The sequence below is a fragment of the Pleurodeles waltl genome, chromosome 9 (genome assembly GCF_031143425.1).
Source record: "Pleurodeles waltl isolate 20211129_DDA chromosome 9, aPleWal1.hap1.20221129, whole genome shotgun sequence".
Taxonomy (NCBI): domain Eukaryota; kingdom Metazoa; phylum Chordata; class Amphibia; order Caudata; family Salamandridae; genus Pleurodeles; species Pleurodeles waltl.
The window spans coordinates 405,683,414-405,755,502 of NC_090448.1; the positions used below are offsets into that span (position 1 = coordinate 405,683,414).

Sequence of the window (72,089 nt, forward strand, 5' to 3'; positions counted from 1 at the left end):
CTTCCCAGCTTTCAGGAACAGGCACATTTTGCAACACAATTTTGGCATTTTACTGGGACATACCCCATTGTTACTATTTTTTGTGCTTTTAGCCTCCTTCCAGTTAGTGACAGAAATGGGTGCGAACTCAATGCTGGATCCCAGAAAGCTAAACATTTCTGAAAAGTAGACAAAATTCTGAATTCAGCAAGGGGTCAATTGTGTAGATCCTACAAGGTGTTCCTACAGAAAATAACTGCTAAAATAAAAAAAATATAGAAATTGAGCTGAAAAAAACAGCCATTTCTCTCCACGTTTTACTCTGTAACTTTTTCCTGCCATGTCAGATTTTCAAAAGTAATATACCGTTACGTCTGCTGGACTCTTCTGGTTACAGGGCTATATAGGGCTTTTAGGTTCATCAAGAGCCCTAGGACCCAGAGCCAATAAAGGAGCTGCACCTAGCAATGGGTTTTCGTTGTATAACGGGTATAAAGCAATTAATTTGGTGAAATATAAAGAGCCAAAAATAGGTATCAAGAAAAGCTTTGTATTTCCAAAATGGGCACAAGATAAGGTGTTGAGAAGCAGTGGCTATTTGCACATCTCTGAATACCGGGGTCCCCATACTAGCATGTAAATTACAGGACATTTCTCAAATAGATGTCTTTTTTTACACACTGTCTTACATTTGGAAGGAAAAAATGTAGAGAAAGACAAGGGGCAATAACACTTGTTCTTCTATTCTGTGTTTACCCAAGTCTCCTAATAAAAATAGTACCTCACTTGCGTGGGTAGGCCTAATGCCCGCAACAGGAAACGCGACATGGACACATCACATTTTTACATTGAAATCTGATGTGGTTTTTTGGGAAAGTGCCTAGCTGTGGATTTTGGCCAATAGCTCAGCCGGCACCTCGTGAAACCTACCAAACCTGAGCATTTTTTAAAACTAGACAACTAGGAGAATCCAGGCTGGGGTGACTTGTGGAGCTCTCACAAGGTTCTGTTACCCAAAATCCTTTGGCAACAAAAATACTTTTTCCTCACATTTCGGTGACAGAAAGTTCTGGAATCTGAGAGCAGCCACAAATTCCTTTCCACCCAGCATCCCCCCAAGTCTCCTGATAAAAATGGTACCTCACTTGTGTAGGTAGGCCTAGAGCCCGCGACAGGGAATGCCCCAAGACACAACATGGACACATCGCATTTTCCCAAAGAAAACGGACTGTTTTTTTGCAAAGTGCATATTTGTGGATTTTGGCCTCTAGCTCAGCCGGCACCTAGGAAAACCTGGAAAATGTATACATTTCTGAAAACTAGCCACCTAGGGGAATTCAGAATGGGGTGACTTGTGGGGCTCTCACCAGGTTCTGCTACCCAGAATCCTTTGTAATCTTCACAATTTGGCAAAAAAAACACTTTTTCCTCATACTTCAGTGATAGAAAGTTCTGGAATCTAAGAGGAGCCACAAGTTTCCTTCCACCCAGCATTCCCCCAAATCTCCCGATAAAAATGGTACCTCACTTCTGTGGGTAGGACTAGTGTCCACAACAGGGAATGCCCCACAACACAATGTGGACACATTACATTTTCCTAAAGAAAACTGGCCTGTTCTTTGCAAAGTGCCTAACTGTGGATTTTGACCTCTAGCTCATCCGGCACCTAAGAAAACCTAGCAAACCTTGACATTTCTGAAAACTAGACACCCACGGAAACCCAGGATGGGATAACTTGTGGTGCTCTCACCAGGTTCTGTTACCCAGAATCCTTAGGAAACCTCAAGATTTGACAAAAAAAAACACATTTTCCTCACATTTCGGTGCTGCAAAGTCCTGGAATCTGAGGGGAGCCACAAACTTCCTTCTACCCAGCATTTCTCCAGGTCTCCCGATAAAAATGGTACCTCACTTGTATGGGTAGGCCTAGTGCACACAACAGGAAATGCCCCAAAACACTATGTGGTCACATCAAAATTACCAAATACAAAACTACCTGTTTTTGCAGGGGCACCTGCATTTTTGGTTGTGGGCTCAGCAGCCATCGAGGGAAACCTACCAAACCCAAACATTTCTGAAAACTAAGACAACTGAGGGAGTCCAGGCAGATGTGACTTGTGTGGATCCCCCAGTGTTTTCTTACCCAGAATCCCCAGCAAACCTCAAATTTAGCTAAAAATGACATTTTTCCCACATTTCTCTGTGGGATCACCGCACTGGCAAAATTTCCTACCACCCAACTTTCCCCTCAGTCTCCCGGTAAAAATGATACCTCACTTGTGTAGGTGGGCCAAGTGCCTATGACAGGGAAGAGCCAAAAACATGTAAAAAATGAGGGGGAACCAAAGCGGGTCCAAAAGGGCAGTTTGACAAAAAACGTTTTTAGGCTGACAAGTGGGGCAGATTTTTTATCAGTATAGATGCAACAATGCTGGGTGGTAGGAATTTTGTAGATTCCTTCCGATTCTGGAAGGGTCCATCACAAAAATGTGCGAAAAATGTGTGATTTCAAGCAAAGTTGGAGGTTTGCAGGGCATTGTGGTTAAGAAAATGGTGTGGGGTGCATGTGAAGTAGACAATCCTGGACTCACCCAGATGTTTAGTTTTCAGATGTGTCTAGGTCTTGCAGATTTTTCTACATGGTAGCGCCCCAAAGTCCAAAAAGTGCCGTCCTTATCCAAGTGAACAATTTTGAGAGTTAGACAAGTTCTCATGACCCAAATATAAAATCAAAACCCAAAATGATCAAATGTCCTTTTGCTTGCCGTGGGATAAGATGTTTTAGTGTGCGGGGGAGAGCTGAAAGACTTTTACCCCCCTTCAGTTGGGGTGGGGGCATAGCCATACCCATACTGGTTGGTAGCCACTATCTTTTCTTGAATTCCCTGGCATCTAGTAGGCTTTCTGACCCCCTAGCCCCCAGGGAATGGATCGGGGGTAATTGACCCACCTGCCCACCAGTGGGCAGAACAACTTTGTCCCCATTTATTTGGGGTGGCAGAAATGGCCTAAAATAAATTTGCCCCCCAGGGAAGCGACCCTTGCCGAAGGGGTTGCTCCCAATCTGTATGAAATAATAAAAAAAAATACCTGGTGCCAGATCGGCCTACTTAAATTAGGCCTGTCTGCCCCCAAGGGTGGCAGAAATGGCCTAAAATAAATTTGGCCCCCAGGGGAGCGACCCTTGCCTAACGGGTCCCTCCCCTTGTGTGAAATTGGCGCAAAAATAAAATCCCTGGTGTCTAGTGGTTTCTGCCCCACTTGGGGGCAGATTGGCCCAATAAAAATAGGCCGATCTGCCCCCAAGGGGGGCAGAAATGGCCTAAAAGGATTTTCCCCCCAGGGGAGGGACCCTTGCCATGCAATGCTTTTGCATTTCTCTTCCGTGTGGAGGGGCCAGCCTCTGCTGAGTTCAGCGCGATTTGTGCGCTGATGTCATCAGATGCCACAAGGGTTCGGGATGGAAGGGGAAGCGATTCCCCTTCATCCTGCTCATGGGAGGGAGGTGCGAGGCCCTCGGGGGGAGCGCTAGCGCTTCCACTGAGGGCCCATACTAGGGCGTAACGGTTACGTCCTCTGCACCCGAGCGGTGCAAACGAGGACGTAACCGTTACGACCCGGGCACCAGAAGATTTAAGTAACATTTCCTGTACATTTATTTATACACTTGTATTATGTATTGTGTCTGTGTGTATGTGATGTAAAGCACTCTGACTCCCTGCAATGGGATGAGTAGTGTTATAAAATAATTAAATTAAAAAATAAATGAGTAGGTGCCATTTTAATTATAATTTTCGTAATTATTCATACACACTGATAAATCTTGCATTCTTACAGTTCATGCACATTTCTTTCATGAGGCATTGAATGCCGCCAAATCTTACTTTCTCTAAAGTACTTGTGAAGTGATGAGCTGTGTGCCTTTGTTTTCTTCTACTGCATTGGCATCTAGGTCTTAAGGCTCCAGGTGGCTTCCAGGCCAGTGATACTTGAAATAAGAAAGGCTGGTGGCCCTTTAATGCAGGTCTTTGATTTAGGCCTGGCAAGAAGAGGAAAAAAGAAAGCCCCCTTTCCACCTGCATGTTGCTTCTCCAAATGGAATGCAGTCAACATGTGGGCACTGCTGAACTATGTCCTGGTGATGGAAAATGACACCAGGTCAAATTCAGCATTTTTCCCTGGGCCCAGAAATAGTTCCTAGAACCGGGATCTGGTGGGATCCGCCTGATTTCCAGCACTGATTTTGATCATACATTTTGATCATACAGTGCTGGTCTGGGAACCAAAAAGAGCTTTGACAAAGATGGAGTACCGGGCCCTGGCAGACCAATCCCTTGCAACTGAGTTTGGAAGGGCTTTTCCTCCTTGAAAAATTGGTAAAAATAGGCCTGTGTACCTGACTGCTTTCCAAGTATATCAATTGATTTTATCGCTAGGTCTGAAACTAACTGAATATTCCAATACCTCATGATCTGATCCAAGTGCACTGTGTCTCTGTTGCAGCATATCGCTTGTGCACCTGTACATAAACAATATGCTTGACATGAACTATCGAATGCGCAGCCGACAAATTTTTGTGTTGCTGCAGAAGTAGCACCTGTCTGATGCAGTGTGACCCCAGGAAGAAAAATGCCCTTCAAAACCCATGGTTCCAGTGAAAGAGAGCAATTTTAAATATTGCGCTTGAAAAACTTTCCGTCATTGTTATTGTGTTATTCACCAGCTCATTAGACTGTAAGCACCAGAAAATAAAGCACCATCACAATTGATGCCAACCTTCCTGGGAGCTTCTCTATACCAGTTCTAGAGGAAATGAATGTATTCTAGGTTGCCTCAGTAATTTGAGAGGTTGAACTGATATTGACCTCGTGCGTCATCATCTCCATTTGCAACAATTTCTAACAAATTGGAAATGTTAAGGGTCCAGACAATGTAGGAAGACTAGTATTCCTTGTCAATAGATTATTTCGCGTTGCACTGCACATGCCCTTCACTAGCAACGCTCCTCAGGACAGATTATTTTCCTAAAAAGGAGAACAGCAACTCAACAGAAAGTATGGTTGATCTTTATTTCAGAATGTTTTTTTTCCGTGCCCCAAAGTAGAAGACAATTTCACAATTATCTAGTGCAAAAATACAAAAGCAGGATCCCACAAACTTAATTGAAAACATCTGAACTTTCTCAATCCAGTGAATATTCTCACTGGCAGTACACATTTTATAGTTTAAGTATTCATCTATCACCCGCAGAGAAAAGAAAATGATTTGTTGTCCAAGAACCTACTACCATTTATCTGTGTGTTTCCCAGGAATTTCTGCTGACAATATTGACTTATAGTGTACAAAATCAGCTGTGAAAATTACATGAAGGAACCCGCTACAGCAGAAATATGAAGAAAATCAATATAGGAGATTGGAAGATATCAGAAGGAACTAAACATAGGACATGTGAATAAACACACCACACTACAGGAGACATGGGAACGAGCCAACTATGAAAAATATTAAAGTAAATCAAGTATGGGGATATGTATGAGAATGACACCTGGCAGATAAAGGGGAAAGAAGTACTACACACGAGAATGAAAGAACTAAAGGAGATAAGAGGATGAATCAACTTGAAGAGATGAGAAAAGGAACTAATTACAGACGATCTGGGGAGAATCTACATACAGACAATATTGGAGAAACAACTATAGGAGAAGTAGGAATAAATACAACATGGAACATACAGTGGTGGACCACCTGATTGAGATCTTGGGATGGACGAACAATAAGAGATGCAGGAAAACATCAACTACTGGCCATATGCGACATATTCAATATCAACAGAACTAATTAATCATGGAAAATGTAAAAATGAAAAACGAGACATGGTATGGATTCTACAATGGAAAACATAGGGAGGATTGCATGTTGAAGGATGTAACATGGAACCAACTACAAAAGATATGGGAAGAGATCATCTGTAGGAAATAGTAGAACAATTGAACTATGGAAGTTTTGAAAAGGAACCAGTTATTGCAGATATGAGTCATAACCATATTTAGAATATATGCAAAGTAATCATCTATGGACAAAAATTAGAACAACTGGGAGGGAAATAGGTTAAGATGTCAACTTTGGAACATATGACAGAAAACCAACTATAAGAGTTGTATAACTGGCCCAACTATAAGGGGAAATGAGGATGAGCAAAGTGTATGAGATATGTGAATACACCACTAAAGGGTTGTAAGAATCAATTAACTATGGGTGAAATGTGATGGAATCAACAAGAGACATTATGACGTACGGTCCATATATGAGGAAGGTAAGGAACTTACTCTGTGGCAAAAAGAGTACCAACCACAGGTTGTAAAGGAAGGAGGTGATTGGAGTTTGGAAAAACAGCCAACTATAGCAGACAAAGGGCCAGATGTAGCAAGCAGTTTTGCCCATTCTATGCCTATGGGAAAATGTGTTCGTACATATGGCCCAAAAAGAGTAATCAACTATGGGGGAAACAGAGACAACAAAACTGTGCAATGTATGAGAATGAAACAACTATGAAAGATATTGAGTGGAAATAACTACAGCAGAAATGGGATTGCACTACCAATGGGTGATACCCAGAAGAATCAGGTCTTGGTAATTTGGGGCGCAACCAACTATAGAGAAATCCATTTCAAGTGCTTGGGAGAAATAATCTACCTTAATGCTCAAAGAGAGAGTAATGAGCTATGGAGACATTTGACAAACTTAATCGTTGGTCGAGATAGAATGTTCCAAGCAAACATGTAGCCAGAACTGGCAGATCACCATGTGGACTCTCAAAACGGAGCCTGAGAACTATGTGTTGGTGATGCAAGTCCTCCTCAATGCTCTTCTATTCTATGGCTTCCCAGGGAAAGATTTTCCCAAGGGATTAGAGAACACCTCTAGGTCTTTCTTAAAATATACTCTGCATTCATCATGTCCATCTATCTGCACTTGCATGATTTCACCACCATGTTGGAAAGCTGTTCCACCTTGGGTTTTCGGCCCACGTAGTAGATTATTGTGAGAGGCTCCAGGTCTTGTGGAACACAGCATGGTGCGGCAGATGCATCTGGGTTCAACTTGTTGTACAGGGGGAGCACCTACAAGTAAGGAAAAAGAGAGGTGATTAATCTGATTGGGTCAATCCTAGGCAAGAACAAATAAGTCATACTCAAGCTGTACAGGTAATCCGCCCAAAGAGAGAACAAGAGATGCTTAAGCATTGAGACTGAACTCCTGTCTGATGTTATTAAGTGCCATGATGGGGTAGGTGGTCATGGTTCAAGATGATCTCCCTCCTCACTTTCTGTACATCCTACAAATATATCTACTTATACTAACACCCACATTCTTTACAGACCTGCAGTCTTCAGTAAGCAACTTCCTCCCAGGCAGCAAGCAACCACGGGTGTCCTTCTTGAAATGTCAGCAATCACCATACAAGACAGGACTGGGATGGGCGTATGTGAAACTGTACTACAGGGCCTCTCAGCTGGTTCCTATCAATGACTGTTTTTTGGTGGTAGATGGATATCCTCCAAATAGACTGGAAATTGGCTTCATTGCCAGGTATGGTTTGTTCAACCTGATTTATAGCAAGATAGTGCCTCACGCATTCCCAGTGATCACTAGACTACTATAGCTTTGCTGACATGAGGCCCTCAAACACGTCAAGTGGCATGGCCCATCCACTGCAGTGACCCGCCTTTGGCTGGGCACATTGCAAATCAGACAGCAATATTGACTAGATTCTGCCAATAGGACTTGACTAGTATCTCAAACCTTGGTGACATCTGGTGCCATGATCACATCAATTACTTTGCAGATCTGACAGAAGACTTCCTACTTCACAGAACACAATTCTTTCAATTCCTGCAGCTGAGACATGCCTTAGAAAGCTATGGTGACAAGCTAAACACAGCCCACCTCGAGTTCAGCCCTCAAGAGGCAAAACTCATCCTAGAGTCCTGTTCTATAGTCACGTATTACAATAAAATGATATATATGCATATTTCCCTTTAGACAATGGCACAGATCTTTGAGTTCCACTCCAGGCCATAACCATTGCATGTCAAACCAGAAAATCTGTCAACACTCAGGGCATCATTACTATTTCGGCAGATGGCAAAGCCTGTCTGCCAAAATTCCGGCGGGGAGGTTGCCGCCATTGTGGCTACCTCCCTGCCAGGCCCATTACAAGTTTCCCACTGGGTCAGCGGGCGGAACCTCAATTTCCGCCCACTGGCCCAGCGGGAAACGTCCTACGGCATTGTCTCTGGCTCGTAATGAAGCTGGTGGCAATGCTGTAGTGCATAGGGTGCACCAGCACCAGTTGCAATGTTCACTGTCTGCAGAGCAGACAGTGAACATTGAGATGGTTCTGGCCAGCGAGCCCCTGCACTGGTCATGCCAAGTACATGGGCAGTGCAGGGGCCTCCCTGTGGCCTCCTGCACCCCTTCTCTGCCATCCTTTTCATGACAGTATTACCGCCATGAAATCGCTGGTGGAGAAGGGAGTCGTAATCCCCAGGGCAGAGCTGCTTGCCCTGGGGATTGCAGCGCTGCCCTGGTGGAAAAGGACCACCACGACTGCCACACCGCTGGAACGACTAATCCGGGCCGTGCTGGCGGTCCGACAGCGGCACGACCACAGCAGTCATAATGTGGTGCTCGGACCACCGCATTGGCGGTGGCCCGACTGCCACCGCGAGTCTGGTGGTCAGCAGACCACCAGACTCGTAGTGAGGCCCTCAGTGGTGCAGCAAAACAATTTTATCTAAAATTACCATAGTCATATACTAGTCTTAATGATAACAACAATATATATAAAAAAAAGCCATGCAACTAAAATTATAAAAACCTAAACACCTTGATATCTGCCAAGGCTTCATTTGGTCTGGGGGCAAATAGCTGAATGCACTAGTTCATCTGGAACTGCATGATGTGACAGCTGAGCAACCCCTGTTTTTTATAAAGGATTATAACCCATTTTGTATTAATATCTTTCTGTCTTCAAATGTCCTAATAATAGCTAATTATAGTTCAAGGGAATGTGTTCTATAACTTACCCATATCACATATTCAACATCATTTGCCTTTTCTTTGCACATTACTAAGTCAACCTTGCCTCTTATTTCGGTTTTGAACTAACACTTCATTCCAGTGACCATGGTGACAGCCACCTTATATGCGTTAATTGGCATATAACGGAGCCAATCTGACTCTCACAGTTAATCCAGTGCTCCTCAAGATATGGATGGGTGATTACATCTCCTGAATTGCTCCTACTAAGACCACAAAGGAGAGACAGATACCACCTTACCCTTTTTCTCTTCATCCTGGGACAACCAGACTCCTGAGAGCAAGAGCTATGTGGTCAGACTTTCTGCTTTGGACCAAAGATCCAATTGACCACCACCCTTATCTCCTCTAAAAAGTTATCTTTGAATAGGTATGGAACCTGTAAGTTCTCCTTATCCATTAGAGACCACCAGTGGCTGTAATTGAGAATCCGGAGGTAACAAATATGGACCTACAAGAATATCGACTGCAGAATATCAGCCAAAACTATATTGTGAATGTGGGAAAACTGGGCTTATTGCAGAGGCCCCCTAACTTTTGCCCCCGTTTTTCACTTTTTGCTGGTGCTTTGCTGACTGGTGGTGCCCTGGGCACTGCTAACAAATCCCAGGGCCTTTGCTCTGTGTAAAATGAGTACGCAACTTAGGCTAATTATAATTGGCTGCATCAACCTACCTTTAAGTCCCTAGTATATGGTAGGGCACATAGGTTTCGGGACCCTAGCATAGGTGGTGCCCCCATAGGTGCACTGCTGAGGTGCCCAGTGTCATTTTGAAGGCAGGCCTGCCTTGCTGGCTGTTTTTAATTTAAAGTTACCTTCAAATTCGACTTTGGAATTAAAAGTAGTTCCAAAGTCATAAACTACCTTATTTTTGCATATACGTCACCCCTAAGGTGTGCCCTAAGTGCCTCTAGGGTTATGTGCTATGTAACTATAAGCATGGACTATATAAAAGAGGTTTTATGAGCCCTGGTGATGAAAAAATAGCCAAATTTGCTTCCCCTCACCGTAGTAAATGAGCTCCATAGTCTAACATGGGGATTCTTTATTTTTAATTATTAAAGTCTCAAAAGGAGCTAGATATGTCAAGTTTCATATCAAATAAATCCAACAATTTGCCATTGTTGAATTTAATATAACTAGATCAGTGTAGGTGTTTTAGAACCCTACCTGAAAGTTGCCAACTTCAGCACTGTAGTGCCCTTCTCTGATTGGCCAGCCTTCATGAGGTGTGAAGTGGCCTGGACTGAGGACAAAGGAAGTGCCTGGGGGAGGAGTGGTGATACAGGAATGGGGGAGAGCAGTCAAACTGGACTTCAAAGCAGGGAAGGACATTTGGAGCAGCTCAGGACGCCCAGCATTTCCTGCAAACCCAGACAACCAGGTGCCCCCTTGATTAGATTAGGAGAGGGCAAGAAAAGGGTGTGATAGGGAATTTCAGCCACAGCAGTGGGTGGACTCAGCAAGACCTAACCTCCAAAACTGAATTTCTGCCATTTTGGATTGTTAATGAATGTTGCTCTCTGGGATTGATTTTTGCCACACTTCCGAGGAAGTGGTCATCTAAGAGGGTGTGGCCTGTCTGAGATTGGAGGGTTGGCCCTCCTGCTTTCCATCCCAGGAGCAGGGATAAATATGGCAGAGTTGCACCCACACCTCAGATCCCTACCAGGAACAAAGACAAGAAGAAGAAGGACTGCCCTGCTAGACCTCTGACCTGCACTTGGACACTTCACTCTGAATGACTGCACCATCTGTACACTTGGGTTTCACCACAAAATGGACTTCGCCAGGCTTCAACTGGTTCAAGAAGGAACTCCCTGTTTACTACAGGTAGGGAATAGCTAACCAGAGTCACCTGCATCAAAACCTGAAGAAACTAAGCAGCTGACCACTGTCCAGTGGTCATTTTTGGATTTTGAAGTCCTAACCCTCAAGGAGAAACTCAGAGCTTCTGGAATCTTGGGGTGATCTCCTGAAGAACCTTCAAATACCTTCTGGAAGAAGATTCAGAAGTTTGGAGAAGATTGGAGAATTTTTGGGGAAAAAAAAGCTCCATAAAGGGACCAACCCAGCGTTGTGAGTAAAGCCATCTTACGCCGACCTCAACCCGATCTGACTTGCAGGTTTGTCTTGCTGAAAAGCTCCAGAGCCCCAAACTATCAGGATTTCATGGGGGCTCCTGGAAAGGCAATCTGGTGACGTTGACTCAAAATCAGCTTGCTGTGGAGGGTCGTCTGACGTTGGAGAGAAAAAGTTGCAAAAAAAAATACAAAGTCCGAACATTTACAGTTAACCGGGACTTCCAGGGCAGCATATCCAAGGAGGGCTCCAGGGACATCAGATCAAATTTCAGCTTTAGCCCCGACGAAGATTTCCGTCCAGAAAAATAATCTAAGTCCGAAGGTAGAATTCTTCAACAAGGTCCCCTGCAACGAGTATCCGAAGAGGGCCCCCCCAGAGGTCGGATCGGATTTGTTACTTCGTCCCGGTGAGAAACATCTTCAAGAAAAAGCCTACGTCAGAAGGTAAAACCTTAATCAAGGCCTCCTACTTGCTGTAACCAAGCAGGACTCCATCACTGCCCTGTACCTCAAGACGATGCAGGCTTCAATTTGTGAAGTGACCATTGATCTCACAATACCAGTGTCCTGCTGGAGTCCTGCCATACCTTGTGGGGGTCAGGGTACCCAGTTCCCCTGTCCTCTAATGGCTGGCGGAACATTTCTCTTTATGTTGCTGCAGGCCAATCGGACTGACGGCCAAAAAAGCCCTCTCTGCCAATTAGAATGTTCTATATAAATATGGGACATTTATCATCATTCTCTGTGAAATATGGACTACATCTTAATCACAGCTTTCAAACCAATCTGCACAGCTTTACTGCTGTTTATGCTGTAAGATTATGTGGCATGGAGGACCATGTTATATGGCAAGATAGGTTTTCATAATTAAGAGGCAAAAACCTTAAATTTTGTGGGCTATTCTCTGGGAGTATTACTTTCATCCATTTTATCTAGAATATTTTTTTGTGAAATCTGCAAATTTTGCAAATGAGACAAATTATGTGGCAACTGCAGTTAAATCCATAAATATGTGGTAAACTCTGCAGCCAAAGAAGCGCATTAATCCGCTGACCCTCACCATTGTCCATTGTACTATCAATAATCTATTAATGAAATGCAAACCTAAATATTCTGATGGCAATCTTTGCTCATTGCTAGCTGTAATTTAAAGGAAACACCTTTTTCAAGATAAATATTCCAAAATAAGCATGTAATATATAAAATACACAAGTGAAATTTACAAAGTATTAATACAGACCCTTTGGCTGCCAGTTCACAGTGCTTTGCCTGCAGTTAAGGTAAGATTTGTATCCGTATGCTCATGCTGTTCGAACTTGTATTTATGGTTCATTGTTGCAAGGTCTCTATTATGAGGTGACTGCTTTAAACAAATGCGCTCGACATGCTTTACGGACAGAGGTTCCAGTATATAAAGGTGTACACATTTGACAATTTAAGGCTACCTGTAGTGCTCCAGAACGCTCTCTGATTAGATGCAAATACTTGCAGAAGCTTGAAAGCACAATTGATAATCCTCAGCTTTCAAAATAAAATGGTCACAACAAATCACAACTAGAAGAAACGTTTCACTAAACTGTGCAATTTTAGGTGTCATTTCTTTCAGGCATCAGTGTACTAAAAAGACTTTGATACATGCTAGTAGTTCCAAAAATAGTATTTATGGAAAATCAGTGTATGCTAGTTTTGGAAAGATTGTGAGAAACTTGAAAATAAATAAGCATTGGCAATGACAATGGCAATGACAATAAGTCTGATGGTGGTTGCCAGCCTTTTGGTTTTGTCAATCTGTGTTTTGTTTTGACATGGATTTTGTAAAATGTTATTCTTTGTGGGATCTGCTGGGCCCTCGCCAATATAACAAAAACATTGGCTAAAAGCAAACATGTTTTTTGGGCTCAAAAATCACACATTGCCAAAGTAGACCACTGCAATGAAGGAAACTATTCTATGCGCCGATATGCTACTTGTGAAAAAGCAGAATGCAGTCACTCAAAGTGAAGTCAGCCATATATAAAGTTACCCTTATAAGAATTTATATATTGTTTTAATAAAAACAAAATGGCTTGGCTAATACCAGATGTGACTAGGAGGCCAATTATTAAAGAAAGTCACAAAAGTGCATTCACGGTACAAGAGATTAGCCAGAAAATTAAAATACCCCACACTTTGAACTAAAACTTTTTATGGGACCAAGTAATCAAAGCAAGTGCATCCAACCCTCCCTAGAAGATCTCCATTTTCTCTTCCAACCAAGCATCTATCTACTCATCCTTTCACCCTTACATCCATCTGCTGATATCCATTATTTTGTCTTTGCATTCTGTCATCTATTAATCCTTTCAACCATCATTTTTCCGAGAGCCTTCTCCATCCATCCACTCTATCATTCATCCATCCACCCATCCATTCACTCTGCCATCCATCAATCTGTCCACCCATCCATCCATTCTGCCATCCTCCAATCCATCCATCATATATTCATCCACGCGGCCATTTACCCATCCATCCATCCATCCATCCATTTGTTCGTCCATCTGCTATCAGTTCACTCTTCTTTTTACCCACTCATCATCCCTTTACTCTGCTATTCTTTTATCTGCCCATGCACCTTCCCTTGCATCCCTTTACTTTGCCATCCTTTTACCTGTCCATCCACCGATCCGTTCTCTCACATATCCATCCATCTACTCTGCCATCCTTTCACCTGTCCATCCACCTATCCATCCACTCATTCTTTCAATCACTAATCCATCTTTCCATTTATTCATTCACCCACTCATCCATACATTCTTTCACCCTTACTTCCATTTAATATTTCTTCCATCTTTCTCTCATCTATTAACCCATATTTTGTTCTTCATATCTCCTCCTTGCTCTTTTATTCACACTGTATTCATTTATAGCAGTATTTATCAGCTTTTGTTTGCAGAGATGCAAACAGAAGAGGCCAATAAAGAACCCCACCATCGCTGAAACAAGGGAGGGGGGTTCATAACATCCCTTCCATGGCATATAGCCTTGATGTAGTGTAGATTTACAACTTTCATGAATGTTCAGGAATTGACAGAATTAGGCCTGGAATCCGTACTCCTAGTTAATGTTTGTGGACTGCATTTTAGCTACAGCAAATATGCATGTGTATGTTTGTCATTTTGAAAATCTGCTGGGTGTTTGCAAGTTGACTTTCCAAACAACTTCTTTTTCCCCACTCTGGGTAAAGTTTTACTTCTGCTCTTGTCAAAAGTAAATTTCCAACTTTTCCCACTGTGGGAATAGATTAGAGATGATTTGGTGAAAACCCTTAAACATGCAAGGTTGTAGTGTGCACAGACCTAAAAGAGTATTCCAACCCTGGAACTATCACTCCTTATTACTTCCAGCAGAATAAAAGTTCAGATGTACATTTGGGGAAAGTTGTAAAATCAAGGCATTGCTAGAATCCAAACCCTCTTTAATATGAATCCTTGCATAATCAGAGAGGCTATCAACAGAACTCTGAAATAATGAGAACAAAGCCATAAGTTGTAACCTCACTGCATGGCACCAAAGGGACAAGTGATATTTTTACAGGACAAGTAGATTAATAAAGCATCCCACAAACAAGTATATATTTTATAAAATTCCACATCTCTAAACAGTTACCCGTGATGGATGGATGGATGGATACATTGACAAATTTACACCAAATTTGGCAATTGCTTGACATTGTCAGCAAAGTCCATCATGCTAATTTTTCTGCTGCTATGTGAAGGTGAAAAAGTTAAAGGGGTGGGGGTTTAAAAATATGCTTTTCGCATTTTTGATCCCGTGGGAATTTTTGCTTATACCTACAGCCAAACTGCTGAATGGATTTGAGCCAAACATGGCATGAATGTAGTACTTTTTCAGAAAGCGAACTTTTGTAGTAAACCCATTCAGTCGTTTTTGAGATATATGTGCTTAAAAATGTGTTGGGTGGGCTGGAAAGGGTGAGTATAGCTTTGCCCTTTAAAATTGCAAATCATTATTTTCAACACAGTCAATCATATTTTCAATTTTGTGACAATTTTGACTGGCCGTAGAAAGACTCTGAACTTTTAATCCACTATCTTGAAAATTGCAGATCAATTCCAATTTGCAATTTTTATTTTTGTGCTGTGGAAAACAATTCCACATGAGGAAACCCTTCGAGGTGCCCAACTCAGGGGGAGCCATGAGAGTTTCTCAGAAGAATGGAAATCTCGAATACTACACAAGAAAAAAAACACAGAAAGCAGTGTGTGATTATCCAATAAGCAATCTATTTTGATCCAACAAACCACCATTTTAAATGGCACATTCAATCACCATTTTTGGGATAATTTATGAATCGATTATGAATTGTGACGTTTGTGCTGTGGAAAACATCCTCCGGCCACAGGAGACAGTAATGAGTCTTTGACCCAGGGTACAAGTTGTAGGGACCTAGAGGAGTGAATAACTTAAGCCTACGAACAGCAGGTTGGATGTAGGGCCTATGCTTTGCACAGCCGAAGGCCATGCATAGTGGAGGTTGGCATCTGGAAAAGATTTGGGCGCAGGGCCATGTACCCAACCCCATTTCAGTGCACAGCAGAAGGGCATGCACTGCGGGGATTATCTGGGTGCAAGGCGGGTACAGGGCCTGGGCAAAGGGCCCAGTCTGTGGGCAGCTGTGCACCAAACCCTTGCTGGGCACCAACAGCCAGGCCAGCGGGAGATGGAAAATAAGAATACTTAAAAAAAACAGAAACCATAGCAATGGAGGGCTGGCTGTCAGAATAGAGTTGCTCGAGGGCCTAGCCACAGCCCAGGTCCTGTGCTCAACCCTTGCTGTGCACAGCCAATTGCTGTGCACTGCTAGTGTTGCTGCTTGTAGAGAGTTAGATACAACGTTTTGGGGTGCAGGGCCTTGCTACAGGCCATGCCTTGCATCCAGTCCCTGCTGCAATCGAAGGCCATGCCAGCGAGAGTTGGAAAAACAAGTGTCATGTAACCATAAAAACTCACTGAAAAGATCATAGTCAAAAACTGAGTTGTGGTACTGGCTCAAGCCTTCAAAACCCTGACACCCTCCTGCAATTCTGTGACACATTCAAGGCACACCATACCTCATGATGCCCGCCATGAACAAAACACCCATTTGCAAATTGCTCTGGAAAAAGATAATCAAGAGTTGAACGTGGCAGCTATCATGAGTTATAGTGTGCGTCATGTGCATCACAAGCTGTTAATACATTCTTAGACATGACCAACTTCCTTGATGGCCTGGTATCTCGGTATATTGTAGTCCAGGCATTCCAGCTCATAACTCAAAAGCCCCCAGAATGGAAGGGACTCATCTGTGACTACTCCCCATGAACCAGAGTGTGACTTGGGTTTCCCTGAAAGCCCTACACTTCTCAATATCACCTGGAGAAGTGTGGCACAATGGTTAGAGCGGCAGACCCTGATGCAGAGATCTGTCCCAGGACCAGGGTTCAATTCCCACCTCGTGGGTCTTGGGCTCAATTCCCTTGGACCAGATCATTCTTGCCTCAGTGCCTAATCTAATTAATGGGTCCCACTCTGTAACTCTGGGCAATAGCTTACTTAATCTCCACAACAGCCCTCACAGCGCTTGGATGCCTGGCTTCACCCTGGGGCTATCCAGGAGTGGGTGCCTCACAGCGAAAAGCCAGGAGGGGTTCCACAGCGGTATGCGTACAGTGCCTTGAGACCCTAACGGTGAGTAGTGCGCTATACAAGTGTGAAGTTTACCTGTCTACAAAAGCAGAGAGAGAACAAGGTGGGAAAGTGAAAATAGCTCCTACAAGATAGGTATAAACCCACCCTCAAAAGCATAATACTACCTAACCCTCACTCACCATGTTATATTGCGTGTCAGCACTCCAGAGATAGGGGCAGCTTCCAGCACAGAAGTTAGCTTTGTAGCCTCGTGGCTCATAAATCCACTTCCAGTTCAGATCCCTCCGGAAATCGATGTAGAGGGAGCGCAGGCAGCACCCCTGGTCTGTGCTCCTGCAAGAAGATAACAAAGATTGGTAGGTCACAAACTGTGGCGCAACATGGGTAAGCTTCTTTATATGTTCTGAGTGTAACTAGGCATGACTGCCATCAATATTGCATACTGATCAAGGCTGGGCTCGACTGCAGACAGCATCACTTCCTAAGGGAAGCTAAAAAGACCCTGAGCAGGGAGTCACTAGACATCACTGCAGACAATATCTCTAACTGTGCAGCCTTGAACGATGGTAACAAGATCCTACACTGAGTGTAGCTCGGCCTGACTACAGAGACGATGTCTTACTGAATGTAGCAAATAGACATTTTGCTGGCCGGAACTTTTTCTTTAGCTTACCTGATTGTTGACACAACACCTTACCCAATGTAACGCACCTCTGACATCGTGTCTCATCTCACTATAGATAATGTTTGTTTTTGAATCCAGGTTGGCATACCTGCTCACACATCTATCATATCAAGTGCACCTAGACCTGCCTTGAGATATTATCTTGCACCGAGTGCCGCTATATGTGAATTAAAAATAATTTCTCTTACCAGTCAGCTAGGCCTGATTATAGAAACCATGGCAATTACAAAGGGAAGCTAGACCTGTCTAGCAATATCAACTTAATGACTGGAAATAGGCCTGCTTGCTTACACAATCGCTTATTGATTGTAGCTTACTTGACAACTGACATTACCTTACTAGGTGCAGCTACGTCTCACTTCAAACACCATCCTTACCGGCTGAGACTTAGGTTTACAGCTGACCACATGCCATATTCATTAAAACTAGGCCTGCCTACTGAGTCCCATTCCTTACTTGGTGCAGGTGGGGGTCTCCACGGCGCGCTTCTTCCTCCGGTTGTTCTGCAGGGTCTCCATGCGGTTGGGCGGCAACAGCGTAAGGATCAAGTGCGGAGTCTTGGAGCTGTACTCCGGCTTCCATTTATTTTTCGGCAAGTCCTTGATAATATCAACATCAATTCCTGAAATAAAATCGCAAGGGTGATAAGCCTGCTGGTGTCAATTGTGATCTTTTGGATAGTGGAGGTAGGATAAGGGGCCGACACCTACTGTTCACTACTGCAACATCCAACAACCTTAAAGAAGAATATATCAGTTTATTCAAATTTATTTTTTCGGCCACAGACAGTAAATCTCTCCCACTGATCAACAACCTAATGAAGACCCTTATGTAATAGTCCTAGAGTTGAAACATCGTTGTCCAACACTTCCAGTGTATTAACCCCCTTCTGAGATAATCCTGTAGTATAACATTCTTTTCTAATAACTCCGGAGCAGAAACATCCTTCTCTAACAGTCTGTGAAGGGCTGGCCAACAGGATGCTTTAGAGAGGTAGTCAATTTGCGCAGGTTCAAAGTAAGTGTGCTAGTCTCCTATTATCCACTGACCACAGTACCAAAACTCTGGCTCCTGACATAACTAGAAAACATAGCCCTTCTCAGAGTCTTACTACTTATCAAAATCACAGGGTAATCAGGTAAACCACATCTCACTAACAGCACAGAAGAGAAACAAGGGGGTATCACAGAATCCTGCCCTGAGGTAGCTACAGAATAAGTGACCTTGCTCAATCCCTCTCTTTTTGCACATGAATTTAGGGTTTAGTAGCAGTAACCTGGTAAGGTTGGCATACAGAATATGATTTCCTAATATGGGGGTCTGTGTTCCTAAATTGGCCATTGAGGACGGTGTCTTTCTTATAGGGTCTATTTCGGCTGTCTTTCAAAGAATACACGGAAATTGAGTGGGCAGCATAACAAATGTAGAGCAACATGAATAGAGCTGTTTGATAGATATTTTTACTAGAAGTGTGTTATAATATTATAAATGTGTCAGTTACGTTTTGCAAAGGAGACAAACCTCAGCTTCACAAAGAGGCAAAGGTTGTCCCCTTAGCAAATGTTTGCCAGTGGGTGAACATTTTCTCAAAAAAGGTTAACAGGAGATTTTTCCTACATTTTTTCTACTTGTGGAATTTATCTGCAAAATATTAGGTCTGTGGCTTTACCACAAAAATATGTTTGGAGGATTTTTAACCCAATGTTAACAAACATCTTGTCAAGTTTTAATTAAAACAAATCACAAATATGGCAAAAGCCAAATTTGCAAATTCACATAAACCTAATCTGTACCTTGGGGTCACATTTGATTGGCATGTACAATGAAAATGTAATAACCAATTGGTTAAAAATAGAGTGAGACGGGATTGGGAAGATCTATAAGATTTACGGACAAATGTGATTGAATCCCTTTGATTGCCTTAGTTATGGCCTAGAGTGATTCTTTTGGTTCTACATAGCGAGGAAACAAGTGTGAATTGGGTAGTTGACTTGCAATTTAATGTACGCCAGCATTTCCATGAACAAAATGCAACTCCAATTCGGGCTCTCTGACTGGAAATGTGTCTTACCTCCTTGGAGTTAGATAAGAAAGCAGTACTTATGCCGCTCACATATTTGTTAGCACACACTGAACATGACGCATTGTGATTTTTGTTCTATTGTACCCAAATTTGGCTGCCAGCAAAAAGGCAGGGAACTCAGGTTTCTGAACCGGGTGTTGAATTTGAAACAAGGTGCTGAAATATGGGGACACAGTTTTTAACAAGCATTGGCGAAGCCAACAGGTCTTACCTATGCAAGAGCTACTGGCTTTGCCAATGTGTTTTAGCCCTGTTGTACATCAGCGTAGCTGCTGTTGAGCATGGCTAAGCGTTTATTGGCATTAAAGAGAGTGGCATGAAGTGGAGTGTCATAGAGTGGAGTGGAGTACAGTGGAGCAGAGTGGAGTGGCATAGAGAGTTGTGCGGTGGCTTAGAGCGGAGGGTTGTGGAGTGATGTAGAGTGGAGAGGTGTGTTGTGGAGTGTCGGGGAGTGTCATAGAGTGGAGTGTAATAGAATGTAGTGTAGTAGAGTGGCGTGGAGTAGAGTGGGATGGAGTGTCATGGAGTGGAGTGGCATTAATAGAAAGGTGTAAAGTGAAGTTGAGTTGATTAGAGTGGAGTGTTGAAGAGTAGAGTAGAATAGAGTGGAGTGGTGTGTAGAATGGCATACAGTGGAGTGGTGTACAGTGGAGTAAAGCGGAGTGGAGTGACGTACAGTGGAGTGGCACAGAGTATTGTACAGTAAGGTGGCATAGAGTAGCGTAGAATGGAGTGATGTAGAGTGTTGTGGGGTGGCCTACAGTGGAAGGAGGGTTGTGGAGTGGCGTAGAGTGGAGAGGTGTATTGTGGAATGTCATAACGTGGAGTGTCATAGAGAGGAGTGGCGTACACTACAATGGTGTACAATGGAGTGTCGTAGAGTGGAGTGTTGTAGAGTGGAGTTGACTGGAGTAAAGTGGAGCTAAGTGGAGTGGTAAAAGTGGAGTGGTGTAGATTGGTGATCAGCGGAGTGGTGTACAGTGGAGTAGAGCATAGTAGAGTGTTGTAAAGTGGAGTGGCACAGAGTGTCGTAGAGTGGGAGGGCTTAGAGGGGCATAGAGTGGAGTGATGTAGAGTGGGGTAGTATGTTGTAGAGTGGAGTAGAGTGGAGTGACAAAGTGGAGTAAAGTGGCATGGAATGGCATAGAGGTAGTTGCATAGAGTGGAGTGGCATCAGTGGATTAGTGGCCTGTAGAGTGGAAGGGAGTAGAGTGAAGGGGTATTGTGTGGCGTAGAGTGTCACAGAGTGGGGTGGTATAGAGTGGAGTAGAGTGCAGTAGAGTATCATAGAGTATAGTGCCGTGGCGTGGCATAAAGTAGACTAGAGTGTCAGAGTCAAGTGGAGTAGATTAGCGTGTCATAAAGTAGCGTGGAGAGGCATAAACTGGAGCAGCGCAGAGCGGAGTGGCAAAGAGTGTTGTAGAGTGTAGGGGCATAGAGTGTTGTAGGAGTGGCATAAAGTGGAGTATGCATGGTGTTTTAGTGCACTGCCACTTCAAAATTACAAACAAATGTGCTTTATGTGTACTTTCTTTGTTCTGATATATTCTGAAATATTTGCACAGTATATTCACAGGCATTTGAATTTTGTTATGCACTAGAAAAGAAACTGTTATATTCTAGTCTGGAGTTTTAATTACTAAATTATATGTATGTAGTTCTGTTGAGGTAATATCGTTAGACAAATATAGTTATTAGATAAATATAGTTATTAATTATTAATGTCATTGGCATCAATATGTATTATACACTGTTAGGCCTAGTTCATAATGGTATGATCTGTCCACCCCTTGTGGGAACTAAAGATGGTAGGTTCTGGAGGTGGTTGAGATCTGGAGTGTGTGATAGAATGTTGAGAAGCTGTGAGAGAAGGTGATGAAGGAGAAGGAGGAAGGCACAGAGTGAAGAAGAAACAATAAAGTCATAATTGTTATAAAGAAGATTGGAGTGGACTTTATAATACTGGTGACGAGGAGTGCGTAAGGGGGCACATCCTTCTTCACCCCTTTTCAGGTTGGTGACACTCCACCTGTCCTGTGTCCTTCTATTTAACCAAATCAGTAAAATAGATTACTCTGAAATAAGTAGTCTATATTTATATTACAAGCAACGTGAAGATTAATCTATCCCTGAATTACTTATCTGCCTTCATCATTAACGAGTAAGACATTAATAGGAACGTGTAAACATCTAACGCGTCCTGTCATCTAGTTCGTGATATGCATTTTGCGGTATTTCATACAGAAGAAGAATTGTGGTAAAACTGAGCGCAAATCAAAGCCTTACCGGTGATCGAAATTGTTAAAGAGCCAGCGGCATTAAACGCTTGTGAGTGAAGCAGCGCCGTCAAAGGAAATTCAATTGTTCAGGGCCGTAGCGAGCGGCATATAAATTGTCTTAGCGGGTCCAGACAAACGGGGTGAAGGCGAAGCGGCGCCGTGTGAGGAATTTCTGACTAGAATTCCTTTCGAACTCGAGCGCCACGGCAAAGGAAGGTGAAGCAGCGCCGTGTAAGGAATTCCAGGCATTCGGGGGCCGAAGTGAGCGGCATGCAGATTGACTCCATGTGTATTCAGAATTCACCACAAGCGACGAAGCTTCTATTTACATGAAGCTGACTAGAATTTCAATTGAACTCGAGCGATACGGCGAAGAAAGGTCAAACATAGTTTAACGACACGGGGATTCAAAAGAAGTGAACATTCTGATAAGGATTCCTGAAATTAAATCCTCCGTATGTAATTTCCTGACGAGCGTGTGCATTAAATCAATTCAACATCGCTGACAGGCACAGCAGGTGAAGTGGTGCAATTGCCTGTTAACAGTCACGCTGACAGGCACAGCTTTTCTTCAAAATCATACTTTAAGACTCTAGTTTTACATCGCTGACAGGCACAGCATTTGAAGAGAAGCCGGCTAAGTAATTACGTTGACTAGTACAGCATATCTAATGATTTGGACATTTCTTTAAAGAGTTTTCTTATACAAGTTATACATATTAACATGAATTAAAGGTAATATTGTATGCTCTGTGGTAAATTTATAGAACAATAATAGAACATTGTCAGCAGTAAGAGTGTGTTATAACCTGAACAATGGCAGCAGCGGGAATGTCACAACCAGTTCCATTTTTGAATGAGTTGGGTGAACCAAATGTACCTTGGAAAGATTGGTTCAAAATTTTTGAGTCTTACTTAATTGCAATTGGTGGGGATAAATTCAATCCCATTAGAAAACAACATATTTTACTTCATAATCTAGGAACTCATGGGAGGAAAATATAATGAGTCCCTCCCTGATCCAATCTTTCCTGAGGGACAAGCCCAGGACGAGTATGTCACTACATACTCGAAGCTAGAAAAGCAATTTGGAGACAGAATCAATGTAGTCTTAGAAAGACATAAATTATTTTCCCGTTGCCAAGGCAAGCAGGAGAGTGTAACAAGCTATATTGCGGCCTTAAGAGGTTTAAGTACGTTATGTGAGTTCGGAGAGTTAAATGATTCACTAATTAGGGATCAATTAGTTTGTTGTACTAACAACATTAAAATACAAGAGAAGCTTTTACAGAAGCAACCTGGGTTAGTAGATGCAATTGAGTTAGCCAAGTCTATTGAACACACAGCAGTTTGTCTACAGGAAATTAATTCTGCTCCCCTTGAAACACATGTAAATGAAGTGGTGGAAGAAATAAAAGAGGAGAAAATTCTAAAAATTAAAGGTAATGAGAAACAATCCCAAAGGTATAATGGGAATAAAACAAATTTCACTTGTTATAGGTGTGGCAGTAACAATCACCTTGCCAATTCCACATCCTGCCAGGCTAGATCGGCAATTTGCAGGAAATGCAATAGGAGAGGTCATTTCGCGAGGGTGTGTAAAGATAGTTCCAAGTATGGGGACAACAAAAAATCTGAAGAAATACCGCAACTAATTAAGAAAATTATTTTACAGGTAAATAGCGAGAATATAATCGACACCCAATATCCTGTATGTACAGTTGCAATTGATAATGAGAATGTAAGAATGTATGCTGACTCATGTTCTCCATTCACCATAATAGATACAAACAACTTTCACAAAATTCAAAGGAATGGCGTAATAGAGTTACAGAATCCGGATATAAGCCCAAAGGGATACAACAGAGACCCTATAATCCTGAAAGGTATGTTTAAAAGTATCATTTCCTTCAAGGATAGGTCCACGGTTGGGAAAGTATATGTGGTAGAGGAAGGTTCCAATCTTTTAGGTTGGCAACATCAAAAAGAACTGGGAATAACATTAGATCCCAATAATTCTGAACAAGTCCTGTGCATTGATAATTCTAATTTAGGAGAAGCTTTCATTCGAGAATTCCCAGATATTTTTTGTGAGCGGTTAGGATTACTAAAAAACTTTCAACATAGAATTAAACTAAAGCCCAAAAATAAGCCCACTGTGCATAAAACCAGACCAATTCCACATCTGCTTAAACAGTTAGTCAAAGAGGAATTAGGAAGGTTAGAGTCACAGGGAATTATTCAACCCATTGAATGCTCCGAATGGTTGGCCCCCATCGTGGTGGCCAAGAAAAATAACAAAAATGAAATTAGAACTTGTGTGGATTTAAGAGACCTAAACAAAAATATCTGGGTTGAGAGGCATCCTCTTCCAAGAATACACGAAATAATGAGCACTATGGGGGAAGCTTCATACTTCTCTGTGTTGGATCTCTCGAGTGCATACCATCAAGTGGAATTGCACCCGGAATCTAAATGGCTCACAGCATTCACCACCCCTTTTGCATCCTACATGTTCAATAGGATGCCTTTCGGGCTAGCGTCAGCTGCAGCTGTTTTCCAAAAAATTATGCAGAACATTTTGGGCAACGTGTCCAATACCCTTTTCTTCCAAGATGATGTACTTATATATGGAGCGACGGAAATGGAACATGACAAAATACTTAGGGTTGTCCTAGGAAAATTAAAAGCAGCAGGGCTCACACTAAAGAAAGAAAAGTGTAGGCTGAAAGTAAATTCAGTAGAATACTTAGGGCATGTTATATCAAAAGATGGCTTTAAACCCAAAATTTCCCTTGTTGATGCAATTGTGAATGCCAGTGCACCAAAAAGCAAAGACGAACTAAGGTCCTTCCTGGGCCTTGCCGAGTTTATGGCAAAATATGTAAAAAAATTCTCAACAGTATCTGCGAGTCTTAGAGAGCTGCTGAAAAACAAAGCTCCTTATGTTTGGAACGAAGTCCAGGACGAGGCTTTTAAGAATATCAAATCAGCCATTGTGAATGCTCCATACTTATGCAATTTTGACCACTGTAGGAAAATGTTCCTTACAACTGATGCCAGCAAATTAGGTTTGGGGGCCACCTTATCGCAGATTATTGACGGAGAGGAATCATCCTGTTGGTATGCAGACTTCCACTCCTCATCACTAATGGATGGTAAGTCAACTGCTAGAATAGGGTACTCTATAGTATCAACATTTTCTACACAGTCCATTGGGCTTCTTGAGAGGAAATCAGCTGCACAGTTCTTGTACCCTGGTAGATATTCTACCGTGAAACAGAAATTCTCCAAGGCTAGAATCCATCTGGCTATCCGGGGTGTGCTATTATTAAACCCCTTGGTAGAAAATACGTATACTAATGGCTTATGGTCAGTGCGTAACGTGAATTGAGTGCCCCACAGTAAAAATTTAAAGTGTTTCACTGCCCAGAAACATGCGAGAGTCTCCCGGTAATCGAAAGGGAGACACTCGCATGTTTCTGGGCAGTGAAACACTTTAAATTTTTACTGTGGGGCACTCAATTCACGTTACGCACTGACCATAAGCCATTAGTATACGTATTTTCTACCAAGGGGTTTAATAATAGCACACCCCGGATAGCCAGATGGATTCTAGCCTTGGAGAATTTCTGTTTCACGGTAGAATATCTACCAGGGTACAAGAACTGTGCAGCTGATTTCCTCTCAAGAAGCCCAATGGACTGTGTAGAAAATTTTGATACTATAGAGTACCCTATTCTAGCAGTTGACTTACCATCCATTAGTGATGAGGAGTGGAAGTCTGCATACCAACAGGATGATTCTTTGGCACTGTTAAGGGTGAAAGCGAGAGAGGGATGGCCTGAGATGAGAAAAGACTTAGAGGACATCATCAAAGACTATTGGGAGGTAAGATGGGAAATTAATGAGAAAGATAACTATATGCTTAGGAATGACAAAATTATACCTCCTCGGAATCTTAGACAAAAAATAGTAAAACTAGCTCACGAAGGTCATCTAGGAAGAAGTCTTACTAAAGCCCGAGTAAGAGAAAGATTTTGGTTTCCTAGTATGGATTCCACAATTGAGAACGAAGTTAAAGAATGCTCCTTTTGTGCTCTAAGCGACAAGTCCAAGTTCATTCGCAAGACACCCATTTCCCCGGTACAGGTTCCTGTCAAGCCATGGTCTAAATTAGCATTAGACATTATTGGGCCTCTTAATTACACTGGTCTGTCTACAACATTTTTAATTGTACTTATAGACTATCATTCACACTGGATCACAACCAAATTAGTTAACGTAATTACTACTGAATCAGTCATCAACTTCCTGAAAAATGTTTTTAGCTTAGAAGAATCCCAGAAGTTCTTATAACAGATAATGGGGTCCAATTAACTTCAAGCCCAATGAAACAGTTCCTGGATTCTATTGGGGTAAAACATTACACCACAGCTTTATATTGTCCCAGAGCCAACGGCTTAGCAGAACGAGCTAATAGAATGATTAAAGAATGTATCCAGTTAGCAAGTATTAACAGATTGAACATTGAAAATACCGTTAGAGAAATGTTATGGGCCTATCACACCACTCCCAACTCTATAACGAAAATATCACCCTTTTCAGCATTACGAGGCAGAGTACCATGTACCAAATTCTATCCCTCATGGTTGGGTGGGGGAGTACGGTGCAAAAATACATCTCCAGGTGCTAAGACAAATATAGAAGTAAACCAGGAAATGTATAAAGAAAGGTATAATACCAAATTAGGGGTTAAAAAACAATACTGGATGGTGGGGGATAAAGTTATGATCAGGAAACCAGCTGGTTACTCGAGAAGGGGAATGGGAGAGACCAAGTTCGTGGGACCATTTTGCATTAAAGCAGTAAAGAAGAATGTTGTTATTTTAGAAAATGGACAATGCTGGAGCATGGACAGGGTTGCAAGATATGTACCAATCACTACCAAGACTGCAGATGAAATTCCAACGGGGAAGGAACCAATGCAGTCAATAATTCGGAGTAGCGGACTGAGAGCACCTAGTTGCCGAGCGACCAAACCTCCCGCATGGAGTAAGGATTATATTTGAATCCAACTATTATGCAAAACTTCATGTTTTTGGAACTGACTCAATTTCAAAGGTCTGGAACTGTTATGATGTAGATTCAATTAATCACTTTTAATGTAAAACCTTCCCTTTGTATTTTTGGTTATATTATTGTGTGGGGAAGATGTGTTATATTCTAGTCTGGAGTTTTAATTACTAAATTATATGTATGTAGTTCTGTTGAGGTAATATCGTTAGACAAATATAGTTATTAGATAAATATAGTTATTAATTATTAATGTCATTGGCATCAATATGTATTATACACTGTTAGGCCTAGTTCATAATGGTATGATCTGTCCAACCCTTGTGGGAACTAAAGATGGTAGGTTCTGGAGGTGGTTGAGATCTGGAGTGTGTGATAGAATGTTGAGAAGCTGTGAGAGAAGGTGATGAAGGAGAAGGAGGAAGTCACAGAGTGAAGAAGAAACAATAAAGTCATAATTGTTATAAAGAAGATTGGAGTGGACTTTATAATAAAAACCTTTCCTTCCACACCTTCAGATTGTCACATAAATCAGTCTCAAGTCGGAAAAAAATGTAAACACCAAGCTCCCTCGGAAGACAAAGCCTGACATTTGACCTATGTGTTTGAATGCACAGCAAATGTGACAAGTTAACAAAATGTATAGGCATGTTTACAGAAAGCAAGCACTCATGCAAGAATAAAGTAAACACGCTGTGCTACACGGGAGGGGCTCACATAAGCTGGACAACCTAAGTGAAATAAAGCTAGCAAATAGAAAGTAAGAAACTGTGAGTTAGAAAACACAAAGCTAATGGTAAGCGATGGGAGGAATGCATTCACAGGGAAGCTTTCAGAATGTCCCTAAGAAGTCTTAAGCAAACCAAACAGCTGCGCTGTCAGGTAGGCTTCCACCAAGAAATGACGTTTTAGCACCCAGGAGAATTTCTAAAAAGTGGAACATTTATATGGGATGGCTGTCGGGTCTCTCCCACATCTATGCATAAAAACCCAGCTGTATTCATGTCAGGGAAGCGAAAAGACATTACCTTCCAGAGCAACAAGAAGCCTGGAGGCACGGATTTCAGATTGTGCCACAGGCCAGTGCTACAAATCCTTGGACCTAGATCTGGGCTCGTTAAATTAAAAGAAGATGCGAAGTATGTACATGTAGCCTTGGCACCAGGCAACGTATTGTAGTTGTGCCAAGGACACAGGAATAAACACATCTCGGCGGTGGAAATTTATATTGTATGGCGCCACAAATCAAGCGGGCGAGAGTGTTGAAAAGATGCTGAAGGGCACAGAGAGATTCGTCTGTCAGTGATTAGGGCTGTAAATATTTGGCGAGGCGACATCAACTTGCTGGGAAATCATGTACTGTGTCTAACTGTTCCCACGAGAACGGTCATTTTAGTGGCCTCGATTTACAGGGGTGATATACACTGTTAATATGGAGAGTGCATCGGTTCCAGTCAAGTGTGTTTCATTTTGTAAACCTCGGTTTTAACATTGTTTAATACGTTTAATAAAGATGAGACCTGAAACTTGCATCCACGCCCATCTTCTTCTTTATCGAGTAACTCACGTTTCTGACACCGACACCAAGCAAAGCCTTGATCACCCTTATAACATGGATCCGGTCACCCTTCATGGAGTAGCATTCACAAAGCAATCACACCTACCTATAACATTCACAAAGCAATGAGATCATTCTCCAACGTTCACAAGGCAAAACATCTTTCAGTCATATTCACATCCCTAGGTGACATTCACAGAACAGTAACATTACTGTGTAAAATTCACAGAGCATTAACATTCCTCTGTAACATTCACAAAGCAATAACACCGATCTGTAACGTCCACAGGGCGGTAACATCCTTCTGTAACATTCACAGAGCATTAACATTCTTCTGTAACATTCAGAGCATCAACATCCTTCTGGAACATTCACAGAGCATTAACATTCTTCTGTAACATTCACAGTGCATTAACATCCTTCTGTAACATTCACAAAGCAATAACACCCTTCTGTAACATTCACAGAGTACTAACATTCTTCTGTAACATTCACAGGAAGTAAGGTAAACGTTCTTCTTTAACATTCACAGAGCAGTTACATTGCTGTGTAACAGTCACAGAACATTAACATTCCTCTGTAACATTCACAGAGCAATAACATCCTTCTGTAACATTCACAGGACAGTAACATCCTTCTGTAACATCCACAGGTCTATAACATCCTTCTGTAATATTCACAAGCCAATAACATCCTTCTGTAATATTCACAATAAGAGGGTTAACATAGCATTAGCATCCTTCTGTAACCTTGATAAAGCAGTACCATCCTTGCTTAACATGTATATAGCAGTCACTTCCCCTAATACATTTACAAACTAGTAACAACTTCTGTGATCTTCAGAGAGAAGTGACATTCTCCTTTAAATGCCCGAGATCTCAAGCATCCCTATGCGTGTCTCATCATTTTCGGTGTCCCTTACCCACAAAGCGTACTTCAAGTTCCTCGCTCCTGTTGGGGACTATGCTGTTTTCGGTTGGTATGTACGAACAGCAGGGACAGTGCACTCCAATTTTGAGACCCAAGTTTCTATCTGAGGAGAAAGAGCATCCTCTCATGAGCATCTGTCAACTTGTGGTAAACAACCATTTAACTGGAAGTAAGAGTGAACTCACAAAAGCTGCACCACGTGATACAACAAGAGTACCACAGGTCAACCATGCTTAATGTTCAAAGACCCATTCTTGAAGAAAGTCACACACCACACACTAGCCACTCATTGAATCTGCAATGAAATGACACAAACATCAATTGAGTTGAGAAATTAATTCTACCAGGACAAAGGAAAAAAGGTAAAATAAGAGATTATTGGTACAACAGTTTACGTACTCTCACAATCAGTGCTATAACCACATCTACATGAGTGTTGAGAAAAAATAGAAAAAATAATAAAGTATACAATTGGATAGCTAGGAGAAATATCTCGTATTAGTAACCACAAATGAACACATGCAGCTGGCACAGCAAGACACAAACAGAAATCATAGCAATACAGATAGTGATAATACAAATGTATACAAACTAAATGCAAATGCAGCAGAGAATACAAATTTCATACCACACACACCTGCCAATACAATGGGTGCAACTATTGACATAACCAGCAGCACACCTCCCCTGAGCTGTTTCTCCTCACAGCACCATCCATCATGCACAGACCAGCAGAATATGTAAGGTAGCCACCGGTTCAAGACATTTTCCACCATGTTGACATCAGTGTTTGTTGCACTGCCATAATCTTTAGAACTAATTAGTCAAGGGGGAGAGAAAAGATATACAGAGGTTTGCCCTCTTTTCTATGTCTGCAGAAAAATATATTGGGGAGATGAACTCCTGGACATGGCCGCAGTAGCTCACTTCACCAACCACCCACTCCAGTGCCTTCCATTCCCATATCAAGGTATTGACTGCTCACACATTACTGGATATTTGGATCATTTAGGAGCACCAGCAGGGTCACAGCTGCAATCTTACAAGGAAGGAAGCCAACCCCGGTGCTTGCACCAAGAATTGACATGTATCATCGGTTGATGGCAGCAAGACAGGCAAAGCATGGCGCAGCAGTTCTTTGACTTTGCCTATTTCCCTTTGTGCTTGGAGCGATCAATTGCACACACGCAGCACTTCAACCATGGCACACCACTATTGCCATCAAAACCCATGCAAATGCATTAATTTGTAAGATTTCTGGGATGACAAGGGCCGCTTCAAACGTCCATGCCAACTTCACATGTTTGTCACCTTTCCGGGTGCAACACATAACAACTTCATCTTCCATCAGTCAGTAATTCCATGTCAGCGTACTCCCTGGAATTAAGTAGACATCTGGATGCCTTGTGAGTACAGCAAACACACTTCTGTGTTGGCTCAGGACATGGCATTACAGACCTGGCACACATCACAATATTCTTATATACATAACTAATTGTCCATGTTATGAATGTATGGATTGGTCAAATGTAAAGAAATATGAATGAAGAGGAACTGTAATCCATTTAAATATGTCTAATTTTGAAGGTGAAACTGAGTTTGGCCTCTGTCCCCATCTCCTCATCCCATACTAAAGTCCAACCACAGTGCTTCAACAGCCGCATGGCAGGATAACAGAACATACATGCTGCCCTAAGGCATCATAGGCCACTGAGACACTATTATCTGTCTCTGCATGAATGAAAAAACAATTGTGCCCATGTGAATACCAATAAAAATGGCTAAAAAGGTGCCAATTCCCACTTTTGTGATACACTGTGGGAAATCAGTGTGATAAGCTTGTGTAATATCCTCCTTTCCCATTTTACATGTGAGGAACATTACACCTACTGTGCGTTAGATGCCTACATATATTAGGTGTACAATTGTGAACTACATGTGTACGCACGTATGGCATCCTTAGGGATTGTCCTGATCTGTAGACTTAGTTCACCTGTGATAAGAGGACAGTTGAGACATCCTCCAATGAGCTTCGTGGGTGTGCAATTCTTCTAAGGCAGGAGGGCTCAGTATTGTGCACAAAGTATGGGAGCCAGTTTGTGTGAGGCTTCATGTTTGCGATGCAAACACTATGCTAGGAACAAGTGTAGAGCCAGAACAGAATACAAGTCCACAGGGCTCTCACCAAGCCTGCAATGGTGGCAACCACCTTTGCATCTTGGGGTATAAGTTTCATGTGCCTCAGAACGTCCTTTGCTAGGCAGTCAAGCTACTTGGATGCTGCAGCCAGATTCATATTGCCAGATTTGGAATACAAATGCTACGCCAGGAGATATCAAAGAATTTCCTATTCAGAAGAGCATTCTGGGATAGTACTGCATATAAGGATTTTGACTTTGATATTTGAACACTAGTTTCTGGAGTCCTGTTTTTCCAAAAGATATGAACTCTAATCTGCACTATTATTTCAATGAGAAGAACAAGAAAGATCCTCATATGTACCAACTTGTTTATGTTAAGTCACACCATGGTATTAAGGTATGAACATGGTGGGGAACTGGTTACTTGTTGTAAAAGGAAGATTAATACTAATGTGTATTCCTTGTGTTACAGCTGATTAATCTGTTACAGTAAGATTCATTCTGAGCAGAGAGTTGTATTACAAATCACTGAAGGTAGTTACTGACATAGAAACAAGTACTTTAGTTCAATAATTCTCTTGCATTAAGGGTATGGGTTGAATTTACATTTCAGCTCTAAGAATTCTCAGAGCTTCAAACTCCCATAGTGAGAAATACAGAAATGTGATCACAAGGTATGTCATCTGTCATATTAGGGTTAGTGAATGGGGACTTAAAAGATGAAAATGAATTATCTTTCATTTTAGATGCCAACGCTTCTAAGGAGCAGGTTAAGCCTAGCTGTAAGAACAGGCGGAGTGACAATACTCATGGTCTCAGTTTCTCTCTCTCTCTTGTCCCACTCCCCTTTTTCAGTGTTTCCTGCTGACCTGCATAGTACCCTCCGCATGAATATCAATTGATTCAGGAAAGTGCGCTTCAGTTGGTTCCATATTGCCAAGATTCAACACATTGAATTCTATTGATCACCTTCTCTATCTGTCACTTTCTTGCCTAATTTAAATCCTACAGTACAACCCATCAGTGGCTCTGACATTGACCGGCATTTTCTCAATTGAGAGGAGATCATCCAATCCCTCCTCATACACAATAAAGGAACACAGTTATAAGAGACAACACATCACCTTAAGAACGGAGTATATATTGTTATTGATGCAATTTAATCAACAATACAACTCAGGGACTCGGGCAAGCTGTGCTTGTGAGAAGAAAAGTGCTCATGCCGATGGAAAGTGCTTACGACAATATTTAAGAGAGTAAAAAAAAGTAATAGCATTTCTTTCTTATAGTTTCTCAGGCCCAGCGGTAAAGTCTCTAATAAGCAATCTGAAGATGGGCAGTTGAAGCAATCTTTCCTCTTATTTCCCCATACAATTGTATAGTGCAGGCCTAATGTATATTCTGTGAACATTGCGACACGTTATAAGAGTGTTTGTGACTTAATAATTTAGTCTGGTTTTCCTCAGGACAAAGAAAAGGAGACACCACAATCTTCATGCGTTCTTCTCAGCCTGATTAAATCTTCAGTGTCCCGTAGTAGCCACTTACTAGCCTTGAGTGGCTTCCAAAAATAGCGTACCTCATCAATCTGTTAAGTGCAAACAAACATGTTTGCGTGGGGAAATATTTCAAAGTTCACAGAGACATGTGTACCCACTTTTCGTTCATCCTGAAAAATCTCCTGAGGTCATCAAAGGTGCCCCAATAATCTTGCACTGAAAATACGCAGTGTGGGCCAAGTCGTATAAGCCCTCTCATGGCCCTGGAGTCGTCTCTCCTGAGAACGTATTTTCAGTGAGATCTTGAAAGGCGTTGATGCAGAATATTGAGTTGCATATTCATGGCAGGTCAGGTTATCCATTAAACTCCAGGACCCTATGTGCTCCATCTCTGAGATGTAGTCTGAAATGCACATGTAGTAGAATAATGTGTAACCTAGAAGTGATTATCATGCACTATCACTGTATCAGATCCATCAGCTGTTGATATACACAACTTTACTGACAGGTTGTTTTTCTCTCTTATTCTCCACAGCGGGCGGCACAAGATAGGGACACGCCAACTGGACCAAGGGCACGTTCATCATCATGGCGGGCATCCACCACCAGCACTGCCACAGAGGAGGGTGCTCTGCAAGAGATACAATATTACCCCAGACAAGCACAAGAATACCTACAGATACCACTGGGAGGCAGGCACAGAAAAGGGAGAGGTGGTGAACCCGGATACTACCACAGATAAGATGCATAGGGAAGAATAGAGTCTCCATGTCTAGGAATGCCAATGGTGTTCGAGGATTGACGCTGTCTCATCTACTCTCACTAGCACTATCTGCCCAGGGGGAGATCAGCAGCCGAGGACTTCATTGTGCCTGTGTCCTTTTGTAACACACCCTCCCAAGCCCAACTCTGTCTTTCCAGAGATAGCCAGGGAGTAGGTGTGGGTGATGATAGGAGGCAGCAGGCAGTACCGCAGCCAATAGAAAGTCCAAGAAGCTCCCTTCCCTTACCTTTTGTCCTCCTGTATTACAACCATGCTGCCAGACCCCACAAGGGGCTGTGGGGCAAGCAGCAGCTACAGGGCCTCAGCAGTGTGGCTGGGGTTACTGGGGTCTTATGTCCCTGGTAACATCCTACCAAAACTCTCAAAATTGGACCACGTACAACCGATTCAGCACTTAATTCTCAGTGGTAGCAGTGACGAGCAGTCACATTCTTCTCAGAGAGATAGTGTGGGTGCGCAAATGCAGCACTAGGCAATCACCGAGCAGTGTAATAACTAAATGTCCAACATGGTGCTTTACGTTGGTGAAAGAAAAAGTACTTTAACGTACACAATTAAAACCTAATACTTCACAGCACATAAAACAGTTGCAGTTCTCATACTAGTGCTTAGGCTGCTATGCCTTGTATTTGGCACCCCCTTACTCTTCTGGGTGTCTCTCCCATTGGTAGGTCTGTGTAGGTCTTATCCTGAGGCTTGAATGTCCCTTGGGTTAGGTGTAGATTACCCCAGTGTTCAGTTCTAGTGCTTAGTTCTCACGTGTCTGCCCTTCTACAGTCTCACCAAAACACGGCCCTCACAGTCCGATTTCCAGCATCAGCTGGTGGCTCATTGTACACATCTTGCTTAAACCTAGTTTCTGGATGGAGGCACGCTGGCTGACTGCTTGACATGCAGCCTGGGAGAGAGCGGCACACAGCAGAAGTGGAGCCACATCCAACATCCTCGCAGCTAGACAGTGACTCTGGCTACTTTGAAGCCTCTTCTGGGTCACCAGTAAGGTGCAGTAGATAGTCCGCCAAGGTCACAGTGGCACGAGGGAAGATGCTGCGTGGTCTGGGTCGCAGTGACATAGCTCACCTCGGGCCCAGACTTGGATGGCAGTCACAGAGATCACCTTGCTACAACATCTGGATGGTGGCGTACTCCACTTCGGACACAATCTTTTTGGCAGCACACTCTGCCTCAAGCACATGCTTCCTGATGGCAGTGACGATAACCATGGACTGCATTTCACTCCTGGAACCATTTGTAGAGTGCCTACAGCCCACAAGCCTGGTGACATACAAATAATTTTGCCCAGTCTTCCTTCAACCGGCGGACCCACAAAGCACTGGTAGTCAAGCTTCTCCGGCGCTTCTGGTGAGTCACACTACTGCAGGTTTGGCAAACTCCTTTGCTCTCTCAGCAACAGGCTGACTTGAAGGCTCTTTACTCGGGAGACTCTGCTTTTTCTAACAAGATCAGACTCCAGGTGGTGAACCATTACCTCCAGGAAGTTGGCTGTCCACCAGTTCTGGTTGCACAGCAGACCTCTGAGTACTCAGTGGAGCATGGCCATCCTTGGCAAAAGAAAATTTGAAACTGGAATAACAAGTGAGTCAGTGGCTCCACTTTTATACAGGTTAAGATGACCGGCATGTGAATTCTCTGTCTGCACTTTCAGTAACCGGTTTGGGTAATTTCCCCTTTCACCTGTCCTAACAAGGCTGTTCTCCAGACACAACATGGTTGCAGAGTGATGCTCATCACTGCAGCATAGGCTCCAGCCTAGAGTACCCACAATAAGGACACAAAGGGGTGGGAGATTTCTGCAGCTAATTCATCTGACACTGATCAGGAAACAGTTAAAAGGCTGGCCTCTATTAAATAATCATTTTCACTTTGAACAACAGGAACTACAGTCCCACCCTTCACCATCTACCAAATGGCAGTAATACGGGAAGACTAATCAGAGGCTCCTAAAAGATCCCTGTCTTGACTTTGCGTTCTACGGTGTCCAGGTTTCCTCCCTCCACCTTTAGGAAGTCAGCAATACACTTCAATTTTCTAGGAACACTCCCCCCCTCCATCCTAAGCATAGGAAGGGGACAGGTATTTCTTAAATTGAACCTTTAGGACTCCATTACTCTGGCTCACTCATACACACACTGCATGCACCGCGATTGGGGTGTTACCACAAGGATCTGGGTTAGTACTTAGACGTAGAACTTTACAGGAGTGGGCCAGGAGGCCTCCACTCCAATGACACAGATAAACAGGTCTGGTTGGGCACAACTGCTGATTCACAAAACATGGGGGGTTATTCTAACTTTGGAGGAGTGTTAATCCATCCCAAAAGTGACGGTAAAGTGACGGATATACCACCAGCCGTATTACGAGTTCCATAGGATATAATGGACTCGTAATACGGCTGGTGGTAAATCCGTCACTTTTCCGTCACTTTTGGGACGGATTAACACCTCCTCCAAAGTTAGAATAACCCCCATGGTATGCTGCCACCACTGCTGTACTTGTTAGATCCATGACAAGGATGGCAGTCTTGGTGAGCACCTTCAGGTCAGAGGACCTCTCTCATTTCAGGGGGACAAACTAGGCCTTAGTGCACCCAATAGACTAGCCTGTGGCTGGGGCCAAAATCAAAAAGCAAGATAACAGATACAAGCAGTCTAGCACTTAGAGCAGGGTAACACAACTGTACACCTTGCATGGGGCATTCCAACCCCAATACATGCTCTCTACCAGACACACTTCCTTTCCAAACTGGTACATTTCTTAACCTAATCCATTACACTTACCGTGCCCCTATTTCTGTATCTCATCCCTCTCCAGAAGTATCAGAGCCAACCCGCCCCTATTTGACATACCAATGCAACAAGATGTGGTGCAGGTCACAATTCCATCTATCCATGAGGATGAGGCAAGAAATGTATTCCCAAATCCAGTCACAGAATCACCATCTCAAGTTGGATGTTTGGCTTTGGAAGTTGTTTAAAATTTGTTGCAATCAGAAAAACCCCATCAAATGGCAGTTCACCCACCCCACAAACTTGCAATTCACCCACCTTACTGATAGGCAGGGCCATTGGAACTATTTGTCAGGAGAGGGCCAAATTATGCAACAGGGTTGAGTAAATTATGCAGCAAGAAAAAGCAAATTATGCAGCATAATGCAGCACATTTTTTAATTGTATTACTTTATTATTTCGTAATTGTTAAACTTGGTAATGACGTCTGTACATTGATTGCACAACATTAGTACCAGTTTAACACCGAAATATAGCAATAAGTAATAGAAAGGTGACCAGTCCAATTTTGCAAAGGGCCTTCAACCATGCTGCAACACGTGTCGCTGCAGTTTAGTAACTTTTGAATCGTTTGAGTTAGAAGCAATTTTTTTATACGGTCAAATTATGAATTATATGGCAAATGCAGCATATCTATAATCATGCGAAAATCCCAGCGACGCCACAATCGCATAATTCCAGTGGGCCAGCTTATTGGTGGGAAACTGCAAGGTTCCTACTGGTGGAACCTTACCTGGCTCCACCAGTGACCCAGAGGCCCAGCCACCACAGGGCCACTAGATCATTGTGACTTTCACAAGTCCCTTATTCAAGTTGGGCCGATTGTCACTAAATTACACTGGATAGACCTACATTTCCTTGCCCAGGAAACAAAGCAATTACCATGCTACGCAAGGACTTTGATGTGGTGCTGGCGACACGTTTGTTTAGACCTTTTTGATATTAATGCTTTGTTTTTCCAAAACAAGCTTACAAAGCAGGAGTTTGTTTCACAAAAACGAACAAGTATGGTTCTGCCATGGATGGAGTTTACGTACCCTGTCATTGTGTTAACTTTCCCAGCCCAGGTTCAACCAACACATATGGTGGACCTCAACTGGTAAAATCAGTGGGGTATCTGCCCAAAATATGGTGGGGCTGCCACCAGTGTTACCTAAAAGAGGTGTGTAGAATGGGCCGTCAGGTGAAGGGTTCAAGGCAGTAGAGCTAGCTGAGGCTCTGCTGTTATAAAGCAATAGTTCACTCAACTCAAAATGAGGCAGGGGCACCCACAATTTATGGTGGAGCTCTCAATCTGCCAAACTCTAAATGAGGCTTAAAGACTCCACTGTGTCGAGCTCTGAGCTTCATATCAAGTACCTGGTACTCAATAATGTGCCAGTTCCTTCTGAAACCACTGCTACAACACCAAAAGGTTTCACGCCACATTCAGAAACTGCTTATTACCTCTGACACTCAGATTTTGATCTCTGGTGCAAACGTGTGCTACTATAGGGAAAACACAAGAACGGTGGTGCAATCCCCCTCTCACTGAACCTGACAACCATTTCTGATTAAATGAATCTGTTTCACAAGTCGTAACTGTGATGCAAACCCAGAGGACAAGATTGTCAGCACATTGCTGTGGGCTCATCCCTTTTCTTGCGAGCCCTGAAAAAAGCACAGTGGTGTTAAGCTCAGCTCTCACTCTGATCAAGCTACCTCGCTTTCATTTTCCCAGGGTCCCCTTCTCTTGCTGCAGTCACATTGTAGCATCGGGCCTGACTTCCCCTCTGGGTCTGCACATCACAGCCCTGGGAAGCCTTGAGCATTCACCACAAAGACGTGAGATGTTATTTCTCAAGCACCATCTGTTTATGACACAGCACAGGCTGCACATCATCCCAGGATTCTGACTAGTACTGGGCCCAAAGGTATCATGGTGGCACTAAGAAGACAGATTGGGAGGGCAAAATCACTTCAGGGTTTCTGGCTATTTACTGTTTGAGACACTGAAAAATTGTATCAATTTTTAGTAAGTCTAACATTTGACCAATAATACCGACTTGAGCAGTGTATTGTGTGTAAATTTGGAACTATCTGGTGTTTTCACCTACAGCTGTTGACTTTGGAACTAGAGAACCAGGTCCGACTCTCAGCGTTCACTCAACATCCTGTGATTTTGGGCAAATCACTTAGGGCCAAATATACGACCCTCAGTGTATGTGAACCGCAATCAGCATTTTTTGCAACTTGCAAATTGTGAGTTTGAAAACACTGATGTACAACAGTGTCTGAGACACTGTTTACGATTCCCAAAAGGGTCGCAAAGGACATGCTTCATTAATATTCATGAGGCAGGTCGCATTTTGTGACCAATTGGGAATAGGTGGCACTCACAGGGATGGTAGCCTGCTGGGATCAGCAGACCACCATGTCTGTGACTGCTTTTTAAATAAAGTAGTTTTTTTTTCCTTAAAGGAATACGGGATGCATTTAAAAAATAAAAATGAAACGTTTTCATTTTTTTTTAGAGTGGGCATTAGTCTGTAGGACAACTAACTGCCTTCTCTGAAAAAAATGTGGTGCCCCCATTAACAAAGGGGACACCAACCCGTTTGCGAATGGGTTATCACCTCCTTCAAGGAGTCAGTAAATTATAAATGTTTTGTGACTGCATTCCTGGTCACAAAACATTCATACATACCAGTGCGACTCGCTATTAGGAAGGGAAGCCCTTTACTCACCCCATACCGAATCACAAAAGTAACATGCGAGTCACTAACAAGTTACCAACTCGTATTTTGCCTTAGGTACATGACAAAATGCATTTTAACTGTTGCAAACGGCCCAATGGGCTATTTACGACCAGTAAAATGCATTGTACATCTGGCCCCTAATAATAAATGTGTCCTTCCATAATGTAACTGGTACTCGTGTAAAGAGCTCCAGTGCCTTCAGGTCCAGTTTGCACTATATAAAACTGCCTTCGGGGCACTTCACTTTACACACCTGTTGCTTTATTTTATTAATAGTTTTTCTTTTGGTTTGTTTTTTACACGTCGCTTTGAACCCGACGTTGTTACATAATGTGTCAAAAAACAGTGATGTTCCCTACTGAAATTACATCAAGTTACAACTGACAAAATATGTACATGGAAAAATACCATGATTATTGGTTTTACAGCCTGGAATGAGGGGAAATGGGAAGCATCACCACATTATCTCCCATTCTGCCCTGTGGTGCTCCTAATGGGTACAGCATTGCAGCATTAGGCTCAAACTACACCCAGTGGTATTGGTCTTTCCTGGAGCAGTAGTACCACAAACACATCTCCGTCAGATCTGAATGAGACAGCTAAGCACTTTGGGTAATGCTTTTTCTAAAGGACACTCTGTTTTCAGTCACGGCTCGCTGTGTTAGAGGGTGTGGCGCGGTTAAGGGGGTAAAAAGGGGGTTTGCGGGGGGATATTAATAAAAAAAATGTTAAAGAAAATTAACTTACCTGAAAGTTGGGTGCGCCATGCTGCGTCCCGCTCCTCTGCTGGCAGACACAGGCTCCCAGCCTGCCCTGCGGCCAATCCTGACACTGCTCAAAGCAGCATCAGGATTGGCTGGGAGTGCCCAGCCAGGGGGCGTTCCCAGGCAGACTGGAAGCCTGTGCAGGCTCTCTCCAGCTCAGCAACTGTGGAGAGAGCCCTGTGCGCATGTGTGTTTGGCCGGCCCAAGACGGCCGGCCAAACTCACATGCGCTCTGAGGGGGAGTGCTCAGCAGTCCCCCTCACACTGGTCACCCCCGTGGCCCCACCCCTTTACAAGAAAATGATAATAAACACTGTTTATTATTGTTTCCTTATATGAGTTTTGCAGCTGCCGCTGCTGGTGGGCTGAGGGGGGGGCGATGCTCCTCTGCCCTCATAGACGGGCTACCCCTGTCTGTTTACTCTGCAGATTATTGGAGAAAGGTCTCCATACAATCTGGCATCATTGAACTTTGTGTATGCAATTACACTACCTGAGAGGGGTACTGGCCACAACATGGGATAGAAACGTCCTCTATATATGAAGACACATAAGTATCACAGTGGGCGAAAAGCGGCAAGATAGGTAGTAAAGGTTAAGCTACACTTCTCAAAATCAATTTTTGGACTATAACACCAAACAGACTGAAGATCTGTCACTACATTTCAGTGGCCACATGGCTATGTTCACGCATGTGAAGTTTAGTACACGCTAATCAAGATTTTTTCGTATGAAAGGTTAAGTTAAGTCAGAGTTTGGGCACTAATTAACTTTAATTTGGCTTCTCCATCTAGCACTTTACCAACTGTGACATGCCCATCTGATCTACGTAGTCCAAATATACTTGACAAAATGTGAAAACTATCTCAGTAATTTCAGGAAAAAACACTTTAAACATGTTTGAGACATACTCGTTAATTTTCTGGGACACAGGAAACTAGAGCTAAACGCAGGTGTGTGCACGTTTTTAAGGTGGGAATCCAGGTTACATTAGTTTTACTAGCCAGCAAGCGAGCTCCACCCACTCAAGGAGTGTTTAAGTGGTTCTCATCCAAATAAATGTGTAAAATAGCTGGGCTAAAGGATGCATTTTCCAGCCCCATTTGTCAGTAAATGATCAACAAGTCATAGGTCTGATAGAGAAGTATTTCTGAATGGACGTTTTGCTTGGTATGAATCCAATTACGTGACAGTTTTTGGATACTAGTGTGTTTTGTAAATGTCCCTGTCCTTACAGCCCCTGAGCTTCCCTGACAGATTCTTTGCCAGCCTGCCCTCTGCACCCCAACCTACTACGCATCCAGGCACCTGCATTTACGATTCAGTGAATGCAGGTGCACTTATGTTTTTTAACATTGAACTTATTACTACAGCCATGCAGTTTTGCAGGATTGTCAATGTGCCTTCTGCATCTCATGCAAGTGACGTGCAGGTCACAGGTTCATATCCTAGTAGACTGCTCTCCTGGTTAATGCAGCTATCATAGAGTTCCTTGTGTAAGCTGGAGGTCACAAGTTCCTACCCTGAGACAGTTTAGTGGGTCATGCGCCTTCTGCATACTCCAGCATGCCATCTATGCAGAATAGGTTTCCATGGCTTCATTCTTCAGACACTGGTCAAATGATTGACATTGGGCAATACGTTCATTGCATGTTAGAAACACAGCATTGTGAATCAAATCCATGTTGCTGGCTGGCATCCATTCCAGACCTGTAGTTTTCAAACAATGAATTGACTTGTTTTAAAAGTAATGCTATTGAACCTCTTTCTAAGTGCATGTGGTGCCTATTTTGTGCTGGTCGTTGCAGGTGGTGGCAACCAGCACTTACTTTTGGGGACAAGATCTTATTCTTCATCATCAGACTTTGACTGTGAGCAAGCCCCATACTTTGGTTACGCTTACTTTCACCTTCGGTCGACCACAAGTACAAAAAGACTCTTCAGGCACCAGGATGAGCCTCTTAAGGAGAGGCCAAGGCACTGCTCAGCATTCAAAAGCGGCCTGCTATTCTGGAGTAATCCATAGTTCAATAACACCGCCATGGAACTTTTCTCCTGAGGACTCTTTTTTAAACAACTCTATATGAAGTTTCACTAGCAGGTAAACAAATCAAATGCCTATGACAATATGATATAACAACATAAAGATACAGGTGGAGATTTTTACATAGTGAACAATATTAAGTACATAAGATAGATGTAATTGAATTGTAATCTATTAATATTTATATATAGGCCGTCCTACACCTGATGAGGCCCGATAGTGGGCACAGGATCAGTCAATCAGACCACAGTCTCCTTTTAAATGTGATGGTGGAAGGAACATGACAGTTCCCTATATTTTGGTATGGGTGTGAAACTGGCTCCAGCTTCAGTAGCTGATCATTTCTCTTTGGCAGAAACTTTCCCATACGCCCTACAAATCCAAGGTACTGTTTGCAGGTCTTCCCAACACCATAGCTGGATCGAGATGCCGCGGCCAGGAGCAGTGGATGAGAGAGCTGGACGAACAGCTTGAGAGAGCTGAGGCTAAGAGAGCCTTAGCCAAGAAAAAAGAATTGTGTGCAGCTCCGGAACTGAGCTGTGAAGAGCTGAAGCTGGAAGCCATGAGGGCTGAGTCCAGTTCAGATAGTGGCAGCAAAAGTGTTATATCCAGTGCTGATGAAGAACTGCACATGCCCAGAGACTTGGTGTCTGACTTGAAGGAGGGGGGTTAACACACGCTAAGAGGTTTAGGAGTATGAGGTAGCTCCAGTGATGTGCAGGGTCCCTGAGGTGCATTGGGAACTGGCATAGGGAGTCATTTTCCTAGTGGTGGGAGGGACACTCTACTGGCTCTAGGTGAGAGTGATAGGGAGAGGGGTTCCCCCCAGGTAGAGGTCCTGGTTGTGGAGTGTGGAGACATCCCAGAAGAGTGTGGGTTGAGTGTCAGGGACTATAAGGTACTATCTCACCAGTCTCAGGAGGGTGAGGTGGGGTACTTTTTCAAGGCTGAGTCACTGGATGTTTGGGTGAAGGGTAGTTTGGTTAATTCATGTGAGGGGCTGTGTGATGTATTTTCTGGAGAGCATATGTCCAGTCCTTGTTTTCCAGAGCTATGCCAACACCCGGTGGAGTGTGAGTTCTCTGACCCCATGGAGCTTACACTGGAGTCAGACCTCTGGGTGAGTACCAGAGAGTCTGAAGAGGCATTTGGGGGTGCTCCTGAGTGGAGTGGTCTAGGTGTTTCCCAACAAGTTGAGGTGGAAAAGGATTGCAATGTCCCTGGTAGGTCCCTGTGTAGAGTGATGGGTGAGGGATCCCATGTCCAGTCTCAGAAGAGAGGGAATGGGGGTGGGCTGAGGCCCAGGGTGCCCCAGATCCAGTTCCAGGTCCTGGAGAGTTCCATGAGGGATCGCCAGGAGGGGAGCCTGTACAGTAGGGCCATTTGCTGAGGGAGACCCCGTAGTGTCAGGAGAACTTGGGGGGGGGGGGGGTGGCTGTAGCCAGTGTCCTACCAGTTCTGGTGTCTGGCAGTACCACTCTTAGTGAGGGGGTACAGAAGTCCAGACAGAGGGTTGAGAGGGGGTTGCAGGCCCCAGTGAAGAATCTGGAGGGTCAGGGGTTAGCTCTGAGGTCAGAGCCCTCCAGGAATGTCCTTGGTGATACCATTTCTGGGCTGGGGGGGAACCAGCCTTTGCCAGATTGGCAGAGGTCAGGAGACAAGCCAGACTCTCATATGGCGCTTAGGGAAGATGGTTCCCTTGAGGGGGGTAGGTGTGCTCCCCAGGACGTTCTGGCTTGCCATGCAGTGGTCCAGCCTGAGGGTAGTGACTCTGGGTTGGATGGTCAGGTTCAGGGGGTAAGCTCTGACCTGATGGGGGGTAGGTGTGCTCCCCAGGAAGTCCTGGATTGCCTCACCCCTGACCCCAGTTCAATCTAAGGGCACAGACCCTGGATTGAAGGGCCAAGTTCAGGGTGTCCCCCCTCGCCTGGAGGGAGGGACTACTGCTAACAGTGCCCCTACCAAATATTGGCTATTTTTCTAAAGCTGGTGTGGTGTCCTTTTGTAGTGTTTTTACTGTATTACTGCGTGTTATGTACAAATGCTTTACACATTGCTTCTGAGATAAGCCTGACTGCTCGTGCCAAGCTACCAAGGGGATGAGCAGGGGTTATCTGAGCGGGTATCTCCCTTATCCTGACTAGAGTGAGGGTCCCTACTTGGACAGGGTGCAAACCGACTGCCAACTAGAGATCCCATTTCTAACAATCCATATTTGCGGTTTCCTATATAAGGGATCGCAAACTGAGATTTCTACTGGGTACAAATAGCAATTTGTGACCACTTACAGGCTCTGTACATCTGAAAAGCCCATTTAGCATTTCTTAAGGGCCCAAAATAGCGATTCGGACAGTTAAGAAATTCTAAATGGTTTTGTACATCTGGCCCAAAATGCCCTATTGTGCCCTTCTACAGGACAGAAACACGTTATACAAAGGGCGGCAAGCAAACTCAGCTTTGAGATGAACGGAAAGGGATAAAACTTTAAACAATCCACAGTGCTCTGGTAAATATCCACCTATGCTAACAAAAGGGAGAGTAGCAGAGACTTTTGAAAAACCTGATACTTGAACTTCTCCCTCCTAGACCTGAGAAAAACTGTAATTTTGCCCCAGTGTTTTATCTGTAAAAAATACATAGTTTTTAAGAGGTGCCAGGAGGCTTGTGCGTAATTAGTGTATTTTTTTATTTAATTTCACAAAATTTGGGGAAATATTACATGAAATTATGCATGGTGCGTTAAAAGGTATCTTGCATGACTTTTCTAGGTGAGGGAATACCTGGCATGAAAAAGTTACTGGAGGTGCGGTAGAGGGTTGGTTTGATCAGAAAATGTCTTAGTGCGACATTTTCTACTCATACCAGTCTCATGCAAGCAAAAATCATGCAAAATTTCACGTAATGCAAAATGTCTGAAATATGGCATCTTTTGTGTGAAGTTTGATAATTTAAAGGATTACACCTACATAATGAGAATGACCACCAACTGCTGGATCACCAAATGAACTTAGCAACCACCATTGCCATCCCTATTGTTCTTGCTCGTATCCTGGTAAGGTTTCTATGTTAACTGCATTACAATACACAACACTCCGCTGTTCCCCAAATAGATTTCACCAGCACTTTAGAAATACAACTACTTACATTACAGATTTCCATTTTTTCAGATAATCGGTGTTCTAATTTATAAAAATATGTATTGCTCCTGAGTTGTAGGATACGAGTAGCTTGTCCACTGCAGTTCTGCCTCTGCTTTCTGGTTTCTATAGTCCATCATTTGTAATAGAAAACAACCACAAGTACCAAAGTTCATTTAAAAAAATGTCAGTATAAATTACTTGCCTGTCGTTGGTCAAATGGAAAGCCCCTGTTTGTTAGGTCTAGGATTCTAAATCTAAACATGGACATGCCAATCCCAGACCAGTCAGAGGGTCCCTCATCACTCAATGGCCTGGCAGTTCGGGATGGACTGCTCCCAGGAGGAGCAGGGTCAAGACTGATTTCCATATGCCTGGGTCCAAACTGGGATGGCATGGTGGACAAAAAAATAATGGATTGGGATTCAGCCACAAACGATTGCCAGTGGCTGAGATTAACTCTAGCATTCCATCCATCACCTTGCTGTTTTTGCATTTGCTGCCCTAAGTGCGCCGGGTATGCCCAGACGTAGGTCCCGGGCCCATTGTGCCACAGGATTCAAGCTAGCCTGGCTGAAAAGGGGCAATACCCTGAAATAGGTCCCAGGATTCCATCCATAACTGTGGCATTTTTTTATCTGTTACTGCTAGCATGGAAGAGTGAAGGGAAAACAGGTAAATTGACAGCTGTTTAGCACCACTGCGGCATAAAATATGAGAATAGCAAATTTGACTTCACTCCATGGAAGATCGCACCTAAGCAAAGAATACTTAAATACTGCAAGAGGGCAGGGCTGACAGTTTTAATGGTGATGACCTTCATGAACTATCACAAGATGAATTAAAGGAGCAGAAAATCGAGATCTTGGGATATTTTCGGCAATGAACTCCTTATCTTAGATCCGAGGTTCAGTCACAAAATGTCTTCCAGTGACACGTCACTGTCAGGAAAATAGGTGGAGACAACCTTAGAAAACAAATGAAAGAAAAAGCAACAGCAATGTCCTATGGGGTTTTAATGAGACACCCAGGGCAATGAAGAGGAGCTACAGACAACCTTCTGACTAAAAGTAAATCTCTAGGCCCAGGATCAGCACCACCACAGTCGCCATGCTTCTCCAGAGCAATAAATCACCGTACATACGAGGCGAACAGAGGTACTTCATCAAATGGAGACACCGAGAAGTTTGGAAATGGGTACCACTCCAGCAATGGGAGGACTCATAATTTCTCCAGTCTAATTAGAATATCAAATTCAGCAAAAGTCAAGGTACTTTCTAATCGAACTGATACCCCTTATCGCCCACAAAAGGTTCTGAACGGAGATTCTCATGGTTAGTGCATCTGATCTGCCGCACCACCGCACTACTTACTGTCCAGAAAAAGGATGAAACAAGAACATCTGACATTACATACAGGAGGTCTTGAAAAAAAGGGTCATCAAAGACGTTTTGGCTGCAGAGAAAGAGAATAAGGAGTGTAGAGAATCTACTTTCTCAAGCATAGGAAGGATGGAGCTGCAGACCTATTCTTGGGCTGAACCCCGCTGCCCAATTTATCAAAATACAGCACCTAAAAAGGTTACGCTTCAGGTCTCATTCCATTCCACTATTCAAGAAATTTGACCAACAAGTACTTTCATTTCACATTCTGATGTACGAGAGGAACATGAAATACCTCAGGCTCTTGGCAGGAGAAAAAGATTACCAAGGCATTGCTTAGCTTTTAGGGATAATATCAGTACCAAGAGGTTTGACAAACACCTTCTCCACACTATGGATTCAACTCAAGAAAGAAATCATCCTGTTTACCCTTCTTTGGACGATTGGCTGGTAAAGAGGAATTCTCACAGAGACACATCGAAGATGGCAGAAGTCTTTCAGTAATTAGTTTCACTGTAAAAGTAGAGGCTTCTATGTGAGTAGTAGCGACCAAGTCGGGTTACACATGAAAACACTGCAGGAGTGGCTTCACACAGTGGAGTTGCTTGTTGTGCAGTGTTCACAATCTGTGGGTGACTGAAGCTCAAGTGCAAGGATATTTGGAGCCCTAGGCAAAAATATATTTTTCCATTTGGGTGTGAACTTTTCACCTTGCAGTGAGGCTATTATTCAGAAAATGTATTGCAATGTGGTGCCCTCTTGTGGCTAGTTATGGTGGCGCCATCAGGTGGCTGTCTACAATGACCTTAACGTATCACAGAACCAGGGAGAATGCAACGACAGAAGGGTAATAACAATAAAAGAACGGCGATTCGGGTTCTCTTTTCCTAGCAAGATAGAGACACACATGTACGAGCGAAAACACAAGATGGTAGACTAAGGGAATGTCAAGACTGCACATAACTGTAATGGAAAGGGTGAGAATGGCCCTTACAACTCAAGACCTTTCAAGCAATCATGCACAATAAAGCAGTAGGTCTCCAGAATGGCGACATCAACTCGATGTTTTACATACTAAAACAGGTTAGTACAAATTATCTAAAAGTATCTTAAGACACCAGCCACCAGTGCAGTGCTCAATTTGAGCTGGTGTTTTCCGGTGCGGGGCACCGACACTTATTTTTGAGCGCCGCACTTATTCTTCTGCCTTAAGCAGTTCCTGCGAGAAAAATACTAATATGGAAAAGACGGAGGAAGAGAAAAACAAAAAAGCGTCACAAAAGAGAGAAAACAGTAAGCTGCAAGAGAGAGCTGAAGGGGCAGGTAGTGGCTTTAAATGAATTAAAGAGGCCAGAGATGTCTTCAGGATTATGCTACCTCAGTATACCTTGCTCCCACATTTAATTGCAGCAGCCGCGAGTTTCAGAGGAGGGCTTTGGGCACCGGCACGTTTTTATTCACAAATTAAGCACTGGGCCAGTGTAAACGGGTGACACGGAGTTCAACAAGCGGAAATTTTATCAGAGGCCATTTCAGTTAATATTGTGTGCTCGGGAAGCATCAAGTATTGATCGCATGAAGGAGAATAAAAGGAAATAGTCACATTGACAGATAATTACAGGATGTTTGTTTCTTCTTTAGAACAATACAGTGTGTGCAGTAATCAGGAAAGTTTGCAAGTCGTTCATCGATGAAGATCATGATGATTTTGCAAACATGATTTATGATGGCATCAGAAGTTACACTATTCCATACAGTTTCTTGCAAACACTCCTTTCCTGGGCAAGAATCTATAAAATTTAGTGAAAGGCCTTCGGGTGACTAGCAATTGGAGCGAGCTGAAGACCTGAACTAATAGATCTTTACATTTTCTCTTTTGTCTTATCCATGCTTTTTCTAATTACCTCACACTCCTAGCTATGATTTCAGTTACTGGAGATTTCTCTTGCCTGCTGTCTTTCCCCCACAGATATCAGAAGCCCATTGGGTGCCCACTAAGGAAGTCGTGAAACAGAAACAATTCGCCCCAAGGGGGAAGTGTATGCCTTGACTTCCACAGCCTCATTCAAGCAATTATTGGAAAAAAACCTTTTTGCCTAAATGTGGTCTTCTTAAATTAATTCATATCTTTTATTTATTCAACAATTTCACATAATGTGTCAATTAAAAACAAATGTAGGTGCTCCTATAGTGACACCGCAGTGAAAGTGAATGATGTGATATATAAAGTGCCAGAGTTTTATATACAATATATAAAGAGTTGTGGTTAAAATGATCAGTGATCATCAAGAAGAACCCTTCAATCCAGGTGTCTCGAAGTCACCATTTATCTTCACATTAATCCACATCAAATTATTTCTGTTGACGTTTCGACCCAGCATATAAGCACAAATCAAAAATGGGTCATCGTCAGGACTGCTATTCTTTACGACGGTACCACCCGCTAGTCAAACCATTTTCAGTGAGAATTTCTTTCAGCTGTTTCTCATTAGCAGCTATTCATCGTCAACTATGGCTGTTCCTCCAATACTAATGTTTGTTCCTCAAATAGGAAAAAAAAATCTGTGTAGACCACTGGGATTGGTAAATGATTCCTCTGGTCCTACAACATCACTAATTTTTAGTGTCCCTTCAAAATATCTTGTTTCGGCGAGCATGAGGACTCCAACTTGCATCAACTCATCCAAGTTCTTGTGCCTCAGACCTCATATTGGGGAATAAACATAAACTAGAATAGAAGATGGCATGTTCTTCTTTGCCACTGGCAGATAACAATGTATTGCTCCCAGTGCATAGCTCCCTCTCATGGGGCAAACGCTGATGGACAGCTTCAATTAGAGCCCAAGCAGCTCCCTGCCTTCCATCGTCTGCAGGAAAAATGAAGTGTCTGAGGAGTGTGCCTCTGGAGTGGTAGGTTCCAGTGTGGTGCTGCTGGATGGTGGGTTGAAGCCTAGTGCTGCTGAGTGTTATGTTCTGATGTGGAGAAGGCGAGTGTTAGACTTCAGTGTTGTGCACATAGGCACTTTTTGGATGCTGCTTGCCAGGGTAGTGCAGTTGAAATGTTGTTCCATTATGCTGCATCTGGGTAATAAAGAGTTGTCTATGTAGTATGGCAGTGGGTGTTAGGTTCGGGTGTGGTACAGCTGGGTGCTAGGTTTGCTATAGGGTAACAGTGTGCTGTCAATATGAGGTAAATCCAAGTGTGGCTGTTCGTTCCAGTATGGTGAAATCGGTTGCTGGGCTACAGTGTGGATCATCTAAATGTGTGATTCCAATGTGGCTCCTCGATAGCTGTTTGCTCATACTATGACTGCTGGGAGTCAGGTTCCAGTGTTGTACAGTTGGGTGCTGCCTTGCAGTACTGTGCAACTGCTGTTGTTTTTGTTCTTTTTAAGCACATTTCAGGAACATTGACACCTATTCTCCCTCACATACAGTGCAGTTAATGTGATTAAAGAGAAACAATGCACCAGCCTACCTCTCCTAGACAGCCACTCGCCCACGGTTTCCGTCACATCAAAGATCAGCCAACCAGCTTTGTTGCTGGGCTGCAGGTTCCTGCTGTCGATGTAGCGCTGGGAGGGAGAATACGCATCCTTTGCTCTCAGAATCTGTGCAAGAGGAAGTAACAGCAATATCTGCTTTACAAGGTGGTGAAACATGGAGTTAGAAAGCGGGGGATAGCTGCAGGAGAGTTGATGAGTCCTTCCATGTACAGGAGTCCTGGTTGTGAGAAGTGAGACACGACTGCTGATTGTGAGAGGAGTTACAGCAGGAGTTCTGAGTAGGACCGCTGGTTGGGCAGAAAAAATGTTGGTGTGACAGTGCTGATGTAAATATTCAGTCAAGAGACTGACTGTATGGATGCAATGGCTTCAGAAAAAATAGGGTATTGTGTGCTGCGTGTGAGGGATGTAGGCTTGATGGTTGTGAACGTTGCAGGAATGCTGGTATTGGGCATGTTGTAGGAGTGTTTGCTATGAGTGATGTAAGAAGGCAGGCCAGTTTGAACGCCCTGAAGATGGATAGTAGAAGGTTGCTAGCTTTGGGGAAAGATGCTACTGGTTTAGCATGGGGTAACAGGACAGGCTTTGTGGGGGAGCAGTGTAGTAGAACTGGCTGAGTGCGGTGAAAGACAGTGGGGTTGCAAAAGGGTTTAAAGGAGGGTGGTGTAAAAGCGCTTCTTGTGTGGGGTGTCGTAGGAGTGCTGGTTTGATATCTCAGTGGGTAGGCAGCATAGAGGTAGTCTTTGGGGAAGGATGCAAGAGTGGTGCTTTAATAGTACGTCAGATGAATCAACATCTATCATTGGAAAAGCTTTAAGAGGCTCATACAATGTCTTTCATGGCCTTCACGTTGTGGATGAAAGAGTTCTTGCTAAAGTGTCCACTTACAATAGCCTGGACATGACTCAGAGAGTCCAGTAACATTCTGAAAAGGCTGATGTTCAAGTCACCGCCTTTATATGTGAAATCAGGGTCTGTGTTACCTCGCACTGTTCTTTGGGTGATAGTGAATTCCATATATTTGTCTTCTTGAGCTTTACATTTTGTTTATTGCTCTTATTAACTGCATGTGGTTGTGGCTGCTAATTATTCATTGAACATAGGTACATTTCGATGTAAAGTGCTCGGACGCTGATAAAGACGTGGTCTACTCTATATGAAACCTCAAAAATAAATAAATTATTGTGAATAGCGTTTGACTTTCACTGCTCTGCAGCCTGTCGTTGCCTGTCAGGCAGTCTCAAAGTTAAATGAGGATGAGGAGGAGGAGGTGTACTAAAAACGGGAAAGGCGTAGAAGTGCTGTTTGACGTATGTGGCTTGGTCGGTTTAGTAGATATTGGCTATCAAGAAGAGACATGGGTTGTGGAAAATGCTTTAAATGAGTTCTCAAGTCCTGAACTCCAATCAAGAGTACCTGTAGAAAAGTAACTGGAATAATGTAGTTTTGCACCCATAGTATAATCTGAAGAAGTGATACCTTACATTATATGCAATCATCTGCCACATGATCTGAAGAATTCACTAAAAAGTATATGTGGGTGTACCCTGCATTTTGCAAAATATTTCAATAACTGAGTTCCTATGTTTCATGCAAGACAAAAAACTAATTGTTGTTGAATAATATTTGCAGGGTGTCAGATGAATGCACTTGGTTTCTAAAGAAATTGTAGCTTTTGTGTTAATATGTGAGCATAGAAAATGTGAAATTAATGAGAAAAGGCCAACAAATGTTTTTATTCACATTACATGCAGAATAAGTTGTATTTTAGACAACCTTAAAATATATATATATATATATATATATATATGCATAGTGTCGTGAGAATGTATTACCTGGTAAAGCTCCACTCTCTGCTCCGATACCCTTGACTTGGGGTTTGGCACTTTGAAGACTCGGAGTTCAGCCTTCACCAGGTTGCTGGCGTTCTTCTCAAGTGCGGAAACATCAAACCGTAGGATGCGGAAGAATGGGCTCACCGGACTGGTGAGTATCAAATCTGGCGAAAGAAAAAGAGTGCGGCTGAAAGGGGACAAGCACTGTGGAAACAGAATGAGTGCGACACTTGGTACCGGGAGAAAGGCAGAACTATCCAATCATATTTTGAGAAAGAGAAAGAAAGACACTCAATTGCGTAGGTAGAACGACTAGAAGGAGCACCTAAAAGTCATATCTAGGCAAACGGTGGAAGGAACGCGCAATGACATCCAAAAAAAAGATCAGGAGAAAAACCTAATACTATTTGGAACATTTGGTACACACGCACTCTCTCTCTGGCTCTCTCACATGAGGGCCATTCGACCAATGAAAAAACGAGATACACTCTTGCACACTTGGAGAAAATGGGAAACCAATGCCCAGTCAAATCTGGAGAAAGACACACCTGTAGAAAGGAGGAAGAGCAACAAGGAAATGAGGAGCAATATTAAACATCTAGAAAAAATAAATACTCTTTAACTTTAGTTGATTAAAAGGGGGACACTTGTTCACGTCATCAGTAAGAACAGAAAAGGACACCAATCTAGAACACGAAGTCGCGAAACTGCAAATCACATTGAAAGTTTAAAAAAAGTTGGAAAAGAGGAAGAAAATATGCGATAATACTTGGAGAATGTGGAACTAAAGTACCCAACCAAGTTCCGAGAACGAAGAGAAATAGAAAATCCCCTTGGAGACCAATGATAAGTAACACCCAAGCACATGCTGGGGAATGGTGAGAGCAACACCTTGTTAAATTAGGAGGAACACAAACGCCCAATCACATTTAGTAATACAGGAAGAAACCACAAAAGTGATCTGCACAATCAGGAAGCTACCGCTCTAAATAGATCTGAACAAAAAAAGAAGCATACAATCACATCTGGAAAACAAGCATTGGCAAAGTCAACAGGCCTCGCCTTTGAGATCTATTGACTTTGCCATTGCCTTTTTTGTTCAAGCTGTACAGCATACTGATATGGTACAGCAAAATTAAAAAGCCCAATGACATTGCCGCTATGGCTATGCCATGACATGGGAAAAAGATGCAGTCGACATTTTTTATGGATCTGTAAATTAATTTAAAAAAAGGAGAAGCACAGAAGTACATTTTTTAGCATGATAACAGTACAAGTAAAAAAGAGGACTTTAGGAGTGTGGCAGTTGAAGAGATGGTGCATAGAGAGGAAAACCAGCACACAAAGGAGAGCGCCAGGGGCAAAGGTCACAAGGGAGAAAGAGCAACATGGAGCATGCGGTGTAAGCAAAGAGATGAGAAAGGACAACACAGAATGCTGATGTGCAAGAGAGGCACACACGGTTGACATCTGGAAAACATGCATCGTCGTGGAATACTTAAGTTAAAAAGGTGAAAGTAGTTTTCTGAAAGTGGGCAGTGAAAGAACGCAGTGAGTAAGTTATGCTCCTGGGTAGGGAAAAGCACAAGAAGGCCAAGACAAGCTTTCGAATAAGAAGCAAGCAAATGAGAGTGACAGTAAAGTCAACCAATAGTAAGCAACAGGGGGACTTTAAGCCCATTGTGAGTTTGGTAAGCTGCTAACAGGTCTTGTTCAACAGAAACCTACACTGCCTGGCAGGCTCGACCCAAACAAAGGAGAATGCTGCAATCTTATAGGGAAACGAAAGAAAAGCAACTTAGTGTACATTAAAGAAAAAAACCATGAACAATAATGCCTAGTTAAAACGGAGCTGACTGGAGATAATCCTCAGAATACATGTGGAGAAGGAAAATCAGAATGCCACATGCAGAAACAGAAAAGTACCCAAACGCACTTAGAGAAATATTAAGAAAAGTAGACATTGATATCGGCAGACTAAAAATAAAAACATTCACTCACACCCAGAGAGAGAGACACCAAGCAACATTTTGACAAAGAGTAACATTCAGACAAGATAGACAAAAAATAACTAATCATATAGGTAGAAAGGGAAGCATCCAAAAACTAAAGGAGGAGGAACCCTCTCCCAATAATATTTCAGGTAGAGAAATCCCCACTATCAACACGAAAGGGAACAAACCAGGTGCGTCCAGATATAAGGAAGAAACATGTTCAACATCCTGTGAAGAAGGGAGGAGAGCAGAGCTCCTGCAACCACATACACAGTAAGATTAACAGTCATTTACAGCTGGAGGAAGAAGGCACGACCAATCACTTCATGAGAAAGATGAAGAGAGGAATACAGTCGTATCCCAGAAGACTAGAAGATAACCATTAATCAACATCAGAAGAGACAAAAAGGGAAACACCCAATCACATTTATAAATGAAGAAAGTGAAACACCTAATCACCTCTGGAGAAACAACAGTAAAACCAAAAGTGTCTGAAAAAACAGAAAGGGAACCCTCAGTCACATCTGTACAAAGGGTCTGGGAAACGTAAAATGACATCGTTAGAAGTGAGAGAAACAATGCCTTAACACATCGTGAAAAAAAACATAGACAGAGGCCAATATGTCTGGCCATAGCAAGCTGGAGTGATTTGTTTTATTTATTTTTTGTTTTTCTTATTGCAAGCTTATGCTGTAACAATAAAAAGACCTAAAAGAAAACATGCAGCCACTTATATGTTGCTGCCATGTAAGTGGATTAAAAAAATAACAAGATTTAAAAAACATTAATTGATGTGGCCATTTTACTAGTGATTTGTTTAAATAACAATCCTTTCAGTTATGGCAAGCATTTTATTATTTACAACGGATAATATAAAAAAACACCTAACCAATCACTCAAATTGTTGGCAGCTACTATGTTGCAATGTCACTTAACCACTTTGTAAAAGCAAATTTAACAAGCATTGGCAAAGCCATTAGTTCGTGCCTTTGTGAGCTATCCTATTGGCTTGGCCAACGCTGCCGTAAGCAATTATTTTTTGCTGATAGTGCAGAGCATCAGAAAAAAAAGAAAATAAAAAAAAAGGATAAAGATATGATACAACATGCACATGAGCACGTACGTGTCATGACATGAAGCAGCTGTGTTATTCAGTAGGTGTGCACACGTGTGATGATGTATGCGTGCAAGTGTCATCACACACACAGACTGAATGACATGGATGACATTTTATTTATTTTTTATTTTCTGATGTAAGATGGCAGGCGCCGTTTGAAGCAGTAAACATAAAAAAGATGATTTTCACTTCTGCAAAACTGCGTTTTTGAACGCAGAGCAGCCCAGCAACAAATAAGAGCTGCCGGGTCCTCCAAAAAATATAAAAAAGTATTTTAAGGACTGTAGGGTCCGGGGGGATAATAGAGGAGCAGATGGGAGAGGGGTGTGGGAAATAACAGGGAGTAAATGGGGGAACAATAGAAGAGCTTTAAGCTATAGGGGAAATTAAAATACATTTTTTTTAAATACTGCAGTGGGGAGACAGGAACAACGCGAAGCACGTAGGATGGGGTGCAGGTATCCAATGGAAAAAGCAGCACACGAAGGAGAATGCTTCTCCCCCTCCACCTTGGAGGGAGGAGCAACATGAATTGTAGTGTAGTAGCACAAGGGAGAGAGCTGAAAAACACATGCACTCTCAGTGAGTGCTTAAATAAAGAAAACCTGAAAAAAATGTTTCCTAAATGTGAGCAGCGAAGGATATGTCAGGCAATCAAAAGAACGGTAAAGAGAATATGACCCAGGGGAGGAACAAACACAGGAAGGAGGAAGGCAAACCATCAAATAAGAACCAATCAAATGACAGTGGCAATAAACCAACCAACAGTAAACAATGACTCTAGGCCCACTCTCAGCATTTTGGTATAGTCTGCAAGAGGTTTATTGTGAACAGGCAGCTAAATGCTGTCTGTAGGTGAGCTATAAAATGGAGGAGGGAAATAAACCATGTAACTGGGCACCATAAGTGTAGGCAAATAAAATACCTTGGCCCGTATTTATACTCCGTTTGCGCCGAATTAGCGTCGTTTTTTTCGACGCAAATTCGGCGCAAAACTAACGCCATATTTATACTTTGGCGTTAGACGCGTCTAGCGCCAAAGTATGGGCAAATAGAGTCATTTTTTTGCGTGAACGCCTTCCTTGCGTTAATGAGATGCAAGGAAGGCGTTCCCGTCTAAAAAAATGACGGCGACGCAAATGCGTCGTATTTATACTCCCGGGCAAAAATCACGCCCGGGAGTGGGCGGGGCTAAAAACCCCGCATTTGCGCCACTTTTTAAAGCCTGGGTCAGGGTAGGCGTTAAGGGGGCTGTGGGCTCAAAATGAGCCCACAGGTGCCCTCCCATGCCCCCAGGGACCCCCCCTGCCACCCTTGCCCACCCCAGGAGGACACCCAAGGATGGAGGGACCCATCCCAGGGACATTCAGGTAAGTTCAGGTAAGTATAATTTTTTATTTTTTTTTATTTTTTTTGGTGGCATAGGGGGGCCTTATTTGTGCCCCCTACATGCCACTATGCCCAATGACCATGCCCAGGGGACATAAGTCCCCTGGGCATGGCCATTGGGCAAGGGGGCATGACTCCTGTCTTTACTAAGACAGGAGTCATTTAAATGGCGTCTGGGCGTCGAAAAAAATGGCGCAAATCGGGTTGAGGCGATTTTTTTGCCTCAACCTGACTTGCCCCATTTTAAGACGCCCTAACGCCATTTTCCCCCTACGCCGGCGCTGCCTGGTCTACGTGGTTTTTTTCCACGCACACCAGGCAGCGCCGGTCTGCTAGCGCCGGCTAACGCCATTCCATAAATACGGCGCCCGCATGGCGCTTCAGAATGGCGTTAGACGGCGCTAAATTTTTTGACGCTAAACTGCGTTAGCGCAGTTTAGCGTCAAAAAGTATAAATATGGGCCCTTATGTATAAAGGTAATATAAAAAATATCTAAACATAATGCTAGTTCGACCAGATTTGTCATTGAAAAGAAATACATTATTTTTTGTTGGATGTCAGCAATGTGCAAAGGCTTTGTGTAGTCACTCATGGTAAAGGAAGCCAATGGGTAAAGGGGCTGTCCCATTGTCCCATGCTGCATGCTGGTGTGTGTGGATTTAAAATATGAAAGACAGTTAAGCAGACCACTGGATGAAGTCCACTGACCAAACGCCCTTCTACCTATGTGTGGGCTATGCGTGATGTTTTTAGAAAAACAATAATTTGGTGATGCAGCTAAATTCAGATCCAAAAAGAGGATGAAAGAACCTACTGGCATTTAGAGAGAGATGACTCTTGATTGGCTAGGATTTATCTTATTCATAATGCAGTCTGCTGTAAAATGATTAAATGTGATAAAACTGTGCACTTTATGGAAGAAACATAATTGGGGCTATGCAATGTAAAGTTTATGTTTTAAAAATGCAAATGAAAAATCAAATGTAAATGTTTTGGCTAAATACGGTAGAGAAACACCCACATGCATCTAGGGAAAAGAACAGAGGTGCACCCACTGAGGAAGAGAAACTGACTCATCCTTTATCATTAAAAGGGGGACACGCCCAGGCATATCTTCCTATAGCCCTTTCCTCCCTAACATCCCCTTGGTGTTAGCCACCCAGTGATTTCCTCACATTCTGTACCATTCTCCAAATGCCTCCCCTGTGACTGCCTTTTCCCTTTATCTCCTTCCTGAATTTGACTTCACCCCTTTACGCCAAACATTTTTCACACCCCATCCTCACTGTTTCCGTAGCTCTGAGGCACCATGTCCACCTTCTGCACTTCTTTGGCGAAGTAGTCCTCCTCGCTGCTCCCCCGGTCGCAGATCGAAGCCAGCTCCTTCGCCCGCTCCTTCAGCAGCTCCTTGGTGCTGTTGTACAGGAGCATGACCTCAGGAGGTACTGTCTGTGGGGCCTCCTGCTCTGGAGGGCCGGGGAAGCGCAGCTTGCTCAGAATCTGGCCTCTCACTGCCTTAATGCGCTTTGCCTTGTAGGAGTCCAGGTCAAAGGGCTGGCAGGTAGAATGGGCCAGCAGCCCCGCCACCAGTTCCAGAAGCGAAGCGCAGAGCAGGACCTGGCACATCTTCCGCTGAGCAAGGGATTAGGAGATATTCTGAAGGAATTGGTAAATTTTCCAGCAGAGCAGCAAACATGCATCAAGAACAGTCAAGTTGGAAAAACACGCGATATCGAAGGTCCAATCTGAGTGAACCGCTCTGTCGATGGACAAGTATTTAAAAACTGTATGGTCAAGTGCTCGTTAGATTATTGACTGTCAAAACTGGGCTGTCTATACAGAAGTTGTTGAATTCAAGGGTTAGAATTCAGACATCATCTGTGCTCGGAGACCTACTTGTGCTGTCTAAGATCTAGAGAAACCAAATCAATCCCAGTCCAGCAAGCTCATCACCAGGCCATGGGAAAGCTTTCCGCCCAGACTGTGGAGCTTTCTGCCTGCATTCAGGCTACCCTCAGGCAGAGGAGTACTTCTGGCCAAAGCTGTCCTTATCAGTCCATAGCTTTATACCTGAGCACCAAGTTCCGTGTCCATGTTCAACCAAAATCCTAACGTAGGCCAATTCTTCATTACGAAAAAATGAAAAACCCTCAATCTTAAAATTAATTTAATGAATCTAAGGCATGTAATGTTAAAGGTATGGCATCTGCTATCACAACCCTAATTCCATGGCTCATTTCCTAATGGATGTAGGTGGGATCTGGTGGTCTGGGACCCAGGCTAACCGGAAGAGCTGCAGGCTGGGAATATGGTCTTGCTGAGGAGCTGAAAGCTGGCTTGGGGTCCTGCCTTGGTTCAGGAGATGGATGCGGATCATGTCCCACTAGAAGGTTTGCAGACGCAGTGCCTTGACTCGGCGTGGATCTAGTTGCCGTGGGACCCTAAAGCATGTGAATCCAGAGCTATGTTCTCTTCCATGCACTGGCCATGTGCAGGAGCCAGTGTTCCCCTTGAGGAGATGGGTGTCTGGACAGTACCTTCTTTCACCATGCGCAGTCCCAGATCCTACCAAGAGCTGCGTCTCTGGAACTCTGCTCTCTTCCACAATGTGCACAATAAAGTCTCCGTCCCCCCGGAGTAGCTGAGTGCCTGCAGTCGGTCCTCTCGCACGATGTGCAGATTAAATGCCCCTTGTAAGGAGCTCGGCGTCTCTGACTCAGGTTCTTTGAGGAGCTGGGAGTTTGCACAGTGTACCCTTGTGTCAAACGCAGATTAATTCCACTGTCCCCAAAGAGGAGAGCAAAGCTCGACCGGTCCCTCTCCTGTTCGTTTTGCGGCCCCGAGTCGTGTCCCTGCTGAACCCAATGTCCCCCCTGACAGGAGATTAAGTTGGAAAGGGGTGCGCCGCTGAAAGATCCGGGGTCTATTCTGTACCTTAAAGCTATCTGCAAAGTTTTGGTCCCTGAGAAACGTAGTCGCAGCTCTCTCCTCCTCCTCATCGCCGGTCTCCACCTACCTTTCTATCTCCTCCCCTCCCGCGCCCTCATCCCTTCCCCTCTCTCCCTTGGCACAGCCAGAGCCCTGAGGTTTACCACAGAGCTGCACCACACACCACGTGCAGGCAGGCTTGCCACAACTTGGCGCGTGAAATGCGCGCAGACACTCAAAGCAGAGGCTCGTGGTGAACAGACGAACAAAGCGTGCACTCTCTTGGCTACGCCATCACCTTCAGAGGGTGGGGTTCGATGTACAAAATATTTATTAAATATCAGCAAGACAGGCCATTTCATAGCCTAATATCGTGTGTGAAACCTTCAACCAGTTCTGGCTATTTAGTTAGCAGCACTGTGCACGCTGGGATCTTCGACCCTATACAAACGCCGTTAAAAGAGAAACTACAAGCCCCAGAATGCAATCTGTTCTCGCTCCTAGCCAAGGCGTGCTGATAGTGTTGCACATGACATGGCTATGTGGCATAAGCTCTTAAGTTTCCCAGGCCAGTGAGTGAATATCATATCCAGCCCAGTGTTTGCCTGCCTGCCATTTTTATGTCATGTACTCTCATTAGATCATCAAGACTACACTTCGCAAAAAACCTGACCTGGATGAATTACATGTGCAAGGACCTGGGAAGCTTTAGAGCTCTTACAAGCGACATTCAATATACATCAACGCTAACCAGAAAAGACACTGAATACAGTATAAAAAGGTGTCCTTTACTTGGGGTTACCAGATGACTCCAAGTCATCACGAATGTACAGCTGGTATTTTCCTTTGCAAATATGTAAGTTCATTTGGATCGGCTGAAGTGATCCAGGATTGCACCTTTCAAAAATCATTAGGTTGATTAACTTAACCCTAGCAATGCAGCAATGCGTCTTTGGTGACATCAGCAGGGGCAGCTCCTCCATTTGAGCGGAGGAGCCTCACCCCCTGCCAAAAAAATGCCCCCCATAATGGAAAAATGAAATAGTAATAAACTTTGCTTATTAACATTTTATTTTTCAGCTCCCCGTCCTGAATCGAGAGTCAGGACGGGGCGGGACAGGGGGTTGTGCACTGTCTTTGAAGTACACATGTCCCTTTGGCCGGCCTTCTTGCGACGGCCAGCCAGACATGCGCACTTTAAACATCTCCAACCCAGCTGCCTTAAGACAGCTGGGTTAGAGAAGGCACAGGCCATGTTACCAGCATGAAAGCAGTGTCAGGATTGGTTAGTGGCATTTCCTGGTCCTGTGCATTGAAGCTTCGAGGAGCAGGAGGACGCAGCACGGAAGACATCAGAAAGTAAGTGCCTTTTTTTTAAAAATTATTATTATTATTGTGTTTCCTACCCGCCCCCTCGCCATAAACATAAGCCAGGTGCCACTGCTGGCAACATAAAAATCTGGCCTGGACCAGCACATCACACATGACCTTGGAAACTTGAGGTCTCTAATTTTGACGAACACACAACATTTGTTAGAAATGGGGTCTCTAGTTGGCAGTGGTTTGCACCCTGTCCAAGTAGGGACCCTCACTTTAGTCAAGGTAAGGGAGTCACACAGCTAAGATGACTCCTGGTCACCACCTTGGTAGCTTGACACAAGCAATCAGGTTTCTCTCAGAGGCAATGTCTAAAGTATTTGTACACACACACACACACACACTAACACAGTAAAAACACCACAAAAATACTCCACACCAGTCTAGAAAAATAGCCAATATTTATCTGAGTAAAACAAGACCAAAACAACAAAAATCCAATTATACCCAAGTAAAGATACAAAGTTTCAAAGATTAAATCTTAGTTTACTGCTTAGAAACACAATAGGTCCAACTGGGGCTATCACTGTGTCTTGACGGAGTCGTTCCCCACAGTCCAACGCCACTCACAAGGGAGTGCAGGGCAGTGATGGAGTTGCACGGATCCCGGATACAGTACCTTGGAAAATGATGAGGAAATAAAGACGCTGCACGGAGTCAGGTAGGTGAGGCATCTCTGGAGCCGGTGTGGTGTCGGTTCCTTACTGCTACAAGGAGGTGAGGCATTGGTTCCTTACTGCTAGGCAGGGGAGGTGAGGCGCTGGTTCCTTATGGTTGCAGGGAAGGTGATGTGGTGTCAGTGGTGAGGCATTGGTTCCTCACGACCCGGCAGAGACGATGAACCCAGCACATCAAGAATCTAGGCGTTGACTTTGCAGTGTTGCGACCACACCACAGGGCCACAGGTGCTGTGGCGGAGTTGTAGTTGGGTGTCACGAATGTCTGTGACACGGCACTCGAGACCCATGCTGCAGTGGGACTTTGGAGGCGCTGCGGCAGCGTTTAGCCTGTGTTGCAGGTTGTGGTCATTGCTCTCAGTGGGGGCCATGGCTCCAATGCAGGCAGCAGCGTGGAGTCGGACAGCGACACCGGTTCCGAAGTTGCTCTGGAGTCGATGTGCTTAGTTTCTTCTTGGTTGCACCAAACTCACCCCCAAGAGTCCAGGAACTCGATTTGGCACCACTTGGCAAGTCAGGACTCTCAGCAAGAGAGCCCAGGCGCTGGCAGGTGAAGTCTTTGATGTCCATGAGACTTCTTAACAGGAGGCAAGCTCAGTGGCTTGGGGCATCAAGGTGGAGGTCGCACTCTAAGAGTGCTCCAGACCCTTCCGTCATCTGCCGACATCCTTGTCAGGATCCAGCTGCCAACATAGCCATACACACTAGCCATAACACCTACAGCACTAACGCCACAGTGGCTGGGGCCTCTCTGCAAAACTCTGCGACATTTGAAGAGCACAGAGGAGGAGAGGCTGACGGCTGCACAAGAAAGCAGACGGGCGGGCCGTTGAGGCCCCAACCGAAGTAACCCGGATCCGTGGGGGGCCCTTTACTGAGTGCCAGACCTGTCTCTCTCCCCCAGGCGGTGCTGGGCCTGCCTGTGGACGATGGGGTGCCCATACCTGAAATTCGGCCGGCACACCACCTGAGGCCGTGGCATTGATTTCTTGGGCCTATCTGGGAGTGTCCCTCCCCGCCAGGCAGCCAGTGGCAGCCTGGGCCGTGAGCTGAGCCTGGGCCCCGGAACTGCAGGAGAGGGCCCAGAACAAAGACCCCGGTAGAGACCCGGTGGGCCTCTGACAAAGCTGCGGCCGACCTCCAACCACCATTCTGAAGGTGAGAAGGGCTCCCTCACTGGATGCTGACCCCCATCCCCCTCTGGGTGGCAGAGCATCCAGGCGAGGGTGGCAGCGAGCTCCCGACCTGACACTGGGCCCGGAGCCGCAGCAGTGACTCCTGAGGACTACCTCCTCATATGGGGGCCTGAGGGCCTGTGGAGGGCGGGCTGCAACCGGACCAGCAACCCTGACGAGAACAGGCGGGCCGACTTGGGGGTCCCTGGATATGGCTGTGGCAGGCAGGCCCCTCCCACGACCGAAGGACTGAAGGACTGAAGCAGGCTGAAGGTAGGGAGTACAGGGAGAGGGGGATGCAGCGTGCAAACACCTCACATTGCCAGCGGCTGCAGACAGAAGCTATTAAGCAAAATTGCCTGCGCTTCTCTGTCACCAGACCCCCCCGAAAATGTCCCAGCCACAGCCTACTGGGAAAGGGAATAACAGTGATGTGAGCAACCTGTATTGGGGGCTCTTTTTCAGTACTGCTAATCCCCACCCCGCAACTGCATATCACTGCGGATTTCTGCCCTACTACTCCTGCACGAGACTGCATGTGAAACACCTACTACACCGTGCCATTCCCAGGCCAACCTCACTAACACTGCCCGCTAGCTGGACTAATGCAAACAGCACTGGAGGCCAAATCTAGATTTATTGGAGGCTCCTGACCTGTCGCACCTACTGGCCTCTAAACAGTTACCCCTGCGCTGGGGAGAGGTAGGGAAGCTGAAGCTGTCTGAGGACCTGTAGGATCATCCTCACCCGCTGCTGCCACTATGGCCCTGCGTGGTCACCATTTAAAATGAAAACTTCTCATCTACACAGACGTCTCTGGGCGCTACCAGAAAACAGAGTATGCTGCGGAGCCCAACTGCTCGTGCTGCTGCTAGCCATAGCAAGCGGGTTGGGCACAAGCGCGCAGTTACGGGGTAGACGACAAGTGAGATGGGAAAGGACAAACCAGTGAAATCCCACTCCTCCCAAACATGTATTGACGATTTACTACATCAACAGGAGTACAAAGGGGCAATGTCATGGAAGCTCTTGCATCTATTCACCACTCGCAATCAACGGTTGAGATCAAGATCAGAGAGATATGGGTAGATGTTTGCATATGTACTACTAAAGACATATTTGCATGTGGATTGTTTAACCCTGTTCTATTTCCGGTTGTCACACAGACTTATCACCATAATGCCTGTAGTAACCCCTACACACCCGTTCATTTGTGCTACAGATTGGATGTTTAGACTCCTTGAAGTTGCTGACTCACTTCACATCTGGTCATACCCTATGCCACTGTACCTCTCATAGCTCGATACACTGTGATGTCATAGAATGTAAATGGCCTAATAGGCCGAATTAAACATTTGGCCGTACTGCGCTATGCTCAGCGGCTACTTCCCTCTATCTTAATGCTACAGGAGACCCATCTGCTGGCCACATCCTGCCCATTCCTTGCTCACTATGGTTTTGTCCACATATATCACGCTGGCTTTGCACGAAGAGCATGCGGAGTGGCGATACCTCTATGTCGCTCCTTTCCCCTAGTAGTGACTCAATCCTGGATGGATCCTCAAGACGTTTCTTTGCCTTAGCAGGTATCTTAGAGGGCCACCCTCTGAATCGGCTCTGCATTTATGCGCCTACCACGGTGCTGAACGCCTTCCTCACCACATTGACTGAGATAGTGGCCCACCTTCCCCCTGGTCCTACAATCGTGGGTGTTGATGTAAATGCAGCCCCACAACCAGAAATGGACTCCACAGGTCCCCATTCTGAAACCCAATGTCAAAGGTCAGCCTCCCTACGGAAATGGATTACCCACCTGGGCTTATGTGATGTATGGAGGACCTGGTATCCCAGGGAACGACAATACACTCAAAGCTCAGCTGTACAACATACACATGCATATTGATTTGTTTCTTATGCCAGCTACTGATATGCTGTCAGTCAGGTACTCCCTCGAGGGATCTCAGATCACGCTCCATTGCTTCTCGGGATTGGGTCCCCCGACCCCACCCGGCATCCTCTGTGGCGCCTTAATGTGTGGTACCTCCATGATGAGGCATATACCCGAGATCTCCATCTAGAGATTGAGAGATCTTTTCGCAATAACGTGGGAATGGTCCAGGAACCCTGTGGATGGCATTTAAGGCTACCTTCAGAGGGCATGCCAAAGCTCTTCTTAGACAGAAAGAGAAGGCCCAACGAGATTGCATTACTCAACTGGAGGCTCGGGCACTCCGCCTAGAAACACAGATGACCCACAATAGTCAAGGCAAAGTCACTAGAACCCTGACTTTGGTAACAGAAGAGATCAGAGCCCACTCCTTACAAACAGCAGAACAAACTTGGCATGCTTCACAGGCACGGGTCTACAGCTGAGGGGACAAAAACAGCAAATTGCTCTACTGGCTAGCATGTAAGCCTCTGGCAGGGCGTATCGTAGCTGCAGTGATAAACTCGAGGGGATATATGCAAACCACATTCCCGGATATAGCCTCTGCCTTTGTTAACTACTATTTTGCAAATTACACAGTGGTCTCCCAGCCCGAATATGAGAGAGACGCCCCTCTCATTGACGAGATAAATATACCCCAGCTATCAAGATCCAGCCAATTGGCATTGGACCAACCCTTTACACTGGAGAAGATTGGAGAAGCAATATCAGCCATGAAATCAGGCAAGACGCCAGGCCCAGGCGGCTACCCTACGGAATTCTATGCCAGATTTAGAGATGTACTTGCCCCTCATCTATTCACTGAAGACAGGCACCTTCCCCAGGGATCTACACCAGACCACCATAGTGGTCATACCGAAGACACAACCCCCATCCCTCTCTTGCGCGGATTACAAATGGATCTCCATTATTAACGGGGAGGTCAAGATTTATGCCACTATCCTAGATAACCATTTGGGACAAACTATTGGGTCTTTGATACACCCTGCCCAGTGCAGCTTCATGCCTCCTCAGAGCACTAGGCACTGTCTGTGACGTCTACATGTTGCATTCGCCCAGAGACACACTCTCCCAACCCCGCTGGCCTTGTTACTAATAGATTTGAGAAGACATTTGATATAGTGGATTGGGACTACTTATTTCATGTCCTAGAAAAGATGGGCTTTGGATCCCGCTTTCGTTGCATGATTTGCCTGCTCCACACAAAGACGGCAACCCGAGTGCAAATCAATGGGGTGTTGTCAGAGGCATTCAGTATAAGCCATGGCACCTTGCAAGGCTGTCCTCTTTCTCCCCTCCTTTATGTTGGCCATACAGCCTTTTGCTCACCTTGTACGCGGCGACCCACTGCTCACGGGATGGAGGTGAGATATAGGCCATGAAGACCACATCACACTCTATGCAGAAGATGTGTTGCTATACTTGGCAAACCTGGTGAAGAGTGGACCCCGCAGTCTTCAACTCTTGCAACTATTCACTGAAGCCTCTGGCCTGACTGTTAACCCAGCCAAGTCACTCCTGGTGCCTATGAGCAATAAATGGGAGGTAGTGTACTGGTAACTGAACATACCGATCAGACGCCTTAGCTCCCGATATTTAGGTATCTATGTTGCCCTTTAGCCGTTTCTGACATGGTCCCTCAACATAACTCTGATAGTCCGTGAGGTCAGAACTGACTTCAAGGAACTTCAATCTCTCCCTTCAAAGGTCATGGGACAAATCACTCTTTATAAAATGATGAAACTGCCTCGGTTTCTCTACCTCTTCCAAACTTTTCCTAGCAGCATCCCCTGTCAGTGGTTCAGAGAAATGGAATCCCTGGCCAGTGCCTTCCCCTGGCATGACAACAGATGGGGTTCAGCCTGGACAACTTGTCAATGCCCCCTTACACGAAGGAAGGCTGTGTATGTCCAACCTTTATTATTACTATTTTGCATCTGAAATCCTAGTCATAAATGATTTGTTTAAGGGAGCTGGTCTGAGCCAGCCTACCGATTGGAACTCACCTTATTAGGCTTCCCCTGTACTATGGAGGCTGCTCTACGGCAACCCCGTTTCCCTAAACATTCCATAAGTCACCAGAGTGGTGTTTTGTAGCTGGAGAGCATCTCAACGGCACAAGAGAATTACCCAACATACCCCCTGTGGCACGGATCATGGCTGCGTGATGTCACTGCACTAGAGGGATTTTCTCAAGAGGATACCATAGGCATTGCCCTGGTTGGAGATATCTGGTCGGGTATGAACATGGTCTTCTTCCAGGAACTCCAGCAGACATAAGCACTATCCAGCATGCAATTTCATACATTTTGCAACTACGCCATGTGTTGAGGATACACATTACCCTCCCTGTGCCGGAACTTAGTCCTATGGAAGCTAAGGTAATGATGGGGGCATTAGGTAGGGGTGAGGTATCCCAGATATGCTGTTCCTTGACACTGAATGCCTCAGAAACCCTCCAACCTCTTAGTTCTCGCTGGGAAACATGGATTGGCCCCATGGAGGATGACGATTTGGAGGATGCGCTGATGGCACCTAGAATAATCGCAATCTCTGCCAAATTGAGATTGGTGCAGCTATATTACCTACACTGTGCCTATTTTACACCCACTAGATTATACCGCGCAGGCCTTTTGGCCAACTCACAATGTAATTGCTGCCCTTATTCTCCGACGGACTTCTTCCATGTGGCTTGGTCATGCCCTGTCATAGCACGCTATTGGAAGACGATCCTGGGTGAGCTCTCCAGGGTGCTGGGCCAACCCCTGGACCTCTCCCCATTTGCAGTCTGTTTGGGGATGGATGAGGGAATTGGGTGCTCACGGGTCGATAAGATCTTGCTGGGGATTGCTCTAATGGTCACAAAAAGGGACATAGTGGAACGCTGGAAGGCACCTGACCCCTTTATGTGATATCAAGGTAGAGGTGAGGGGTTGATTGGTGCACCCAGATGGAAAGGCCAGTGTACAAGGCACAAGGATGCCACCAAAAATATACAAAGATGTGGTCCAAATGGTTAGATGACGCAGGATCGGACAGTGAAATGTGATATTACAGAAATGAATTGTCTGACTATGGAGATACTACCTGGGTATTGTACAAGATGTGTGTGTTATATAGGGATGTGTAAGAACCAGGATGGGTGGGGTTCATTCCTACCAGATCTGTAACCGTGACATGTTATTATTAATACAAAATAATAAAAATTGGTTATAAAAAAAAAACAGGAGTCAAGCTCAGTCCAAGCCCTTGAAGAACTTTTGGAAGCAGGGTGTAGAAAGCAAACTCCAGTCCTTTCACTTCCAGGACAGAAGCAGCAGGCCAGCACAGCAAAGCAACAGGCAGAGTGACAGTCCCTCCTACAGCATCCAGCTCTTCTTACTGGCAGAATGTCCTCAGTCCAGAAGAGTTCTAATTGTGGAGGGTCAGAGGTCAAGTACTTATACCCATTTCTGTCTTTGAAGTAGGTGAACTTCAAAGAAAAGTTTTTGTAGTGCACAAGACCCTGCCTTTCCCTGCCCTGGCCCCAGACAGTATCCAGGGGGTTGGAGACTGCTTTTGTGTGAGGACAGGCACAGCACTATTCAGCTGCAAGCTTCAGTTCCTCCCACCAATCTAGCCCACCAAGACCCATCAGCCTGTTGATGGACCATCAGGATATGCAGGGTACACCTCAGCTATCTTTGAGTGACTGTCTAGAGTGAATGCACAAACAGCCCAGCTGTCATCCTGAACCAGACGTGTACTCCACACACAGGCAGCTGCACAGAATGGTGAAGCAAGAAAATGCCCACTTTCTAAAAGTGGCATTTTCAAACCTACAATTCCAAAAACAACTTCACCAAAAGATGGATTTTTAGATTGGGGGATCAGAGACCCCAAACTCCATATCTCTATCTGGTCCCAATGGGAAGTCACACTTAAAAGATATTTCAAGGCTAGCCCCATGTTACTCTACGGGAGAGGCAGGCCTTGCAATAGTGAAAATCGAGTACAGCAGTATTCCACTATCAAGACATGTAAAACACACCAGCACATGTCCTACCTTTTAAGTACACCAGACCCTGCCCGGGGGGCTGCCTTGGGCCTACCTAGGGGTGCCTTCCATGTAGTGAAAGGGGTGGTTTGGGCCTAGCAAGTGGGTGCACTTGCCAGGACGAAATGGCAGTTTAAAACTTCCCACACAGACAATGCAGTGGCAGTTCTGAGACTTGTTTACAGGGTTACTCATAAGGGTGACACAATCAGTGCTGCAGACTCACTAGTAGCATTTGAATTATAGGCTCTGGGCACACATGGAGCACTATACTAGGGACTTACTAGTAAATCAAATATGGCAATCATGGATAGACCAATCACCAGTACAATTTGGACGGACAGACAAGCGCTCTAGCACTGGTCAGCAGTAGTAGAGTGCCCAAAGTCCTAAAGCCAGCAAAAACTAAATTCAGCACATGATCCAAAACAAGCCAGAAGCAAAACGACAGGGGAAACCACACCAAGAGCTGACAGGTCTAACAACAGTGTATTTGGACTAGGGTGACCAACATTTCATGATCAATTCTTCATAAGACACTGCAGAAACACTAAGAACCGTCAGAAGTTTATTTTGGAGTCTAAGGGCCTGATTTAGAGGTTGACGGATGGGGTTACTCCATCACAAACTGGACAGATATCCCATCCACCGCATTACGATGCCATTATATCCTACGGACACCATAATACAGCTGACGTTTGTGACGGAGGAAACCAGCCGCCAAACTCTAAATCAGGCTCAGAGGGTCTCAGCGTGCTTTTCTGCGGTTTCATTCAATACTGCTCACCTGCAAATCAGGCCCAGAATCTATTTATTTAAAAGCTATAGATATGACCAGATATTGAGATTATCAAGTTTGTTCAATCTCTCTACCACCTCCTGGAGTTCGGCCTGACTGCTAGCGATTACTACTATGGGCGTGATTTAGAGTTTGGCGCAGAGGGTTACTCCATCACAAATGTGATGGATATTCCTTCCACGGTATTACAATCCCATAACAGCCTATGGAGAGCGTAACATGGCGGACGGGATATTTGTCACATTTTTGACGGAGTAACCTGTCTGCTAAACTCTAAATCACGCTCTAAGTGTGCAAACGGAATAACTTGGTTATCCAATTAGAGTCAAATAACAACTCAGGACCTGTGACACCAACTATGAAGAACACTATCCACAGTGAATCCTGCCTAGTTACCATCTACAGCCCAAGGGCGCAGTGAAAAGGCTTCACAATCTACTTCTGTCATTATTTCTTACTCTGCAACCACTGGGAGCAAATATAAATAGGTTCAGTCACCAGTAGTGGATGAATAAAATACACACAATACACATTGAAAAGGTCTCAAAAAAGGTGGACAATTTATTAGGGTGGTCAGAAAGCACTAAACCACCACTAGAGGGTCGGTTTGGTACGTTTTAGCTGGAACTGGGGACTTGACCTCTGATGCTGGCTTCCATAAAAATATACTGGTAATAAATACTGTACTAAACAACCTGGGCAGGGTTCCCCTCAAAGGGCAGTGTCTGAGCCGTGGGATTACATACCTCCCTTACTCCAACTGTGGTCTACAGGGGAAGTTAGCAATTATAAAACCAAGAGGTGCATTTTTTAATCCTAGCCTCCCCAAGTGGCAAAATTGTGTGACCTTTAGCAATAAGTTTTAGTGCTATTGCACTGCTCCCATTTTTGTCAATATTGAAAGTTCGTAGAATTAGGCCAAAAACTGCTAACGCCCATGCGATGTAAGAAAACTGGCCTGGGAGCGAAACATTTAGGGGGTCATCCTAACTCTGGCGGGCGGCGGAGGCCGCCCGCCAGAGTTCCCCCCTCCGAAATACCGCACCGCGGTCAGTAGACCGCGGAGGGTATTCTAAGTTTTTCCCTGGGCTGGCGGGCGGTCGCCAAAAGACCGCCCGCCAGCCCAGGGAAAAACTCCCTTCCCACGAGGATGCCGGCTCGTAATCGAGCCGGCGGAGTGGGAAGGTGCGACGGGTGCTGTTGCACCCGTCGCGTATTTCACTGTCTGCCAAGCAGACAGTGAAATACTTGTAGGGGCCCTCTTACGGGGGCCCCTGCAGTGCCCATGCCAGTGGCATGGGCACTGCAGGGGCCCCCAGGGGCCCCGCAACCCCCCCTACCGCCATCCGGTTCCCGGCGGGCGGACCGCCGGGAACTGGATGGTGGTAGGGGGGGTCGGAATCCCCTCGGCGGCGCAGCTAGCTGCGCCACCTTGGAGGATTCCAAAGGGCGGCGGTACACTGGCGGGAGACCGCCAGTGTTGCCGGTCCGACCGCGGCTTTACCACCGCGGTCGGAATTCCCTTGGGAGCACCGCCGGCCTGTGGGCGGTGCTCCCGCCGACCCTGGCCCGTCAGAATGACCCCCTTAGTCTTATACCCCTTGTTAAGAAAAGTAATCGGATTGACAAATTTTACCGCTTGTAAAACAAGCATAAGCAAAGCCAGTAGGTCTTGCCACACAAGAGCCATTGGCTTTGCCAATGTGTTTTAGCCATATTGTACATGGCTGCTGTTCAGCATGGCTAAATGTTAGTGGCATAGATGAGAGTGATGTGGAGTGTCATAGAGTGGAATGGCAAAGAGGGGAGTAAAGTGCTGCACAGTGAAGTGGCAGAGAGTACTGTGTATTGGAGTGGCATTCTGTGGAGTTGAGAAGAGTGGCATACACTGGAGTGGCATAGAGTAGAGTGGACTGGTGTAGAGTGTACTGGCATAGAATGTTGCAGAGTATAGTGGTGTAGAGTGCAGTGGCATTGAGTGCAGTGGCATGAATTCAGCGGCATACAATGCAGGGTCATTCATTTCAATGGTGTAGATAATAGTGGTGTATAGTTGAGCACAGTGGCGCAGAGTGGGGTGGCGCAGAGTGGAGTGGCGCATAGTAGAGTAGAGTTCAGTGGCATAAAGTGCAGTGGCATGGAGTACAGTGGAGTAGAGTGGTGCAAAGTGGAGTGGCATAGAGTTGAGTGATGCAGAGGGCAGTGGTGCAGAATAGAGACGAGTGGCAAAGAGTGCAGTGGCAGAGAGTGCAGGAAAGAGTCAAGTGGCATACAGTGCAATGGCATAGAGTGGTGCTGAGTTGAGTAGCACAGAGTGGTGCAGAGTAGAGTATAGGGTCCTGAAGTGCAGTGGCATAGAGTGCAACAGTGTAGAGTGGGGTAGCGTAGTGTGGAGAAGTGCAGGTTAGAGTGGCATAGAGTTCAGTGGCAGAGAGTGCTGTGTTACAGAGTAGAGTGTCAGAGTGCAGTGGTGTAGAGTGGAGTAGAATGGCGTAGAGCAGTGGTTCCCAACCTGTGGTCTGGGGACCCCTGGGGGTCCGCGAAGC

General features: G+C 44.4%; 1 protein-coding gene across 1 annotated transcript; it reads right to left on the reverse strand.

Annotated features, from left to right (window-relative positions):
- Positions 1-5,029: 5,029 nt before the first annotated feature.
- Positions 5,030-59,550, reverse strand: LOC138259406 (transforming growth factor beta-2 proprotein-like). Its single transcript, XM_069207151.1, has 7 exons — positions 57,890-59,550; positions 52,103-52,266; positions 50,240-50,372; positions 29,458-29,568; positions 17,996-18,161; positions 17,034-17,187; positions 5,030-7,100 (listed from the first exon to the last, which is right to left on the reverse strand). Exons 1-7 carry the CDS (start codon positions 58,227-58,229, stop codon positions 6,942-6,944), a joined length of 1,227 nt encoding a protein of 408 aa, XP_069063252.1. The 5' UTR covers positions 58,230-59,550; the 3' UTR covers positions 5,030-6,941.
- Positions 59,551-72,089: the final 12,539 nt, after the last annotated feature.

Coding starts and splice junctions, on each gene's coding strand:
- LOC138259406 (XM_069207151.1), bottom strand. CDS start 58,229: ATGTGCCAGGTCCTGCTCTGCGCTTCGCTTCTGGAACTGGTGGCGGGG. Junction 18,162..29,457: donor ACTTGAAGTACGCTTTGTGG/GTAAGGGACACC, acceptor ATTTTATTTCAG/GAATTGATGTTGATATTATC. Junction 17,188..17,995: donor GAGACCCCCACCTGCACCAA/GTAAGGAATGGG, acceptor ATCTTCTTGCAG/GAGCACAGACCAGGGGTGCT.